This window comes from Nuphar pumila, chromosome 6 (genome assembly GCF_984573655.1).
Source record: "Nuphar pumila chromosome 6, dmNupPumi1.hap1.1, whole genome shotgun sequence".
Lineage (NCBI taxonomy): Eukaryota > Viridiplantae > Streptophyta > Magnoliopsida > Nymphaeales > Nymphaeaceae > Nuphar > Nuphar pumila.
Window position 1 is genome coordinate 114,322,275 of NC_143254.1, and position 72,089 is coordinate 114,394,363.

At 36.0% G+C, this 72,089-nt stretch overlaps 1 protein-coding gene across 2 annotated transcripts; it reads left to right on the forward strand.

Moving 5' to 3' along the window:
* Nucleotides 1-27,777: 27,777 nt before the first annotated feature.
* LOC149835786 (uncharacterized) lies at nucleotides 27,778-55,101 on the forward strand. 2 transcript variants are annotated; one of them, XM_090008746.1, is made up of 9 exons: nucleotides 27,778-28,374; nucleotides 32,732-32,777; nucleotides 32,898-32,979; nucleotides 33,115-33,160; nucleotides 33,265-33,363; nucleotides 51,129-51,197; nucleotides 51,293-51,644; nucleotides 52,878-53,032; nucleotides 53,814-55,101. In XM_090008746.1, exons 1-9 carry the CDS (start codon nucleotides 27,856-27,858, stop codon nucleotides 54,765-54,767), a joined length of 2,322 nt encoding a protein of 773 aa, XP_089864872.1. In that variant the 5' UTR covers nucleotides 27,778-27,855; the 3' UTR covers nucleotides 54,768-55,101. The 2 variants fall into 2 exon arrangements, with proteins under 2 accessions (XP_089864872.1, XP_089864871.1); XM_090008745.1 differs by having other exon boundaries at nucleotides 27,785-28,374; nucleotides 52,878-53,041; nucleotides 53,814-54,902.
* Nucleotides 55,102-72,089: the final 16,988 nt, after the last annotated feature.

Consider the following 72,089-nt stretch of genomic DNA (forward strand, 5'->3'; position numbering starts at 1 on the left):
ATCGATTAAAGTGCTTGCGATGGAATTTGGCGAACGTGTGTGCTTTGTAAAATGGAAGAAGAAACTGCTGATCATCTTTTTAGGGTGTCTAAATTCATATGGAGGAAGCTAGTTTATTATTTTGGGAGAAAAGACATTCCTAATATGCCACTTGAATTGGGGATGCACTGCTGGTGGGCAATGCATGGATTCAAGAAGAAAGTGATCAACCAAGCATGGTTACTTGCCTTCCAACTCATGATACGGAAGCTATGGGAGATTAGATGCTACTGTTTCAGGATAGAATCCTCGGCACACAGCATATTTGTTCATGGGTTTTGAATGAGATGCGATTTCATGTCTTAAATGTTGGCAAAAGAGTGCAGGATGAGATATTTTCCAATTGGTTTTATGCAGATAGATGGCAACCTCCATCTCCACGGTGGCTAAAGGTTAATATTTTTAGAGTGTGTCGAAGGGATTGGCATCTAGGGTTCACTATTTGGAATCATATTGGGACAAATCTATATATCAGATGACTGGTAAGATCTAAGTTGACAGTCTGTTCTGAATGGGATATGTGGGAGGAGATTTTATCTTTACTGCGGACCAGAATCATTCTTGAGTCATCTAGATGTGACCTAGTAGCAGCTACTAATCGATCATTGGAAGGTCACCCACTGGTTTACTGCCCAAACAGATGATTGATATTATTTTTTTCTTCGACTCATTCAGGCATGTAACCATGTTTATAAGAGAAACAACCATGTTGCTTGTTGCCTTGCACAGTTGCAAACCATTCAGCAGGATCGAGTCTGGAAAGATAAACCTCCTTGTTGGTTTCCTGATACAAATGATGATGATCTCTGATATTTACATGTAACTGGTCGAGGTCTGCCTAACTCCAGCTTGCTAATAAAAAAAAAAAAACTTGTTTCAAGTCATGATTCCTACTAAACAAATTATGTTGAAATATATCCAAGAGATCTAGTTAAGAAGATGCAGCCACCACAAAGGATCTCTACCTATCATTATATATTATGAATATTGGTGTATTGTGCATATCAATTTTTATATATTTCACAGGCACTAGTGATCTTATCCGATCTCCATCCTTTGGCAATTGGGCGATCTAATTGTTCTGATACAACTGGAAGAGTGGTTCTGAAAGAGGGAAGAGTGAGAAGTCATTGGATTGGGATTCATTTAAGAAAGATTGTAAGCGAAGGCCTTGGCCCTAGCACACCTGCTGTGGATGATCTTCCCCAACTTCCTCTCTCTCTCTCTGGTAAAGCAGCCAAGGCAAAACTCTTGTAAGTTGTCTCAGTGATGCTTTTTTTTTTTTTGAGACAGGAAAAACATTTCATTAGTCCTTGTACAAGAAATTCAGGTCACAGAGAAGTTTATCAACAAAGACTCAAAATGAGAGGTGCATGGAGCAAACAGTACGTGCAATCACCCACAGTCCTGAAAGCTCCATTTACGTCCTACCATGAAAAAACACATCTGAGAGGATCCTGTGGGTGACAGAAAGAGGTGTACTAGCCTCCCCTTTGAAAATCCTACAGTTTCGTTCGTTCCACAATTGCCACCATAGCGAAAATAACCAGCACCTCCAAGCAAATCTCCATCCTTTGGATGGAAACCGGCCTCATTTGAGGAGAATGAGATCACGTACCCAGGTGCCCTCCTTCACCGAGAGCTGCAGCAAACTCCATGTAGCAGTGAAGATAGCTTGAGAGAACGGGCAAGACCAAAACAGATGATAAGAGGTCTCTTCTGCCTTGAAGCAAAGGGCGCATTGGCTAGCAATCTGGAGGCCCCATCTGCGAAGGTTACATTGCGTCTGCACCCTGTCCAAAGAGAGCAGCCAAACGAACGATTTAGAGGAGTGTTTTTAGGAAGCAGGTTATATGCCCCCAAGACACACTGTTTGCTACAATGCGTGTTGGGGGGTCTGAATGAGCGCCACGTATATAAGCACGTGGGGCTTGTATTCTCGTGTGTGCCGGCATCACTTAGCATCAGAGTCCGGTGCAGTTGCAAAGACTTAAGTACCCTTTCCCGCCATTCTCGATGGTTCAAGAAAAATTCAAAAATGTCTTTTATCTAGAAAAGTGAAACGACGATTCGAGATCCTCTATCTAGAAAAGTGAAACGCCGGTTCGAGAATGATGTTAACTCTTCAAAGTCCAAACATTTTGTTTTTGCCCTAAGCAGAAAACTTTTGCACTATCTGCTCAACCTTTGCCTTCGTCTACCGTCGTTGGAGCACCCTTTGCCATCGTGTGTGCAGTGGCAGCATCGTTGCCACCATCGGCTGCGTCTACCTTCTGGGTGTTTCTCCTCCACTATCGGATTACCAAAACTTATATTGTTTCGGTGAGTTTGGTGTAAGGTTCTGTTATGCAAACAAATCGATTTGTAAATCTGGATGCTAAATCTTATATCTGGTTTTACTATTCATGCTAAATAGTACCTATTTTCATACTGAAACAAATCGATTTGTACCTATCCACCTTATGAGCATCAAAAAATAATTAGCACAATTTGTTCTTATGAAGCAACAATGATTTATACGTTTGAAGCAGTAATAATTTAATGAAATTACCATGATTTGTACTTAAGTTTGATAAATTATACAATAATGTTTATGTATGAAACTCAAACGTTACAACGATATGTACTTATGAAGGTTATGATTTCTATAACGATTTGTAAGTTTGAAGCAGCAACGATTTATGCATTTAAAATAGTAGCGATGTGTATTTATGAAGTTACCTCAATTTGGACTTAAGTTTGCTAAATCTTACAATGATGTTTACTTATGAAGCCAAATATTACGATAATTTGTAATGTTGGTGATTGTTTAATGAATGGGTTAATTTGTAATATTATATACTTAGGAAGACAGTTGTAACATATAATTATGTGGTTAAATTTATGTGTTATGCAGGTTAGCAATATATAAAGCTCGTCAGACAAGAAATCATCTGCCGTTTGATTTCATGAGAGTTACTAAAATAATTTGCCAGTATCATCTATATGAGCGTTATAAAAGATACCAAAATATAATGAAGATTGAGAATGAAAAAGAAAGGGACAAAGCGTTGGAATTGTATTATGCAGAGGATTATTCATTAGATATTAAGCACTCGTTATTATAAATCATTTTAATATTTAGCATTCGTTAGCATGAATAATTATGTTTATATCTAAACCATAATCTTCAATGTATAGGTTGTGTGGAGACCGTATGGAGATGGGGAGAACGAGGACCAAGAGGTTGTTGTCGAGGTTGCAAGACTGCCTGCCTGCAATATTTGGCTGTTTAGCAATTATGTAGCAGAGTTGCAGTATGGTAGTTGAGTTCTTCTATAAATTGGCTTGTGACAGTCTACCCCAAAGCAGCCTGTGGAAGTGAGAAGGAAGATAAAATGTCGTGGGGCCAGGAACGTGAATTGGCATGAATGCTTTAGAGAACAATTGGATAACTAGAACAAAGGAGGTATTTGTGCCATAATGTATGATTATAAAGAACGACAATATGATCCCAACTATTTCAAAAAATATTGGGAACCCATGCGTCAAAATCTGGAGATTGAGAATAAGCAACATGGAAATGTTGGGAACCCATGCGTCCCTCCTCTCCCCCATCATGTCGTCCCCCATCATAGAAAATACATCCATCGTGTCCCTCCGGCTACCAACAACGATTCTCTCAGTTACAATACACGATGAGGAGTGAACACAACTCACAAAAAATAAGGTAGTATCCGCCACAAGGTCGGAGATGTTGGAGAGGGAGAATAAGAAGTTACAGAAGCAGGTGAGGAATTTGGGAAGACAATATAATACACTGGTAGAGATGATGACCAGTGTTTATAATAAGATTAAGGGAACCAAGAGGCCACCGAGGAAAGAGTGTCCACCAAGAAAAAGAAAGAGAAGATTTGTATGTCATAGTCCATCTGAGTTGTCAAGTGCCACTGAATAAACATTATATGTTTTTTTTATCCCGATAGTTATTTGTTGTAATTCTATAATTCTTTGTTGTAACTCTATGATTCTTTGTTGTAACTCTATAATTCTTTTTTTGTAAAGTGACACTCTATAAATATATAATTCTATTTTTAATAAGCGTTACACATAAGTGTCACTGAACAAATTGTTATAATGTTCGGCATGCATAAAAAAATCAAAGAAGCGTTTAGCGTTGTGTACTGCCAAAATTATGAATTGCTTTTACGAGTTGTCTTCATATCGCGATTTATACAAATATTGATAAAAGGATGAAATGATTTATACGTATAAAGACTGTGTAGTATCGCGATTTGCTTGATTATGATTGCCTTGCAACCAGTTCTATAAGAGATTGAGATTTATTTTTTAAAAAGGTATTCTATCACGATCTGTACAACCATCCCACCAAAACCCATCAAATAATTAAGCTTTGTCTAAGTGAATGATACGTTCCATCGCGATTTACACAATGACTGATTCATAAATGGAGGAAAAAAAAATAAACAAATCGACATGATGTTTGAACTTAATAAACAACAAATCGAGTTAACTTCAAAGATACATATGTTATTGTACAAATATGTCCTATTGTTATTTACACAATGACTGATTCATAAAAGGCGAAAAAGAAAAACAATAAACAAATTGACACGATGTTTAGACTTAGTAAACTATAAATCAAGTTAACTTTAATGATACATTACAACCACATTCATTTACATGAGTATTTAGTTACAATACATCATGGCCAATGGTTTGGCTTAAATACAATACATGACCATCATCATTAAAGAAAATAGACATCATCATCAACATCAACCCCACGTCCAAATAGTGATGTGCTTCGAAACAGACATCATCACACCTTCAGTTTACTGAGTAGCCTTCGCTAGTCACTGGGAATGATAGAAGGCAAATCTATCTACCAATGTTGGTCCTTATCTCTTTGCAAGTTTTTTTTAGAGCACATTTGTACCTCTTGATTATGCATAGACTTGTTTCCATGTGTTCCTCCTAACGTATAAGAGTTGCTTAAAGGATCTCTGAGTGGATCATGGAAAACTTTTGCATCCTTCTCTGTCTCATGCACCCTGCCACTTTTACTAAGATATGCAGTTGCTCTCTGACATCCACTTCTACCAAATATCTTAACATCAAAATCCAAATTACCATTATACTTAAACACCAAAAATTCTTCAAATTAGAAGGAATGGCATGCGACAAATGTTGGCCAACCATTACAACCACATTCATTTATATTACAACCACATTCATTTACAAAATACATGAGTATTTATTTATAATATATCATGACCAATGGTTTGGCTTAGATACAATATATGACTATCATCATCAAAGAAAATAGACATCATCATCAACATCACCCCCACGTCCAAATAGTTATGTGTTTCGAGTGCAATCCAGGTACGCATGAAATCCAACTTGCTAGTGCAGAAAACAGATAAATGTATGGATTGAGGATGGCATGAAATTCAGCTTGCGACAAAGATTGAGGATGATTATGGTCATTATATTTTGCGTAAACTTCGATATACTTCACGACAAATATGTCACAATCGTATGTGTCATGAATATATCGATGTATCTGGTGTGAATTTTATGAAAACGCTTTTTAAAATAATATTTTTATTCAAAATCTAGTGAAAGTCAAACACCAAAAATATAAAAACCGGCTCGCATGAGTGGTGGAGTCTGGGTCGATCTCAGGGAACGGGAAATACTTGTATTTAAACACATAACTATACTACTCTTTATTGCCAAAAAGAAAAAAAGAATTAATTAAATAAAAGAATACTAAAAGAGTATTGCCTTACGCAGAGTACTTAAACAAATAATTAAAGTGGCTTATTACAAACCCAAATGAATTGAATTAAATAAAATAAAGCCTATTCTAAAAATAAATAAAGAATCTTCAATGCTCTGAGGCTTTAGTCTCTTCTTGAATTGATTTGCTTCCCTTTGTCCTTCTCTCTTTAGGTAATGCTTGTTTTCTTGAACTTTTGATTTTCTGAGGGTTCTTCTGAGGGCTTGAGGGGACCTCAGAGGGTACTTTGAGGGCACGAAAAGGGCTTCACCGCACATCTGATTGCTTTCCTGCACAAAACAAAGACAAAGAACACAACAAAACTACAACAACTAAACCAAATCTATGCTTAAAAATCAGCAAAAATAAGATTTAAGTTAGCTAAGCAAGTAACAAACTCACTACAAGACAAAATAACATAACTAATTCTATATTAACATGAAACTAACATGATTCAAACTAGCTAAAGGACATATTAACATAACTAATTAACAACTTAATAAGAAACACGCTATGGACTTAACTAAAAACAAATAATAACAGATAACTCACGATTAATGAAATAAAATAACTAAAACATATAACTAATGAAATAAATAACTAAGACCATCGGCAACTAATGAAATAGCTAATTGTCTAATGAACATAACTACTAAAACACTCATGTCCAATGAAGCACAACTGACACACGCTCTGTTGTAAAAAAATATTGTAATAATAAAACTAATATATAAAAAAAATAATTAACAAAACAATTAATCTGAGTGAAATAAGCTAATGAACTAATCTAACAAAAATATGTTTAACATGCCTATTACTATCTAATCTAACTAATATTACTTAACATCAACACACAATACAAAGACACTAATCAACACTTGACCATGGTAATTTGTAAGCAGCAAGCTATGCATTAACAGAAACTGCATTAGACATTGCATTATATAAAATAACTTACTTTCTAACCTACGAATGCAATTCAATCTAACACAAAGCTTAATATTACCTAATGCTACCTAAAAAAGCTACTACAACTAATGGCTAATGACGTTAATGAAGGAATCAACCAACGTCTAATGTAATGAACGCTGAAACCATAAAAAAGATAATAATATTTAAATACCACAAACTAATCTATATTAATAACCTACCTATATGAGTATGTCTAACCGTTAACACAGAAAACTATCGATTACTAAAAAGAAACCTAAAGATATAAGACAATGAATGCAATATTTAAATCAAGAGACGCTGGATCTACTTAAAAAAATGTTGAACCTAATAAAAACAAAAATGATGCAGCTAATAAACAAAATATACGTTGAAGTTGAAGACACTGAAACAAGAAAAACACAACTAGGTTAAATATTGGCTAACCTATAAAACACAACACATCCTTTTTTTTATGTTATATATATATATATATATATATATATATATATATATATATATATATATATATATATATATATATATATATATATATTCAGATGATGAATCTAACCTAATATGCAGATCTAGCTGTAATATGCAAGTTATGTGAAAATAAATAAATACGATGCATGGAATTCAATGCAATCTAAACTGCGATGAAGAAGAAGGAGAAAAGAGCGAACCGTGTGGATTGCTTCGACGGACTGGTTGAGAAGAAGAGATGGTCAATCCAGCTGCATTCACACTGCCCCGACGAAGAGGAAGTTGTTGTTGATGATGAAAGGGTTTGAAGCTTGAAGAAAAAGAGGAAGAAAAAGAAGAAGATGAGAACAAGGAGAGAAAAAAACTGACAAAAGAAAGAGGAGAAGCAAGGGAGAGAGAGAAGAAGGAGGCAAGAAGGAGGGGAAGCAAGATGGCTGCTGAAAAAAAACCCGTTTCCAGCCCTTGACATGACTATTTATATTAGGTTAAAACACATTTTTCAAAACAAGTCTGATAATTTTTTAATAATTTTCAAAAAGGGTCTTTTGAAAAATGTGTTTCATAAAACCAAACTTTCTAAACTAACTAGAACTCTTTTAAATTAATTAAAACACTAATTCAAAATTCTTAAATTAAATAAAATACTGAAAAATACAGGGTAAGCTTTAAAATACGTGATTTTTCGATAAATTTGATTTCAATGCATAAATAAATTTTTAAAATACTGAAAAATAATTTTTTAAAGCAATTTTAACACAGATCATGTATAAATAAAGATGAATAAAATGTCAAATGTATGCATGATCAGTATCCACAGAAGATAACCACTATAATCATCATCAAAGATTATACAGATCTTTCCTCACGGTGTGAAACAACTACGGTATCAGCATCAAACCCCATCTATCTAGCATAGATAGAAGGAACACAAAAGAACAAAGAAAAAAAATACAAGGAGGAAGAAGAAGAAGGAAATGAAGAAGAAGTTACACTGCCACAGAAAAGAGGCAGATAGGTTAAATAGTTTAGGGTTTTAGACTTGGACAATGAGTAGGGTAGGGTTTTGCATAGAATAGGGTTTTACATAGATCTATATTAGACTAGATAAAGTAAAAATCATGGTAACTTCATAAATACAAATTGATTTACAACTTGATATTGATTTAAGTAATAGTTGAAAATCGATTTCACTGTAATGATTTGTTCTAGCACAATTTGCGTTGATGAGCTTTGTCTATGTTAACGATTTAGTTGTGATGAAATTTACACAATGACTGCTAAAAGACAAAAAAAAGAAAAAAAAAACAAATCGACACCATGTTTATTGGTAAACTACAAATCTAGTTAACTTGATAAATACAAATCGATGAAAAGATAAAATAATAAACAAATCTACATGATATTTAGACTTAGTAAACTATAAATCGAGGTAATTTCATAAATACAAATTGACGTAACTTCATAAATATAAATCGACATCGTTCACAAAGACAAACAAAGACATATCGTTATCGCGGTAACTTCATAACTATAAATCGACCTGATTTACAACCACATTCATTTATAAAATATATAAGTATTTAGTTACAATACATCATGAATAATGGTTTGGCTTAGATACAATACATGACCATCATCATCAAAGAAAACAAACATCATCATCAGTATCAACCCCACATCCAAATAGTGATGTGCTTCGATTGCTAGTGCAGAAAGCTTCGACTGTAGTTTCCTTTTCTATGTGAACCAATGGTGAAGCTGAAGGTCGCACGACTATAACATATTTGTCATGAAGTATATCAAAGATTAGGCAGATATTTTTTCAACTGCGAAGATGATTTTACTATTTTGTTTATAATATTTTAGTAACAGTCGTAAACCGATATAAGTAAATCGCAATAGTTTAGGGTTCAGGGTTTGGAGTTTGGGGTTTAGGGTTTAAGTTTTGCATCTATCTAAATTCCAAATGGATAATTCTTAAAATATATATGTAAATGTGTATCTCTCTCTCTCTATATATATATATACATAATAGTTTAGATTGTGTTTGGATTTGATGAGAGCTAAATGGGTCCCATCCCACCAAATCTGTTTGAATATCCTATTGCGATTTGCCAATTCGAGCTTTTTTTATGTGAACGATATGTTCGCTTTTATGAACTACCTATCTCGATTTACACAATGATTGATAAAAAGTTGAAACGATTTGCACGTATGAAGGCTACGTGCTATCACAATTTGCTTTTACGGGCTATGTCTATATGAACGATATGTTCTATCGCGATAGGTTTAGGTTTTTAGGCTTTTCGGGTTTAGGGTTTATGGTTTAGGGTTTAGTGTTTAGGTTTGTGGGTTTTGAGTGATTAGTGTTTAGGGTTTTAGAATTTAGGGTTTAGAGTATTAGGTTTTTGGGTTTTAAGTGTTTAGGGTTTAGGGTTTTAGAATTTATTGTTTAGAGTTTAGGGTTTTGGGTTCAGGGTATAGGGTTTAGGGTTTATAGTTTAGGTTTTAGGGTTTAGGGTTTTGGGTTTGTGGTTTAGGGTTTAGGGATTTAGGGGTTTAGGTTTTAGGGTTAGGTTTTAGGGTTTAGGGTTTAGGGTTTAGGATTTAGGGTTTAGGATTTAGGATTTTAAGGTTTAGGTTTTAGAGTTTGGGGTTTAGGTTTTAGGTTTAAGGATTTTGGGTTTTGTGGGTTTATGATTTAGGGATTTAGGGTTTTATGTTGTAGGGATTAGGGTTTAGGATTTAGGTTTTAGGGTTTGGGGTTTAGGTTTACGGATTTTGGGTTTTACGGGTTTATAATTTAGGGATTTAGAGTTTAGGGTTTAGAAGTTTAGGGTTTAGAGTTGAGGATTTAGGTTTTAGGATTTTATGTTGTAGGAATCTGGCTTGCTTCTTATTGGATTTTCACTTGACTTCTTCCAACCTTTCTTAGAACAAACATATGTTTTTCTCACCATGACACCCTGTGCATTTTTTGACCAAGAATACCTTCTAACATTGAAGTCAAGTTTTAAGGCATAATCATTATAAAATTTATATGCAACTTCCTCATTATTAAATTGCATTCCTTTTATAGGAATAGAGTCAAGTGTACTATCATGTACATTCCCAGTGCATGCACCTTTATCAAGTGTATTGTCATGATCGTCTACCTCATTATCGAATTGCATTTCTTCTGCTGGAACATTCAAGTCATTAGTGAATCCAATGCCTGCACCCTTCTTATCATGTGCATCATTAGTGCACATGTTCACTTCTTCAGGTGTGTTCACTTCTCCATAACTTTTCAATGATTGAGATAGATCTTCTTCACTGCAACCAGATGATACGTTCACCATTGCCATAAGCAAGATATCAATTTGTGTTAGCCAGCGCATACATTTACTACGATTTATTCAAGATGCATATAACAACGGATACCGATAAGGTTAATAAAGTCAAAGAAATGATTGAATGAATCACAGTATAAAAGCAACAATGATTTGTTATTTGCTTATACTATATATTGAGTTGTTACTTATCATGCCAATAAAAGAAATGATTTGTCGTATATGTGTGTTGACGATAATGATTCACGTGACAGCGATTTAATTATATCTACGACGTTGTGAAGCGATTTCAATAAAAATCACCACCGCAAGCACACAACAATGTATTTCTGCACGCACATGTTTTAAAATTCTTTCTATAAATATCTTACAAATCGATACTAGAAAACACATAATATCTTACAAATCGATACACATATCGCATAATATATTACAAATCGATACGATAATTCAGCATAATAGCTTACAAATCGACACTACAAAACACATATCTTATAAATCGATACAGAAATTCAGCATAATAGCTTACAAATCGATATTAACAAACAAAATAATATCTTATAAATCAGTAGTATGTTACTACAACTGTGATTTGGATATACATTACATATACTGAGTGAATGAATGATATTGGATGGGGTAGAGGCCCTTCCTTGCATCTGTAAACAAACATTCTTGTCAACATATCCTAGCGTCTTACAAATGTCTTTAATTTTCAAACCATCAAAAACACAAGATCCACCTACAATAACAAAACAATGCCTTAATGGCACTCACAACGACATATGTTCTTCAATAATAGCATGATGACATTGAAAGGTACTCACGATGCCTTAATGGCACTTGTTGGAATGTTTGTGCGTCATTGCGTTTTTCCATACTGCCTAACAAAAACGAAAAAGAAGAGAAGACTATAAAAAGAGATGGCTGACAAATGTCCCTGTGATGCCCACCAATGAACGAGCCTGAGAATGTTTTGTAACACAAGGCAGGAACGAGAAGGTGGCAATGTGTTGTAACACAAGCTAAAAACCAAGGCGGGGACCTGGACTCGAGATGACGGCAAAGGCTTTTCCGATGACAGCAGACGATGGTAAAGGGTGCGTCGTCAAAGGGAGCTCCTGTTACAGCAGAAGCAAATGGTGCAAAAGTTTACTGCTTAGGGCAAAAACATGATGTTTGGACTTTGAAGAGTTAACATCAGCCTCGACTTTTTTGATGAAGGATATTTTTATCCTTTTCTCAAAACGTCGTTTCCCTTTTTTGGATGAAGGACATTTTTGTCCTTTTCTCGAACCGTCGTTTCATGGCGAGAATGACGGCAAAGGGTACTTAAGTCTTTGCAACCTCACTGGACTCTGATGCTAAGTGATGCCGACACACGCGGGAATACGAGCTCCATGTGCTTATATACGTGGCGCTCATTTGGACCCCCGAACATGCATTGTAGCAAACAGTGCATCTTTGGGGGAGAACACGCAACACCCTCCCGTGTTTTTATGATTTTAAAGTCGTGTTTTATGAGCTATCAATTTTTTTTATTTTTTAGGCTCTGTCTGGGAGCCCTTTGACAATAAAATGCCAAATCTCTATATGTGTCGTTAAATTTATGGTTTGGGTTGTTAGAGATTCGGCATTTCCATTAGCTGTATGGAAGCCATTGTGGCATTTTGGCTGGAGTTCGCGTTTTCATGCCAACTGCCAGCTCACAAACAACCAATATGTTTTTAAATCCAATATCGTCAGTTTCTTAATGATGTGTTTAGTATATGATCTTAAACAGGAAATTATTTGTAATGTTTAGAACTAGGTTCATGACACAAATTTCATTATATGACCTTGTTGGATCTAGTTTGGCCCAATTAAATCCAACCAGATTGGCTACCACATTTATAGGAGGTATTTCATCAAATCGTAGAGGTTTTGTAGCCGGTTTGTCCGACCCATAATTTGTTTTAAGTTAACGAGTTTGGATCAAAAGACCAGCAACTCGAGGCTTAAGTACTCAATGTTTAGGGTTTATATGGAAACGGATTAGGGGTTGGTCTAAATCAACCTACTGTTGATTTGTGCATGTGATAAGATTCCAATTACTTCAGTGATATATATATATATTGATCCTTTTCATTATCATTGGTGAAAGCTTTATATATTCAATTGCGACTTCTTTTGCCTTTAAAAAGTGCGCAAGAAAAGTGAAAATTCCACTTAAAAGAGAACTTGCCATTTTTATTTTCAACTTTTACGTTGCTTGTGCTGTTGGTGATTCTTTGGTTGAAGTATGCCTCAAGAGAAGAAATCTAAATCTCTAAAAATTCCAAGGTTTTGGTAATTGTCTTTTCCTTGGTGGGTCCCTATGTTTTTCTATTCCATATAATTATGAGATAACTTTCAATAGTTATGAGGTCTGTCCAATAACTTATTGTTTAATAACCTGTAAATGAACTCAGTGGTCCTCTTTATCTTAAAGTTTCATTGAGCAGGACCATTAAAGTTGTTTTATGACTACTCCTACACGCAACAGGAGTCTTGTACAGAAATTGCGTTGATAGCGGGATTAAAAGAAAAAAAAAAACTTTTACTTTTCACTAATCGTAATTATTTCATAACAAAAAAAAAAACTGTTGAAGAAAGTGAAAAGATTTGTTACAATCGTTTGTACTTAACAAACCTTTTTCCTTTTTTCTCTTTGTTTTTTTTTGGTAAATTATTTGACCCTGTAAATATGATCTACATGACTACATGGTTTGTTTTGTTTGGAACACTGGTTTCTCACATGTAATTGGGTTTTTGGGCGATCTAAAAATCGATACTTTAAAGACTTGGAATTTCTCAACTCATAAAAACGTATTTTTCATCAAAATAAAAAGATCCAAGGGCCGACTCCCAACAAACTGACCATACTTAAACAGAACACATCTACTATGTTAAATTTGTGTTAAAATGACTTGCATTATATTATGAGATCCCAAGGAGATTGTGCATAATCTCTCACAACAATACTCTCATAGATGGTCTCTAGATGCTAGATACTGAAAAGGGAGAAATGAACCCCTATTTATGGGTTTTCTGATGGATTTTGGACTATAATTGGTGGATACTAGATCTAGGTGCCCAGATCTTCCTGATTCTCATTGGTTGTTGGTTTGAGGTGGCAAACTCAGATCATGGATTATCCTAAGGGGTTTGCTTAGGGTGAAAGAAAAAAGGTGTTGGCAGGTATCCTAAGGTTTTGGAAAGCCTACACGAGAATCCATGGAATGCTCAAAACTTCAATGTTGATAGATTGTTAGATATGTGTTTGATGTGTCATCGGTTTGTTTATGTGTGATCTATTTGTTGCAAGGTCATATGAATGTATTACTTACACACATTCTTATCGTCAGCCTGATTATGGGTTATGGATGTGCTCCAGCAAGGATCAACATAATATGCATTTAGGTAAATCATTTGTTCATTTTGTGCTTTGCATGATATGCCTTGACAATAATCAAATATGTTATTGGTTATAAGCATAGTTACGAGAAAATTATTGCTACTGGTTATAACCACACAACCTTATTTATTGAAGTTAGAGAATAATTTCATTTCTCATTTGCTTCTAATAATCACTTGGCAGCCATGTCCCGCTTCTTGTTGCTTTATACTACTTTCTTTAACGTTAGCTTCCTCGGTTCCCCTTTATGCATCACTTCTCATATCTATTTCATTTTTTTGGCAACTATGGTTGCAAGTATTATAACCATGCAAGATAAAAAATTTGCTGCCTGAAATTGGAACACATAAATCAGCCTTTGCATGGTGAACAAGAATCATGTTGGCAACATATCTACATGATCATGAGAAACAAGGGGGACAGGGGGCGAAGAGAAGTCATGTTCTCGAAGAAGGGTGCATAGGGAGGGAAAAGATCAGGCACATCATGACAAGGGGAAGGGATTATGTTTGGACACTGGCAGACAGAGGTACTTAGAGGCCTATGGTGAAGGTGAAGAAGAACTCCCTCTCACAATAGATGGGAAAAGGTCCAATCAAGAAGGTGAAAACCAACCTCATCCGTCCAATCTGAAAAGGCAATCCCAGACTGGGAGGCTACCTAAAATACCGTCAGAAGTATGGCTAATGGGCAGGGAATAGCTGAACCTAGGAAGTTTGATCAACCTTCCACGTAAGAAAGAAGAAACATGAAGATTCGAAAGGGGGCATTGCATTATTAAGAGAACGAAATAATTGAAGATGTTGGAACTCCCCTAAAGTGTGTGGTGTTGGATCATATTTCGGATCACGCAGTTTCACAATCAACATCATGACATAAAGCAGAAAATACAGCAGTATGGAAATCATGATTAACAGTCGATCGAAACAAGAACAGGGAGCAAGCATGACGGTTTTCGCATAAAACCAAAATCCAGACAGCAGCATATGAACAAACAGATGCATAGAACACAATAAAAACAACAAAAGCATGTTAATACTGTGTAAAAGGCTAAGGCGTACGAAAGTACTCCCCTTAGAGAAGATTCCCCCCTACATACAGTGCAAACAGGGTTCGGCGTCCTTCTCTCAAGATAGAATAGCCTCGGCGAACTGGATCAGTGCACGTCGATGGTAGATCTCCCTTTGAAAACAACCTCAGGAACTACAACTGCAGACCTCACAGTTTTAGCAAAGCAAGAGTGAGAGAGATGATAGAGTGTACATCTGTCTCATTGGAACCTCTCTAACCACGTTTATATAGATGTGGAAATGACTCTTGAAGAGTTGCCCATATTGAATAGACATGACCCTTGTAAAGAGTTACCAGATTTGAACAAGTGTGACTCTGCCAAGGGTCACCAGTTCTGAACGGGTGTGACTCTGCCAAGGGTCACCAGTTCCAAAAGGCATGACTCTTTTTCTTTATATAATCCAAGGAAAAACAGAAAATCGGGGCAAAAGAATACATTGGTCTTGATTGGATATGGCCCTAAAGTGCCAATTACCCGAACCTGAGCCCGGCTCGACACAGCACAACACGACGAGCGCGCGTGCGTGTGTGTGTGGTAGTCATCCCAACCCCTTGTTCTTAGGAACAAGTGTAAGAGTTTACATATGGGTTATAAAGCCCACAACAAACTCAAACACCATCAATATGGGACTATTCCACACCATCAAAACCAAACTTTTTCCAAAAAGGAAAAACACCCCACGTTTCTTCTTGGAATTTTCTCTCCCCTCCCTTCTTGCACCTAACATCCCCCCACAAATTCAAAGAATGAAATAGGATGAAACCAAGACACAAGATGAGATAATCTGTAGCAGGACATATCATGCTTTCAGTAATGGTACCTTCCAGTTTGAACCACTACCTTAGTTGACTAACTTTACCCCCATATGAATGAAGTGAACTGAAGTCTTGAACTTGAACTTTTGGTGTAGGAGTGTCCATTAGCAACAACATGATAAAGGTTCTGGTTATAATATTTAGGGGCGGTGCGTTAAGGCCATGCGCCCGAATCCTGTTTCATGAGTGACTTTAGAAATAACTCAATTCCTTAAACTGCGGCCACACAGTCACACTCACATAGGTGGGCTTCTCCAGAGATGCACTGCTAACATCTCGCCTAGAAGGCTTTGAACCCATTTAGAGTTTTAACTCTTCCTTAACAAGCAACTACAACACCTTTTCAGAGTAAACAGGAGAACAGACACAAATACATAATATCACATGAATAAGGTGCTATCAAGTTCACCCTACAACTTGTTATTACCACATTGAACCTACTTTGTGGGATCTTCACTCAGATAGGTTGGGTTGCTACTGATGAGTTTCAGTCACATCCTCTCTCTGGATTTCAGGACCAATGACTTATCTAGTCTTTTCAGTTATAGATCAGTTGTGTTCTCTTTGGATCCAACATAGTCCATAACAACCACTAACTGAGACACCAGTTCCCTTACAGACTTTATTCTGACTTGGATGTGTCTCCTCTGCTTTTGGTTATATTTTGTGCTTTTAATCTTTGCTATTCTGGCCATATTGTCACAATGCACAGATATCGCAGGAATTGGTTTGCACATTAAAGGAAGTTCCTCAAGAAGTCCCTTTAATCATTCAACTTCCAATCCTGTGACATCTAAAGCACAGAGTTCAGCCTCAAAAGTAAACCGAGACAAGATGATATGCTTTACTGATCTCCAGGCGATTGCACCTCCACCCAAGGTAAATACATACCCTGTCACGCCATAACTCCCAGAATTCATGGCTATCCAACTCGCATCACTATAACCCTCTAGAACTGCAGGGAATCTCTTGTAATGCAAACTCAAGAAAATGGTTTCTTTCAGGTATCTAAGTACCATATCCAATGTCTTCCAATGACTGTGATTTGAACAACTTGTGTATCTACTTAATTTTGTCACGGAGAACGAAATATCCGGTCTCGTGCAATTTGCAAGATACATCAAACTTTCAATAATCTGGGAATACCTCAATTAAGACACAGGAACACCAGTCATATTCTTATGAAGAGGGATAGAAGGGTCATATGGAGTTGCTACAAATCTCCCTTGGTTATAGCCAAAATTCTCAAGTACTTTCTCAACAAAGTGAGATTGAGAAATGATTATTCCCTCAGCTGAACGAATCAACTTTAAGCCTAAGATCACATTTGCAACACTCATATCCTTCGTATCAAACTTACTACTAAGAAACGACTGTGTCTCATTCACAATTCCCATATTAGAACCAAACAATAGAATATCATTTACAAACAAACATAAAATAATACAACCATCACTTTTAACCTTGCAATAAACACATTTATCAGATTCATTGATAACAAAATCAAATAATAAAATAATATTATCAAACTTCTCATGCCATTGTTTAGGGGCTTGTTTTAGTTCATATAATGACTTGACAAGTCTACAAACTTTGTTTTTATTACCATGAGTCACATAACCCTCAGATTGATCCATATAGATCTCTTCTTTAAGATCGTCATGCAAAAAGGCAATCTTCACATCCATTTGATGGACTGAGAGATCATAAATGGAAGTCAGTGCAATAAGCACTCTAATAGTGGTCATTCGGGTAACCGGAGAATAGGTATCAAAATAATCTATTCCCTTCTTTTGTTTGAACTCCTTGGCAACCAGTCTCGCTTTGTACTTGTCAATGGATCCATCTGGTTTCAACTTTTTCTTAAAGATCTATTTGCACTCAATAGTGGAACTACCACGAAGGAGGTCAACCAATTCCCAAGTGTCATTAGAGACAATGGAGTCCATTTCACTCTTTATGGCTTCTTTCCAATGCCTTGCTTCAGGTGAAGCCATCGCATCTCGGAAAGTGGGAGGATCATCCTCAATAAGGTAAGTGATAAAATCACTTCCCAAATCCTTGGTAATCCATGGTCTCTTTCTCCTTCTAGGTTCAACCACTTCCTCAGACTCAATGGGTCTAGGATGGAAACAAGATGGTTCTACCCTCACATCTATCATCATTTCCACATGTTCGGGAATGAAACCAGAAGTTGAAGGTATATCTAAAGAAGGAAGATTCTGAGGTACCCCAACTTTCATGGGAAACACATCCTTAAAGAATGTAGCTTCTCGAAGCTCAACAATAGAGTTTACATCTATGCCAGATATCTCAGACTTAATTACTAAGAACTTGTAGGCATAGTTGTTCTCTACATAACCCAAAAAGACAACATCTACTATTTTAGGACCTAGCTTCTTCATATTGTGCTCTGGGACAAGTTCCTTAGCAAGACACCCCCACACTTTAAGGTATTTTAAGCTAAATTTCCTATTTATTCAGAGTTCAAAAGGGTTACTATCCTTATGCTTCTGAGAAACTCTATTCAGAATATGACAAGCTATATTCAGAGCATCCTTCTATATATAAGTAGGTAATCCAGAATTTCCAAGTAGAGCATTTATCATGTCAGTTAGGGTTCTATTCTTTCTTTCTGCAATCCCATTAGATTAAGGAGAATATGGAGTAGTAAACTCATGAACTATGCCAATAGATTTACAATATTCATTAAGTTTATTAGAGGTATATTCTCCTCTTCTATCAGACCTCAATCTTTTAAGTTTTCTACCAGTTTGTGTTTCTGCTTTATTCTTAAAAATAAGAAACTTATCAAATGCTTCATCTTTTTATTTTAGCAGATACACATAACAATATTTAGTGTCATCATCTATAAAAGTGATAAAATACTTTTTATGATTTCTGGTTAACACTTCATTAAACTCACAGATATCTGTGTGCACCAGATCCAATATTTCAGAATCTCTAACAATCGTATGAAAAGGTTTCTTACATTGTTTTGCTTGCACACAAATTTCACATTTTTTAGTTTTATCCATGGAATGCTCAAGAATCATTTTCAAGTTCATCATGCGTTTCACAGAATTGAAATTCACATGACCTAATCTATTATACCATAAATCAGATGATTCTATGTTATATGCAACTTTAGACAATGAATCAGAAGAAACATCATTTTCTAATTTATCACTGCAAACATGTTCAACACGAAGTTTAAACAAACCATCATCTAAATACCCCTTGCCAATAAAGGTTCCAGAATGTAAAATAACAATTTTATTACATTTAAAGTTAAATTCATAACCCTCTCTAGCAAGATATGAACCACTTAGAATGTTCCTTCTAACTACAGGCACATGGTGCACTCTGTGTAAAGATAGAACTCGTTCTAAAGGAAACTTCAGATCCATGCGTTCAATCCCTAACACCTTTGCAGCCGTTGTATTGCCCATAGTCACGGATCTGCCTGCAACAATCTGGTATGACACAAAGACAAACTTATCAGCACAAACATGCACATTAGCCTCAGTGTCAACCAACCACTCAGTTGGCTCATAAACGTGATAGATTTGCGGGTTAACAGAAACATACTCAGTACTGGTCCCAACGACCTTAATCACCATATTGACTTGAGGCGTTCCATCAGTGGTCCCATGAGCTTTGGCCTTCTTGGAAGGACACTCCTTAGCCCAGTGCCCAACCTGCCCACAGTTCAGCACAGTTTGTTCTTTGCCTTTTTTTGGATTTTGGCCTTAGGTTTAAACTGATTTTTCATTGCAGATTTTGGTTTTTGTCCCTTGCCCTTAAAAGATCTGGTCATCATGTTCACTTTAGGTTGTTCACTTGGCATCATGACCTGTTTCTAGCTCTTATGCTCTTCTTCAATGGCAATGGCTACCATAAGATCATCCATGAAAATCTTCCCTCTACGGTGCTTGAGAGACATACCAAAGTCTACCCAAGGCTTAGGAAATTTCTCCACGATGGTCATAACTTGAAACTTCTCAGGAAGTTTCATATCAGCCTCAGCCAAACTATGGAGCAATAACAAAAACTCGTGTGTCTGCTCAGTGACTGACTTGCCCTCAACCATCTGATATTTCAGAAACTTGGCAACCAAGTACTTTTGAAGACCTTGGTCTTCGGTATTGTACTTTTTATCAAGTTGATCCCATAGAGCCTTAACAGTGGTAGACAAGGAACAATATACATCAAAAATGTGTTGGACAGAGCCAACAGTATGCAACCATGACATATACTGTTCTTTTCTTTCCACTCTACAGTCGTAGTGACCGCAACAGGGTTAGGTTCAATATCAAAGACTGAAGGGCAGTCGAGTTCCAAAACAGACAACAGCCCTATCGTAGTGAACCTGATTTTCATGTGTTGCTGCCAACGCTTGAAATTCTGACCGACAAACTTTTCCGGCATCCCGAACATGTCCACTTTTGGTACAAACGCAGAAGAAGTCGACATGCTTAGAATCTTCTCTAAGACTGTTGGATCATATTTCGGATCACGCAGTTTCACAATCAACATCATGACATAAAGCAGGAAATACAATAGTATGAAAATCATGATTAACAGTCGATCGAAACAAGAACAGGGAGCAAGCATGACGATTTCCCCATAAAACCAAAATCCAGACAGCAGCATATGAACAAACAGATGCATAGAACACAATAAAAACAACGAAAACATGATAATACTATGTAAAAGGCTAAGGCGTACGAAAGTACTCCCCCTTAGAGAAGATTTGCCCCCACATACAATGCAAACAGGGTCCGGCGTCCTTCCCCCAGAATACAATAGCCTTGGCGAACTGGATCGGTGCACGCCGATGGTAGATCGCCCTTCGAAAACAACCTCAGGAACTACAACTGCAGACCTCACAGTTTTAGAAAAAAGAGAGAGAGAGATAATAAAGTGTACATCCGTCCCATTAGAACCTCTCTAACCACGTTTATATAGACGTGGAAATGACTCTTAAAGAGTTGCCCATATTGAATAGACATGACCCTTGCAAAGAGTTACCAGATTTGAACAAGTGTGACTCTGCCAAGGGTCACCAGTTCTGAACGGGTGTGACTCTGCCAAGGGTCACCAGTTCCAAAAGGCATGACTTTTTTTCTTTATATAATCCAAGGAAAAACAAAAAATCGGGGCAAAAGGATACATTGGTCTTGATTGGATATGACCCTAAAGGGCCAATTACCCGAACCCGAGCTCGGCTCGGCTCGGCTCGGCACGGCGGGCAGGCGCGCGCGCGCGTGTGTGGTAGTCATCCCAACTCCTTGTTCTTAGGAACAAGTGTAAGAGTTTACATATGGGTTATAAAACCCACAACAAACTCAAACACCATCAATATGAGACTATTCCACACCATCAAAACCAAACTTTTTCCAAAAAGGAAAAACACCCCACGTTTCTTCTTGGAATTTTCTCTCCCCTCCCTTCTTGCACCTAACATGTGGTAGCAAACGAAGTACCTCCCTTCTGATTGTTTAAAGGGAAACTTTTATCTCAGAGGGAGACAAAAAGTTGAATTGTGTACAATGCTTAATTTCCAGGATGCCTCCACACCTTGAAAAGCACTAGTTTGATAGATGCTTGCTAAGGTCCCGTAGAGCTAGGTTGTTGATATCTCTTGATTGTCTTGGGCGAAGCCCTAGCGATAGGTAATCCCAATCATGCTTGGGGGAATTTGTATAATCACCAACACCCTCCAATGGAGAGGCAAATCTAACCCTACACTGTCGTTGGGAGTCTCCCATTGCTTTCTTCATTTGAGTTTTCTTGGCGGTGGTCATTGTTTACTCGATCAATGAAGCTATCAAGCTACCAACACATTTTATCAAGGAGAGAGAGAGAGAAACCACACCTCGAAAAGGCACCACTTCCATCCATAGCTGCTTCGGAGAAGTCACCTGTTTATTGCTTGAGGCCTTTTCATTCCTTACTATTGGCCATGTCCTAGCTAGGGATCCACTTTCTCCTACGTCTATCACCTCTGTTCAGCGTCCCTTGCACTCTGACCAATCCATTGATAATGGTGTAGGCAACTTCTTAGATGTTTTTATTTTTGGATACTCCAAGGGAAAAACTCCTCATCATTGACTGCACATTGGCTGGCCTCTGATTGGTAAAACGCTTAAAGGTCCTTCCTACCCATCAGAGAATACATCCAGCTTTGACCTTGCATGCCACCTATGGGTTTTAAACTTGTGATGTCTTGTCAACTTGGTGATTGAAGAAAGATAAAAAATACTCAAGCCAAAGATTTTTGTGGTGAGGCTATAGCCTACTCCACGGAAGAAGAGAGGGAGAGATTGTTATTCATTGTTACAATAAAGATCACGACTGTGATATATATATAGTTATAGTTATAGGATGTCAACCTATTTTAGCAACTTTCAATTTCTAATTTCCTAGAGTAGCAATTACTAAAAAACGTGGTCAATCATATCAACCCACAAATAGCAACAACAATCACAATATAGCAACAGATTCTCTAAAAGATCTCTCTTCTCCACCAAGACTCCCCCTCAAGTTGTACAAAAATATCGATAGAGCCCAACTTGGACAATATCTCTTGAAACTTGTCAGAGGGTAATCTTTTAGTGAAAATAGTTGCTAATTGTTGGTCACTGCAAACAAAGAGAGTACAAATAACATTAGCTTGAATGTTTTCTCGAACAGAGTGACAATCCACCTCAATATGTTTAGTTCGCTTGTGATAGACTGGATTTGAAGCAATGTGTATTGTAGCTTGATTATCACAAAATATTCTAGTTGGTTGAGATGAACCAAAACCCAAATCCTACAATAAAGCTCGAAGTCAAATAACTTCACTAGTGGTTGATGTCATCGCTCGATATTTAGCTTCTGCACTTGATCGAGCAACAATATTCTATTTTTTACTTTTTCATGTTACCAAATTACCTCCAACAAATATACAATATCCTGCGGTAGACCTTCGATCAATAGGACATCAGACCCAATCAACATCAGTATAGGCAGTAATAGAGTTGTGTCCATTCTTACGCATCCAAATACCTCTTTCTGGTGATCCCTTCATATATATATTGCAAAATTTGGTTGACTACATTTATATGATTGACTCTTGGTGCATGCATAAATCTACTGACCAAACTAACAACATAAGAGATATCTAGTCAAGTAATAATTAAATAAATTAGTCTACCAACTAATATTTGAAATTGACCAATATCAGACAATAATTCACTTTCATCACTAAGCTTAGCATCACTGTTAATAGGAGTGTCTGAAGGCTTTACTCCCAATTTTTCAGTTTCATCTAATAGATCTAACACATATTTTTGTTGATTAAGAAATATGTCCTTTTTTGAGTAGGCAAATTCTAATCCAAGAAAATATTTTAAGATTCTCAAGTCTTTGATAGAAAATTGCTTATATAAAAGAGTCTTGAGCTTTGATATTTCTCCTTGATCATTGCTAGTGATCACAATGTAATCAACATAAACCAGAACAATAATAGTACGATAAATACTTTTCTTAAAGAATAGAGAAGGGTTTGAAGCACTCCTTTTTAGCCCATTAATTATGAGAATATAATTGTGTTTCGTATAACAGGCTCATGGTGATTGTTTGAGTCCATAAATTGTCTTTTTCAGTTTGCACACTAAGCCGGGTTTGGATTCTTGTGGGTGACCAGGTGGTACACTCATATAAACTTCTTCTTCTTCTAAATCACCATGCAGAAATGCATTTTTAATATCCATTTGAAATAATTTTCAGTCTTGATTTACTGCTAGAGATATAAGGACACGAAACATATTCATCTTTACAACATGCACAATTGTCTCTTTGTAATATTCTCCATAAGTTTGAGTAAAACCTCTAGCAACAAGTCTCGCCTTATGTCGTTCCACAGTTCCATTACTTTTATATTTTATTTTGTATACCTATAGACACCCAACTGTTCTCTTCCCTGAAAGCAATCTAACAATGTCCCATGTTTTATTTTCATCAAGAGCCTACAATTCCTCATTCATCATATTTTTCCAAATAGTATTGGAATTAGCTTCTCGAAAAGTCTTTGGTTCTTGATCACTAGATACTACACTAAAAAAATTATAGTAAGATTGAGCAACATTATCATATGTCAGATAAGATTGTATAGGGTAAGAGGCAGTATGATAAGTGACAAAATCTTTCAATCTTTTCTAAAACATAAAGCAAGTAAGAAAAATGTAGTTGCAGATGCGTTAAGTAGAAAAATTATTCTGCTCTCTACCATGAAGTTGTTTGTTTGGGGTTTTAAAGAGTTTACGTCTTTATATGAATCTGAAAGTTGTTTTTCTAAAATTATCAATGAAACGAATGATAATATCCATGATAATTTTTCATTGGTTGATGGGTTTCTTTTTAAGGGTAATTTACTTTGTATCCCGAATTGTTCCCTTAGACAACAATTAATTTCTGAATTACATAATAAGGGACATTTTGGAAGAGATAAAACAATGAAATTAGTGTCCTCAACATATTTTTGGCTCCATATGCGAAAAGACGCGAATAGATTTATTGAAAAATGCCACGTATGTCATATAGCAAAGGGTAATGTTACCAATGTAGGATCATATCTACTGTTACCTATTCTCGAGAAACCTTGGCAAGATATAACAATGGATTTTGTTCTAGGGTTGCCTAAGATATCACATGGTCTTGTTTCTATTTTTGTCATAGTAGATAGATATACTAAAATGGCTCGATTCATTCTTTGCAAGAAAACCATGTATGCTTCTCGTATAGCTGACTTGTTCTTCAAAGAAATCTACAAATTACATGAAATTCCTAAAACCATTACTTTTGATAGGGATGTTAAATTTGTACGATATTTTTGGCATCAGTTATGGAAAAAGTCAGGAACCACTTTGTAATTTAGCATTGTTCATCACCCTCAGACTGATGGTCAAACTGAAGTTGTGAATCAGTCTTTAGGAAACCTTTTACATGCATTAATAAATGATAAGCCAAAATCTTGGCCACACATACTTGCACAAGTTGAATTTGTATTTAATAAATCTGTGAATCGTTCTATTGGTTTTAGTCATTTTTCTGTTCTTTATGGTTTTAATCCTTGTTCTCCTGTAGATTTAGCTCATATTCCTGTTATTGGACTTGTTTTAAATTCTATAAAAGATCATATTTCTTTTCTACAAGATATATATAAAAATGTACATTAAAGGCTTCAGAATAGCATCAATAAGTATAAATTAAGGTATGATAAAAAGCATCGATGGATACTTTTTAAAACTGGAGATTTAGTATGAGTTACTATGACAAAAGAACGTTTACCTCCAGAAATGCATGGTAAATTAGCGCCTAAGCGCGTTGGTCCTTGAGAAATTACTAATGTTATTAATTCTATTGCTTACAGGGTTCAATTGCTACCTTATTTCAAGACTTCTGACGTGTTTAATGTCAAGCATTTGGAGTTGTACCATGGTGACGAGGATTCGGCTATGAGAATGAAGCCTTTTTAACCTGAGGGGATGATGCAGAGCATTAAGGACGAGTTGGATCCTAATCCAACTCTCCATACTAGATCAAGGCAACGTTACCCGAGACGATCCAATCCCATTCAGGACTTTTTCGGTCGAATTGGATCCTCAGAGTAACCCGTGTCCATCGATATTTTTACTTTGTTGTTTTGATTCCATTTTGACAAGCTTGAAATCATATTAGATATTTCTTTTTATTTTATTTTTATTTTTTTGGGTGCCGAATTCTACGGATCCATGTAGTTCTAGTGCTCTATAAGATCTTTTTATGGCACTAGAGGGTGTACGAGGTTTTCAGGTAGTTTTCTTTTTTTTTTTATGAATTTTTTCCAAGCCATTTTGTGTAGGATCCAGATTATAGAGTGTTTGGATCTTGCCCAAGTTCCAAAGCACGTTTGATCGAAAGTGGCGCCTCTTCTTGTGGACAATTTTAGCCCCATTTGAATTCAACCTTGACTTTGAAAGTCATATGGCTATTAAAGAGTGTTAAAGGCATATTTCAAAATGAGCTTTCAGATTGGCCTTGGGGGGGGGGCAGCCTTTGGGAAGCTTCCCTTTCAATGAGGTATTTTTCCTAGGGTTTAAGAGCCCTAGATGGGGGTCGACCAAAGGGGGTGCTGGTTTTTTTTGTTTGAAGAAAGAAACTTCTGGAAAGAAAAGGGAAATATGCTAAACGTGGTAGATTGCTTGTTCACAAGGGAGAAGAACTTGTGTTGTGGTGTACTATGTGTTAACTTTGGCATGGAGAAAAGTTGTTGTGTATGTTCAAGTGACCTGGAAGTCGGTGTTTGTGGTTTTATCAGCTCCAGCTTGTCGTTGAGGATCTATGTTGCTGCTGAAGATTGAGTTCTTATTGGCTTAAAAAACCGATACAATTTTTTGTTAACTTGTTTAGTATTTCTTGAAATTTTATGACAGAAAGTTTATGATTTGTGATATCTTGTTATTATGGACTATGGTGAATTTGTTGAACAACTGTTGATTGTGATAAAGTTGGAATAGAGTTTTCTTAACTTGTTATATCACTTATTAGAATTGCATTGTCACCAAATCTAAAAATACGTTTTAAGATTCAGGATTGTGTTTTAGTCAGATGCAAGTGACTAAAACCTCTAACAGAGTTTGGCAATTTGTTCGGTTCTCCTAAATGGTTGAACAAAAGATTATGAACTTTGGCTTGTTGGAAAGCTGACATTCAACTCATCAACTTTCATGTTTAGCATTTTGTATAAATTTATTTTGTGAAGCATCTAAAAAGTCTGGCAAATTTTGTTGTTTGAATGTGACCTGCATGCATTTACTACCTCAAAAGTTTGCTTGTTTCTTGCATACTTAAATCCCAAATCATTTTCTTGAGTAGTTTGGCTTCGAAAATATATCAACGTATTTTGATCATAACTTTTTGCGTTTTAATCTAAAAATTACAAATTTTGGCTGGTTGGAAAGATAAGAAAAATCTGCATAACTCGCTTGTTTTGAGTTTTTCCAAACTCAGATGTTTGAGGGTTCGAAAATCCTTCTGAAGTTGATAGCTTGTCCCTAGGCTGGACCATAGCGTCCTGTCGCCTTCAGTCAGATGAATTTATCATATTTCGGCCATTAGAGAACCAAAATCTGTGTTCTCAGATACATTGAAAATGTGTGCTCATTGCGCATCTTTTTCGTGTTTGCACCAAGTGTCGAAACAGAGTGCCCCTGCCTCTAATCGAAGATCGTTTGAGTCTTGTTCAGACTCTACTGTTAAAACGTTAAGCTTCCACTCGTGAAGATCCATCGAGATCTCGGATTATGGAACTACTTCATCGTCGATTCAGCATCACAAGATCAGGTCCGTGTATCCGATCCGTTTGGAGCCTAGATGCCAATAGCAGTAAGTAGTCAACGGGTGGTTGTCGTCCTCGTCCTTGTTTCAAGAACCACCGACCTGAAGCCGTTCATGTGGCCCACCCTCCCGCTAGAGCAAGACGAAGGCGCCAGGACTCGTGCTGCATTCGACGATTCAACCAAAAAGTCAAACAAGCAGCGGGCGCGCCGCGAGGAGAGGAGGCCTGTTTACGTTCCATATGATATGTGATGTGAGGGGATACCCACGGTGTGGGCCCCCCACAAACCAATATTAGCCGTACAAGTCAACTTAGTAAAGGTATACGGCCGTCCATAAATCCGAACGAACCAAGTTGGGTGGGAGAAAGAGGGGGTCCACCTCGCACGTGCAGCGCATCGGATCGCACGCTCGAACTCGCACGAACAAAGAGGCATGCATCGCTCCCGAGTCTCGACTCCCCAGAGAAGGGAACGAGAGAGAGTGAAAAAGGAAAGTTTTTCCCGGGCCCTGATCTTTGGAGCGAGGGTTGACTGAGAGAGAGGAAAAACCAAAAAAGAAAACAAAAGAAAAAAAAAAAAGAGAGAAAAATGGGCAAGGTTGTGGCGGTGGCGGGGAAGAAGAAAGGAAGGCCGTCCCTCTTAGATCTACAGAAGCGCAACCTTCTCCAACAACACCCGCAGCAACAAGGAAATAAGCGAAACCCTAACCCTAACCCTCACCCTAACCCAAACTACACCAACTCCGCCGGCCATAGCCCTAACCCTAAGCCAGATCCGACCCCGCGGCGGATCACCAGAAGGCACGCCAGCCAGATCGAGCACAAGGATGAAGATGACGAGGATGATGATGATGATGAGGACGACGACGAGAAGAAGGAGAAGAAATTGAAGCTCGTCCTGCGATTGCCCCGCTCGTTCCACCCGCGCTCGCCTTCGTCTTCGGACCTCGTCGAGGCGTCCGGCTCGGCGTCGAACGATGAGTCGGAGAACGGAGAGAAGCCGCTCAAGAAGAGGAAGATCGACTCGGTTTCGGAGACGAAGAAGGCTGTGGTGTGCAACGGATCGGCGGGATATGGCGGCCAGGAAGCCGGATCGGTGCTTGCGAAGGTGAGTGTCTTTAGGGTTTTCGTGGATCCAAGATATGTGTGGATTGGATTTAAGAAATTCGATATCTTTCGCTGTCTTGATTCTCTTGTTTCTAAGTAGGAAGCAAACAAATATCTCGCTTTTGGGATACTCTTTGCAAGCTTCATGTTGACGTCCGCCCACCCTTCTTTTGTAGACAAATGGAAGAAACGTTTCTAATGAAACAAAACAGCTCCATTTATGGGAGAAAGATGTGAAATTTGAGGCTTTTACACTCTTTCCTTTCTAGAAAAATATTTGAAACTGTTAATTTCCTGATTCACCTGTCCTAATTTAAAAAAGATGAAACCTTTTCTGAGTACTGAGTGTTAGGGAGAGTAGAGGTGTGGAGGACGCTTCTTCACTCTGTTGATGCTGTAGAGGAATGGAGGATGCTTCTTCACTCTGTGGATGCTGTCGTTCGGGAATCTCATTTCTTTTGTGATGATTATTTAACTTGATTGTTCTATCTAGGGGAAGTCTTTTAGATTAATTACAAGAATTTTGTAATAAAAAGATTCTCATGGATGCCATTCTTTCGCTTTCATACTCTTGTTTGTTCACCGTTACGTCCATTCCAATTTGGAAAAGGATCTTGACTGGAAATCGGGCTATGTTAAGGGGTGGGAGTACCATAGTTACCAGAAGCTTCTTAAATCTTCGGAAGCATGAAACTTGAAAAATGGAAGGCTTTCTTCTTCCAATATGAAAATAAGCTTTCTTATATTGTAAATGTTTCTGAATTGGGAGTACCATAGTTACCAGAAGCTTCTTAAATCTTTGGAAGCATGAAACTTGAAAAATGGAAGGCTTGCTTCTTCCAATATGAAAATAAGCTTTCTTATATTGTAAATGTTTCTGAATTGGTAAAAGAATTGTACTTTCTTTTTAAGATTTATGCTTTATCGGTATAGTAGCTAGTTCTGGTTTTGTGTAATTGTTTCTCTGCCACTCTCTTGCCATATTCATACTTGTTCACTATTGTTCCTATATGATTCCAGATAATGTAACAACAAAGAATTATATAGAATTTCTTTGTCTTTTTGGTTTCTGTGGGACTCCCTCAAGAAACAAGAGGTCAATCTTGGGGCCTCTAGTGAATAAGCACGAGATTATTTTTTCTCCCTAATTCTTTACTTCACTTCATTTTCATTTCTTGTGGTGCCAATCTAACACAACCTTAGTTGTCAAAAGTGCTAGGTGGAGACTAGGGGGAAGACCCCTAAAAAGCCTAAGCAGGACTAGGTGGGACCAAAAGAATAAAACATTGAAAAAAAAGTAGAAATATCATAATAAATTGTTAAACTTAAGTGATAAACATATGATAATGAAGTTTAAATATGAACTTCAGTGAAATATATCACAAACTTCCTACATTTGCATAACATTAAACATAAACAAAAACAAAAACAATTATGAATAAAGCAAATATTGTTAAGCAAATATAACACAAAAAACAATTATGAATGAATCAAATATAATATAAATACAAACAGCTAGGAATGAAGCAAATATAACATAAAAGCAGACAATTATGAATGAAGCAAATATAACATAAAAGCAAACAATTATGAATGAAATAAATATAATATAAAAAAGACAATTAGGAATGACACAAATATACCATAAAAACAGACAATTAGGAATGAAGCAAATATAACATAAAAGCTGACAATTACCAATGAAGCTAAGACACTACTGCAGTGTGTGTGTGTGTGAAAAAACTGACTCATCTATTACAGATTTATATAATTAATCTGTATATATAAGTGAGTATAAACTAGTGTGTGTGAAAAAAGATACAAAGAACAAAAAGAATATATATATATATATATATATATATATATATATATATATATATATATATATATATATATATACACACACACACACACACAACATGACATGATTTACAGAATAATATAACATCCTAACGTGCATGTATATCTTTTTTCCACACAAATACACAGATTTATATAATTAATTAAATATATAACATATATATAACTGAAAAACATATTATATAACTGAGAAACTGATTATATAACTGAGAAACTGATTATATATTATCTAATATATATCTGTGAAAACACTGGTTATATATATATATATATATATATATATATATATATAAGAACTGGACATATTAGGCCCACTTTTCTGGTTCTGCCCCATAGTTTGAAGTGTTTTATGATAGATCTGAACCGTTAGATGTGTTTAGCATGCTTGATTTAGTGAGAATTGGCTTTTACATCATATTTTTTGGATGAAAAAATGTATTTTTATGAGCCGGGAAAATTTGATGCCTTCATAGCCATTGATTTTGGATCACAGGAAAAACCTGTATACAGGTCAGATTCCAGTGATCCAAAAGACGGTTTCCACTAAACAAAACCTATAGATCACATCTATGATATTAGATGTGAGAAAAACTATAAAAAGACTACGATTTTGAGGGGGAAGAATGGGGCAGAACAAGAAAGTGGGCAGAACCAGCACATTACTCTCTCTCTATATATATGTATATATGAAAAACTGAAAAATGAAAAAAAGGAAAAAGGAGGGAAAGAAAAGAAGGAAAAAAACAACAAAGTGACTGGAGGGTGAGAGCTTAGAGGAGGAGAAAAATAACAGAAAAAAAAAGAAAAGGAAAGGGGAAGGAAAAAGAAGAAAAAAGAAAAAAAGAGAAGAAGAGATGGTGGAGAAAAAAAGGAAAAAGGGGGAAAAAGAGAAGAAGAAGAGATGGTGGAGAAAATGAAGAAGAAGAAGCGATAAAAAATAAAGGAAAAAAGTAAAAAAAAATGCGTACCTCGGGGTGACAGGGACCTCCTCGCTGGCAGTGAACAGAGAGAGAGAGAGTAGTCTTCCCCCTTTATATTTGCCCTAAAGGGAAACAACTTTATTAAGTTGACCAGGTTTGGACTCAATGTAGTCAAATAATTAAAAAAAAGGACATAAATGTCCTTGGTGCTTAGGCAGGCACAACCTAGGTGCTGCCTAGGCAAGCTGGGTGACACCTAAGCGGGCAAAAAGGGCCCCATCGCCCAGACCCATAAGCTCCAGTGGTGGGGCTGCGCCTAGGCACCACCTTTGACAACTAAGAACACAATCACAATGCCTTATTTATATTTAGTTTATTTATTGTATTTTATCTGATTTGTTTTTCCAATATTTCGTTTGTATTGACAAAGGTGTCTCGAACGAATAGAGCACAATAAAATGTGATCGTAGATAATAAGATAAATAGATCTATTTTTAGCCTCATAGGTTTGTTCTTTTACTTCATTCAAAGTTCTGGTTTGACAGATTGGTTGTGACACAAGAAGTATTTTTTTCTAAAAATTCATTTTAAGTAAAGAAAACATGTTTTAACTATACTTTTTTTTTGCCATTTTCTGCTGGTTTTTATTTTTATTTCTTACCCGCTTCCCACATCCTTCATGCTTCACATGTTCAAGCATTTTTTAAACGCTCACTTATGCATTGCTTCTGACACCTCATGCTTCTTGCTTTTTGTCACAACCTTGATTGTTGCTATTTATTACTAATCTCTCTCTCTCTCTCTCTCTCTGTGTGTGTGTGTGTGTGTGTGTGTGTGTGTGTGTGTGTGTGTGTGTGTGTGTGTGTGTGTGTGTGTGTGTGTGATCATAAAAGTTTGATTTTTTGTTGGATTTTTTCAGGGGAAAATTTTGCTTTCTACTCAAACCTTTAAATGTTCTGAGGTGGCATTCTAGTCTTTTGCATCTGAGGAAAGATATACCGAAGATTGTGGAAACCATGAATTGAATACATTTGCATGATAACCCTGTGTAGCATGTTCACATTTTGTTGGCTTTTGGTATTATCAATTTTTATTTTTCAAGGACAGATATCCTGCAAAGTGGGTAATATAGATAAAAAAATTCATGTGAAGTGCTTGACTATTTATGATTAAAAGATATCTACGTCCATTCTTCATAAATTATTCTTATCGTTCATACTTCATAGTGCCTCTTGATCAAAATTCAATGTTTAACACACCCTTTTCCTTTTCGGGAAAGTAACCGTTACATCTTTGTTGAAGTTTCTAATATACCATTTTGTTTGTTTGTTTACTGAAAACTTATTCCTCCTTGTTTATCGTATATCGATTTCTTCTGGCAGCTCCGTTTATTTCTTTGATTCGAGCATCTACTATCGGATGATATGCAATACTCAAAATTGTCTTTTTCTATAGTTTAACATTTGGTTAAGGCTTTTTTTGTAGTTATTTTTTACTTCCAATGCTTCCTTTCCCTTCACCTTCTTCTCTTTTGCTTTCTATGCTTTATAATATTTTGCTTGAATGTTTTTTTTCTAGGTGAAAAAGCAAAACAGTGACCAGAAAGGCAGGGATCTTCCTCCAGGTGGAATTTAGGCTGCATTTTATTTTATTCTTTAATTATATATAATTGTTTATTACAAGTGTTTCTTTCCTGGTAAAATTTCTGCATGCCTGGAAAATTACTGTTTCTTGTTTATTTCAGCTGGAACACCATCTAGTTCTGTCGCTACAACACCTTTACCAAATGTGAAGCTGCTTCTTTTTATTCTTGAGCGGCTTCAGAAGTATGTGAGACATTTAGATGAAATGGCTGCTTGCTGTTTAGCATCCTATGTTTTTCATCATCTTTGGTCACATCCTTTTCCTTTTTGTTTTCTGATGTTTTCATCTCTTGTTCTGTTATTGCATATGAACTACAGAAAAGACACTTATGGTGTGTTCTCTGAGCCTGTGGATCCTGAAGAGGTGTGTTTTGTCATGGAATCTGTGCTGTTTTTTTTTTTAAATATTTTCTTCTGCCTTATTTCTTTAAATGCCTTCCATTATACTGAGAAAGATTAACCTACCAGCTACCAGATTATCATGATATTATAGAGCATCTGATGGATTTCAGCACTGTGAGAAAGAAGCTTACAACTGGAGTTTATACCACTTTTGAACAATTCGAGGTTGGTTAAGTAGAAGACACTTTAATATTTGGCCTCCTGTTATGTAGTATCTATCAGTTGGATAAGATGCCAGTTATTGTCTGCTTTTGTTTATCACTCGGATATATTTCTTTGGATTGCATTGAAATGTCTATTCACTTCTCATTATTCTTTGTTATTCGGACAATTGTGTGACATTTGTAGAGAGTATTTAGGCCTTCTATTTGTATTTAACTAGCTATTTGTTGACTGCCTTAGTGCTTATTTGTTCTCGATCATAAAGGAGGTTACCAGTTGTTTTTCTTATGGCATTGGTTCTCATTGAGACTTTGAAGAACTTGAGGGCTGGAAGACAGATTAAGTATATTTCTTTGGAATGTGTTCAAATGGTTATTCACTTCTCATTGTTCTTCATTATGCAGACATTTGCCTGCATTTGTGGAGAGTATTATGCCTTCTGTTTGTGTTTAACTAGCTATTTGTCAACCCTTTTAGTGCTTACTTGTTCTCGATCATAGACGAGGTTACCAGTTGTTTTTTCTTATGGCGTTGGTTTTGATTGAGACTCTGAAGAACTTGAGGGCTGGGAAACAAATTAAGCATTTCTCATCCATAAAAGCCAGATGTTAAAGGCCCTTAGATGCTAGATGCATACAAATTGGTGCCAGATGGTATTATTATTTCATTTGTTAAAGGAAGTCGGAGAACAGTTGGTTCTTTGTTCATCTATTAGCACCTATTAAGGGTTTGTATAGCAAAAGTTACTTTGAACCATGGTTATTGGAAGCTTCTACCTATGTTGAGACGCTAGCTTCTTGGAAAGCTGCTTTAGAAACTGGGAACTAAACACCTTTGTTGTTTGGTTCCCTTATCATGGAAGCATGCTTCCAATAACATCAGACTTTAAATATGAGAATTGAATTTTCAATGAAAACAATATATTTTCATAATGACATGATTCCTATAATAACACTACCATAGCTGACCTATTTTAAATAGATTGGAGAATAAACCTTAAATAACAATATATTTTCTGTAATTCTTGTACTATTATGTGATCTTTAAAAAGAACTTACTTTACTTTTCAAATGCTTCTTATTAACTTCTCGCTTCCCGCTTCATGTGTACTTATGAGCCCTTTGTTTCTTCCACTTCTCACATCGTTTCTCGATTTGTATCGTACAATACACCTTCGACACACTTTAAAAAGAATCGAAACTTATTTTTTAATTTTTGGGTTTTAAAGACCTCTTGAGGGCCGACTTCCTCATTTGTGTAGAGGCCAATAGAGGGGTATCCACACACCCTAGGAGTCATGAGAGAGATTTGGGAGCCGATCCGTGCTCAAGGGGGAGGGTTTTTGCGGTTTGCTCAAGTAAGAGTGCATATCCATCATTTTTTCTCTCAAGGAATTGTGTTAAGGTACAAAATCTCTATTACAAGTAAAATTACAAAACTACCCATTAATTTTTTTTTTGCATCGGGGGCTCACACCCCCGAATCCTCACCTTACGGGCAGGGGGCGCTGCCCCTTTCAACACCTTGCCAACTTTTTGCGAAGTTGGATCTGCAAAAATTAGGGATTTATATAAAGGTCGAAATCAGGCTCCACACTCCTCCAATAAAGATGGCATCAGATGATCCGGCATGGCAATGAGACAATCAAGTAATGAGTCAAAACCGATTGAAATTCGAGTTTCACTATTGCATATTTGTCTATGTAATATGAAAGTATGGGTCTTGTGGCATGTTCTTAATTGCAAGATATTTAATATTTTGCATTGTTCTTATGAGATAGTTGATGTTTGATGATGTCTTATGCAACTCATAGAGACATAAATGCTTCATATGTGGTTTTATGGTTGTATTTTATGCAATTCATCATTGTTTCATGTGTTGATTTTTTAGAGTTTTTGGTTTTTTTTTTTGTATTTTTTGAAAATTTTAAAATTTTGTATTAAAAAATTATGGTTTTTGTGATACGATACGTATCTTATTTTGGGCCTGATCGATACGATACTTACAACGTTGATTAGATGGTTAAAACAACCCTACAAATGTGATCTACATGGTTTGTTTAATAAAAAGCATATTTTGGATCATATCATTATGATGTATAAGGATTTTGGTAGGCATGAAAAATCAACGGCTCACAATGTGCCAAAATTTGACAAGTTAAAAATTCATGATCTTATTTTCAGAAAACACAAAGTCTGATTCTTAGCAACCTAACTATGTTTAACACGTCCGTAGGGTTACCTGGGGCACACCAAAACTTGGGGAATACCATCCGATCCCTCTCTCTCTCTCTATATATATATATATATGATATGGGTAAATATTGGCTACTATTGAACGTATGAAACTATTGAGTAGAAATCATTAGTCTTAAAAAATTTCCAATTTTTATAGATTAAATGTCATGGATGTGATCTACATGGTTTGTTTAGTAGGAAACTTATTTTGAATCATGTGATTATGACAAGTAATTAGGTTTTTAAAAGGGTTAAAAAATCAATGGCCCACAATGTGCCAAATTTCGTAATTCAAAAAATCATATTTTTACATCAGAAAAGCACGATCAAGGGCTTGATCCATTAGCAAACAAACCATGCTTAAAGGCATAAAATTGTTGAGCTGAAAACCATAGGTTCAAGCTTTATTGACTCAATCTGAACTCATAGATGTGTTCAACATTGTTTGTTTGCTAGGGATCAAACCTTAGTGTTATTTCAATCTAAAAATATGATTTTTTGAGTTGTAAATTTTTTTAGTGCATTGTGGGCCCTTGATTTTTGAACTCCTTAAAAGCTTACATGTCATAATTGTTAAATTGTGATTCATATATATATATATATATTGTAATACCCACTAGGGGTAAAATAGTCTTTTCGCATGTAACACACATATTCAAATGAATATGCTTTTCTTATTTTTCTTTTTTCTTTTTGTTATTATATTAAAGGAGGGGTCCACCATAGAGACGTTTGACCCTTCCAACGGTCGTAAATATGACCGTTGGAGGGGCTCCAACGTCTCTATGGGAGCCCCTCCATGGTTCTCATTTTGTCTATAAATAAGGGGCATTGTCCCATGTAATCCTTAAGCTTTTGTAAAGCTTTCTCTCTCAATAAAAGATTTTTTTTATGCCTTTGTGCTCTTTTGTGGGTGTTATTTTGTGCCTTTGTGCACATATTTTTCATTGTGAATATAGTGGGTTAATCAAGTCATTTTTGAAGATATTTTCACATGGTATCAAAGCAAGGTTTATAAGAAGCTAGCGTGTGTGCTGCAGTCATCGTGGTTGTTGCCTTGAAAAATGTGCCTACTCCTCATTCTTCTATTTTGATGTGGAAAGCTCTTGCAAACTTCTTTCCCTTTGGCGTGGTACAAGAATAGCTAAAGAAAAACCCGTTGGGGTGTGTATTCAATCATGCAGATTCTTGTCTCTAAAAAAACTTCTTCATGGCTGAAAAGAATTCACATTTCTCTCTCGGATTCATACTCAACGACTCAAACTATCATCTTTGGGCCGAAAATATGGAAGCCCATATCAAGGGTAAAGGGCTTTGGGGCTACATCAAAGGTACGATTCTGGAACCCGAGCCTAAAATTACTATAGTTGAAGAAGGAGATATATAAGTTCTTGATGAGAGGAAAGAGTGGAGGCTTTCGAAGAATACAATAAAAAACATGAAGAATTGGAAATGAAAAATTATAAAATTCTTTCATGGATTTGTTCTACGATTGAGACTAGGATTAATGCCAATATTTTAAAATTCAAGAAGGCATCTCAAGTTTGGGAATATCTTGAGAGGATGTATACCTCGAGAGATTTATCTCACAAATACTATCTTCAAAAAAGGGCTTTAACTCTTCAACAAGGAGAAATGACTATTAGAGAATATTTTGCCGAATTATCATCTATTTGGGATGAACTCGCTTTCCTTGAACAAAGGTGGAGTGGAGAAGCCATTAAACTACGACACAAACAATTAGAAGATCGTTTTTTCAATTTCTTGAATGGGCTTAGACCCAAATTTGAGCAGACAAGATCTTATCTTTTATCTTCTTTCACTTCTTCACCTCTAGAAGATGTTCTCACTAAACTAAGTGGGGAAGAAACTCAAATAGGAATGAGTAAATCCAATCAAAGTGTTTTAGCTATACCTTCAACCAAGGATGATAATGAAGGAGCCTGTGCTGTTTCTATACCAAAAAATAATTTAAAAACCTATAAGCCTCCTCACTTGACCACATTTAAAAATCAAAATCAAGGAGTAAGGGAAGAATGTGGCCAAAGTGGAAGATGAAACCAAGGAAAGGAGTATGGAAAAATTATTTGTCATTTTTGTAAAGAACCAGGACATATTAAGTCGGTTTGTCCAAAGTGGAAGAAGAAGGTGGCCATGTCTACCATATTTCAACCACCCTATGGAGCATTATCATTGAGTCAAGTCATGGAGGCCCTTCAACCCCTATTCAAAGGATCCATTTCTGGTGCCACCATATCAACTTTTTCTCCTCCCGGTAAGACTCCTTGGCTTTTAGATTCGGGTGCCTCCTTTCATATGACTCCAAATATTTTTGCACTTTCCGAATATACAAAAAATGTATTACCTTCTTTTGTCTCAACAGCAAATGACGTTTCTTTTGAAATCAAAGGATTTGGAAACTTTGAAAAAACAAGATTTTTTTATTCTCAAAGTTAGATTTATACCAAAATTAAATTTAAATTTGCTTTCGATCTGTCAATTCTCGAACTATGGATGAAATGTTACGTTCTTCAAATAAATGTTGGGTACAAGATCACCGGTCCGAGAAGTTGATTGGGGAAGGCTCTAGGAAATGAGATCTATACTACTTGGAGTTTCTACAAATTCCAAAACATTTTTTTTGTAATCTTGGGCCTCCCAATGTCATCAAGCTTTCTTATTTACATTTTGTTAAAGATCTTTGTAAAAGTGACTTCACTTGTAATGATTGTATTCTTAGAAAAATGAAAGGTTTGCTTTTTGAACAAAGATCTATGTTCACAACTAAACCATTTGAACTTGTGCATTCGGATGTATGGGGATCGGCACCCGTCATATCTAAAGGAGGATGTGCATATTACGTCATTTTTGTTGATGATTACTCTAGATATTGTTGGATATATTTCCTTAAACATAAACATGAGGTTTTTGCATCTTTTAAGACATATCATATGTTGATTAAAAATCAATTTAATGGTAACTTAAAAATTCTTAGAACAGACTCCGGAAGTGAATATTTTTCAAATGAATTTAAAAATTATCTTCAAATCAATAGAATTTTTCATAAAAAATCTTGTCCCAAAACACCTCAACAAAATAGTCTAGCCGAAATGAAACATAGAGATATAATTGAAACCACTAGAACTTTGCTTATTTCTCAAAATATTCTTAAAAGATTTTGGGCCGAGGCGGCTCTTGCATCCGTTTATCTTATAAATCGTCTTCCTTCAAAAATTTTTAAATAAGAACTCTCCTTTTGAAATTTTATATAAAAAAGAACCCGACTACAAAAGAATGAGAGTTTTTGGATGCAAATGTTTTGTTTTTACCGACAAACATGATAAACTCCCACCAAAAGCTTGTTAAAATATGTTAATATAGGCTAAGATTTACATATATGTATATGTATATATGTATACATATACATATATGTACATCTAATGTGCTGTAAACCGAAATACCCATCAAGGGTATTTTGGTACTTTCACTACAATAGGCTTCAGCCCAATGGGGGCTGACAATCCTTTTTATTTCTTCTATTTTTCTGGTTTTCTTTTTCTTTTTCAGTTTCTAGGTTTTTGTAACATTGGGCGCAACTCCAATGTGACTGTTGGAGCTACTCCCAGCGATCATTAATCTAACCGTTGGGAGCAGCCCAACAGTCACCTTGGGCTGCCCCCAATAGCCCTCTTGTTCTATAAATTGGCCTTGAAGGCCTTGTATTCTTGTAACACTCTTACGAGTGATTATATGCAATATTAACATTTGTTAGACCCTTGTGTGGGTAGTTCAGTGATTCAATCAAGCATTCCACTTGATTGAAAGTGTGTTCTTGCATGTGTATCAGATTTAATCCACTTTATTACATGGTATCAGAGCTTTGGTGTTCCAAAGGACGTCTGTTAGAAAGAAGATCGTGATCAAAAGGAGGATCTTAGACTTGGAAAAATTTTGGTTGTTGCATCGGGAAGCGGACCACCTAAAAAAGGCCTTGTATCATATTCTTTTTCTTTCTTCCTCTCTTTCTCACCTTCTCTTGTTTTTTATTTCCGCTTGTTGTAAATGGAGAATGAGAGGGAAATGATTGTCTCCATTCCCATATGCCTAAATGACACCAACTATGTGACGTGGGCATCCATAGTAAAACATAAAATATGAGAAAATGGGCTTTGGGGGTTTGTTGACGGCTCCGACAAGGAGCCTAAACTCATCCTTACAAAGTTTGAGAACGAAAAAGAAGTTGCACTTCAAGGAGACGAAATGGCTAAAGCCGTTTCCAAATATGAGAAAAGATGGAAGGAATGGAGGATGGGTCAATTCCAAAATTATTGGATGACTCGTCAATAGTGTGGGCATTCACAAATGTTCTAGTTTGGCGAAGTTTGACTTCGCTAGTGATGCTTGAAAATACCTTAAAGACATATATAGTTTTAAGGATATTGCACATATATGTAATGTCTAAAATAAAGTGAGGACAATGACTCAAGGGGAGATGAGCATAAGAGAGTACTACAATGCACTCTCTCTCCTTTGAGATGAATTGACTCTTTTTAAGCTAAAATGACATTGCCCACGAGATGTTGAACTCTGCGAAAATCAAATCAAAGCGGCACATTTTTATCAATTCATAAATGGACTTAGGCCCGAATTTGAAGGAACTAAGTCTACTTTTCTTCATAGAGGAGGGGTTCCTTCCATAGTTGAGACACTTGAAGAATTAACTATGGAAGAGAATAGGTTGAAAAAGCCATCCACTTATAAGGATAAAGAATCCGTGCTTGCTATGTCAAAGCCCGAAAATCATACGAAGAGTTATAAATCACCTCATTTTATAAGAAATGAGAATGGTAAAAACCCCAACAACTATGAAAAAAGTGATGATCATGAGTCAAATAAATATGAAAAAATTATTTGCTACAATTGCTATGAACCGTGACACATCAAACCTTTTTGTCCTAAAAGAAAGGAGGATTATAAAGAAGATAAAAGAGTGACTTCGGTTGAAAGAAGTGAAGTGGACAACTCCAAATGCATCAATTCGCTCTCCTTAGCTCAATTGATGGAGGCATTGCAACCTATATTTAAAGCTCAATTTCCTTATTCGGGAGCGATCGTATCGACAAGTGACAACCATAGTAAGACCTCTTGGATCTTAGATTTCGGTGCTTCATTCCATATGACCTTCAATGAGTCCCATATTGTCCGAATGCAAGTTTAACTCAAATGATTCTTGTGTTTCCACTGCCGATGGAACCTCTTTAAAAATCAAAAGTTTTGGTATTTATCGAAAAACACCTATATTTTATATACCGAATATTAGAGTAGTACCAAAATTAAATTTAAACCTCTTATCAGTTTCTCAAATTGCGGACTATGGTTGCAAAATAGTTTTCTTATCTAATGATTGTCTAATATAGGATTTCCAGTCCGGGAAGCCGATTAGGCAAGACCATAGAAGATGCGACCTCTATGTTATGAACAATCTTGAATTGCCAAAACAATTTTTTCGTAATTTTGTAGAAAATAAAGATGTAGAAATTTGGCACAAAAGACTAGGACATTCTAGTATGACCAAATTACAATTATTTCTATTTCTTTCAAACTGTAAAAGGAAAAATTTTGTATGTGAAGATTGCATTTTTGGCAAAATGAAATCTTTACCTTTTGGAACAAGACATCTTATAACTAAGAATCCATTTGAACTAGTGCATTCGGATGTGGGGGGCCCACACCAGTCATATCCAAAGGAGGCGTTTCTTATTATGTTGTGTTTGTAGATGATTATAGCAGACACTCTTGGATATTCTTTTTAAAACACAAATAAGAAGTATTTGATTGTTTTAAAAATTTTTATAGTTATATACAAAATCAATTTAACACCAATATTCAAATTTTTAGAACTGATTTTGGGGGAGAATGTGTCAAATTTTTTTAAAAATTATCTTGACTTAAATTAGATTGCACATAAAAAATTGTGTTCATACACCCCTCAACAAAATGGTTTTGCCGAAAGAAAGCATAAACACATTATTGAAAACACTTCTAGTATCTAGAAATGTTTCAAAATTTTTTTGGTCCCATGCTGCCCTTACGACAGTCTACTTGATAAATATAATGCCTTCAAAAAATATTGAGAACATTTCTCCTATTAAAAATCTTTGGAAAATGTCTCCAAATTACAAAAGACTGAGGGTTTTCGGGAGCAAATGTTTTGTTCTTACCAACAAAAATGATACTCTCCCCTAAAGCCATTCCTTATGTGTTTTTGGGCTATGCCGAAAACAAAAAAGAATGTGTTATGACATTGAAAGAAACAAATTATATGTTTTTAGAAATGTTACATTTTTTGAAAATGAAAACGGGTTTACCAAAGATAATATTCAAGAGAGTTGTGATTATTCGTTCCTCTTTGACCTAGTCAATGACAAGAGTGAAAATATTCATGAGAGTCAAAACATTCACGAGGTAAATGAGAATGTAAATATGAGTCTTGACAATATGGACCTATCTCACGATAATTTACAAACCTATGCTCGTCGTACTGAAGATCACTCACAAAGTGCTTTAAAAAGATACTCTCAATGCCAAGAAGAAAATCCTTCTAACCTTACAAAATCTATAAGAATTTTGAATGCTCCTAGTAGATTCGTATTGTATGATTCCTTTGAACCTAGGTTTAGATCTTGCCTAATGGCCATTCACTCGTATTCCGAACCTCAATCATATCATGAGGTCAAACACCGACATGAATGGATTAAGGCCATGAATGACGAGTTAGAAGCATTAGAAAAGGCTAAAACTTGGGAGATCCAAATATTACTTAAAGAAAGAAAAACTATAGGATGCGGATGGGTTTACAAGGTAAAAACCAAATATGACAGAACATTAGAAAGATATAAGGCTAGGTTAGTAGCCAAGGGACATAGTCAAGAATATGAGATTAACTATGATGAGATATTTGCCCCAGTTGCTCGCATGACTACTGTTAGAACTCTCATTGCTATAGTATCGATTAGGAAATGACCTATATTTCAAATGGACGTTAAAAATGCCTTTCTAAATGGTAACCTAGACGAAGAACTATACATGAATCCTCCTCTTGGTTTGTCTTTAACATATGGAAAAACCCTTCGATTACGTAAGGCCTTTTATGGCTTAAAGCAAGCTTCAAAAGCTTGGTATGATAGGTTCAATGATGTGATGACACAACTTCATTTCAAATCTTGTTTTACTGTTAAGTCTTTTAATGCAGGAATGGTGATTCTACTACTGTACGTAGATGATATGATAATCACAAGAGATGATAAGAAGGGAATTAACCATATCAAAGATGTGCTTAAAACCAACTTTGATATGACAGATCTTGGTTTTTTACGATATTTTTTCGGAATAGAAGTTGTTTACTCAAATTGTGGTTATTTTTTGTCAAAGACTAAATATGCAGCGGAGATCATTAAAAGATCATGACTCTCAGATGAGAAATTAGTCGATACTCCGGAAGTCATAAATGCCAAAATGAAAATAGATGATGGAGAGCCCTTGCAAGATCCAACGCCCTACATACAGATGATTTAGGCTTTGTCTTACATCTCTATTACCCGCCTTGATATATCTCATGCTATTCATTCTGCTAGTCAATTTCAGCATGCTCCCACTACAGTGCATATGAGTGTTGTAATGAGAATTGTTAGATATATTAAAAAATCTGTTAACCTTGGCTTGTTTTTATCATCCTCTTCCTCACTAGAAGTCATTGTATATTCTGACTCTGATCAGGGAGGGGATGTAGACGCTCAACCACTGGTTTATGTGTTTTTGTAGGTGATTCTCTAATCTCATGGCGATGCAAAAAGCAGAAGAAGGTATCACTCTCCTTGACTGAAGCTGAGTATGAGCCCATGACGACCACTACGTCTGAGTTAGTTTGGTTGAGACAACATTTCGAAGACGTGGGGGTTCATACTACATAACCTTTAAAATTATGGTGTGACAACAAGAGTGCTGTTTACATTGCAAGCAATCATACATTTCATGAGAGAACAAAACACATTGAGATGGATTGCCACTACGTTCGTGAAGCGTTCCTACAAAAGACTATCACATTACCCTATGTTCCATCAGAATACCAACTCGCAGACTTCTTCACCAAAGCGCTACCATCATCCAGATTCCACTTTCTACTTGGCAAACTCTCGATGGTTGTACCATGAGTTTGAGGGGGGGTGTTAAGATATGTTAACATAGGCTAAGATTTACATATATGTATATGTATGTCTAATGTGTTGTAAACTGAAATACTCATCAAGGGTATTTCAATACTTTCACTACAATAGGCATCAGTCCAATAGGGGCTGACAATCCTTTTTATTTCTTCTATTTTTCTGGTTTTATTTTTCTTTTTCAGTTTCTAGGTTTTTGTAACATTGGGAGCCGCTCCAATGTGACTGTTGGAGCTGCTCCCAACGGTCTGACCGTTGGGAGCAGCCCAATAGTCACCTTGGGCTGCCCCCAATGGCTCTCTTGTTTTATAAATTGGCCTTGAAGGCCTTGTATTCTTTTAACACTCTTATGAGTGATTATATGTAATATTAACATTTGTTAGACCCTTGTGTGGGTGGTTCGGTGATTCAATCAAGCATTCCACCTGATTGAAAGTGTGTTCTTGTATGTGTATGGGATTCAATCCACTTCATTACAAAGCTATCCCTTGTGCATTTCTTGGATATTCCGAAACACAAAAAAGTTTTAGATGCTATGATATTAAAAATGACAAATTATATGTTTATAGGAACGTAACATTTTTAGAAAATGTTAGTGGTTTTGAAGAATGTGAACCTCATAGAGCTAATATGAATTACTCTTTTTTGTTTGAGTTGTTATCTATAAACGATGATATTTCTAGTGATGATGAAATCCTAGTGATATGAAAATGTAGAAGAGAATAACAACTCTCCTTATCAATATTTTGAACAACCTACCGAAGAAGAAACATCTATTGATCCTATCATCTATATACATAGAGATAAAAACACTTTTAGAAGTGCGATTAAGAAATATAGTGAAACTAGTGAGCGTACCTCTACAAATAATCTAAATCCTCATAGGACAGAAAGAGCTAGAAGAATTCCTTCTAGATTTATATCCTATGAATCTTTTTCACCTAAACATATAGCATACCTTAGTGCCATTTATTCATATGTGAAACTTAAAATCTTTGAAGAAGCCAAGAAAATTGTAGAATGGAGGGAAGCCATGGATAATGAACTTAGAGCTTTTAGAAAGGCTAAAACTTAAGAATTTAAAGATCTACCTAGTGGAAAGAAGACAATAGGATATAGGTAGGTTTTTTAAGGTCAAGACTGATGGGTCTTTTGAAAGGTATAAAGCTCATTTAGTTGTCAAAGGGTATAGTCAAGAATATGGAATAAACTACGATGAAACTTTTCCTCCTATTGCACGTATGGTTACTGTTAGGTGTCTTATTACTATTGTCTTAATTAAAAATGAAACATATATCAAATGGATGTTAAAAATGCTTTTTTAAATGGTGACCTAAATGAAGAAGTCTATATGGATGTTCTTAAAGGTAAAGTTCTTCGTTTGCGGAAAGCTCTTTATGGCTTGAAACAAGCTCCCAAGGCTTGGTATGATCGGTTTGATAACTTAATGATAGAAAATAGTTTTATTTCATGTTATACTGACACAACCTTATTTGTCAAGAAATCCAATGAAGGAATCGTGATTTTATTATTATATGTTGATGATATGCTAATTACATGTGACGATACTAAAGGGATTAAGAGTATCAAGTCTATATTAAAAGAAAAATTTGAAACGTCACACTTAGGATTTTTGACATACTTTTTAGGCATAGAAGTTGCCTACTCTCACATGGGTTATTTCTTATCTCAAACTAAACTTATATTTGAGATTATTGACAGGTCAGGAATTACAGACGCTAAAATTTGGGAAACCTCTTAAGTGGTAGGAACTAAGTTAAAGATTGATGATGGGTTTTTTCTAAAAGATCCCACTCCATACATGCAACTTGTTGGATCTTTGATGTATTTTAGCATCACTAGACCTGATATTTCACATGCTGAACATATTGCAAGTCAATTTCAGCATGCTCCTACATCAGTTCATATGAGTGTAATTCTTCGAATTATCAGATATATAAAAGGATTTATACATAAGAAGTATTTCTATCTTTATCTTCTAAGCTAAATTTAATTGCTTGTATTGACTCTGATTGGAGAGGTGATCCAAATAACTGTCACCCCAGTGTGTTCTTAGGTGAATTATTAATTTTTTGGAGATGCAAGAAGCAACAAAAGGTACCCCTCTCATCTACTGAAGCCGAATACCGAGCCATGACAACTACAACCATTGAGATTGTGTGGATTTGCCTGCTGTTGGAAGATATGGGGATTCATGTTCAAGGACCCAGAAAGTTGTGTTGTGATAACAAGAGTGCAATATATATTGCCAAGAGCCACACTTTTTATGAGCGCACGAAGTATATCGAGATGGACTGTTACTATGTTAGAGAAGAATATCTGAAGAAAGTTATAGATCTGTCTTATATAACATAAGAATATCAACTGACTGGCTTTTTTACCAAGGTGCTCTGTTCTTCTAGATTCAATTTCTAACTTTTGATCATTACACCGTAAGTTTGAGGGGGTGGTAAATTGTAATATATATATATATATATATATATATATATATATATATTGTAATTCTCGCTAGGGGTAAAATAGTCTTTTCATATGTAACACACATGTTCAAATGAATATGCATTTCTTTTTTATTTTTTTTTGTTATTATATTAAATGAGGGATCCACCACAGAGACGTTGGACCCCTCCAACGGTCATAAATATGACGGTTAGAGGGGCTCCAAAGTCTCTATGGGAGCTCTTCCTTGGGTCCCATTTTGTCTATAAATAAGGGGCATTGCCCCTTGTAATCCTTAAGCTTTTGTAAAACTCTCTCTCTCAATAAAAGATTCTTTTTTATGCCTTTGTGCATTTGTGCTCTTTTGTGAGAGTTATTTTGTGCCTTTGTGCACATATTTTCTATTGTGAATATAGTGGGTTAGTCGTCTTTGAACTTTATCTTCTTGAAGATATTTTCATAATAATCACATGATTGAAACTCTTTTTTTATTAACCGAACGTTATAGATCACATCCATAAGGTCCAATCTACAAAAAATTCTAAAGAATATGAAAAGAAGGTGATTCATACTCAATAGTTTCGGTCCTTCAATGACAAAAAATATTAACTCTCTCTCTCTCTCTCTATATATATATATATATATAGGGTAATTAGAATATGCAAACCAACAAACGACGGGGAGGCCGTTCGGCGGGGAAGGACGGCAGGGAGGAGAAGGAAGGAGCAGTGGGGAGGCAGAGGAAGGGGCGGTGGTGGAGACGGTGGGAGGAAAAAGGGAAGAGAAGGGTTTGCACATGAGCAATTTCTGTTGTGTTTGCTGGTTTACATATTCTAATTACCATATATATATATATATATATATATATATATATATATATATATATATATAGAGAGAGAGAGAGAGAGAGAGAGAGAGAGAGAGAGAGAGAGAGAGACCTATAAGTGTTTGATGATATGTCGGATGAAAGCGTCGCTGTTGATTGCACGCGAACACATGGAAAAATGAGAATTAGCGGAATCTCTGGGTGGAAAAAAATGAGAATCAGCGGAGGTTCAAAACTGTCACTAATTTTCATTAAAAAAAGAATTGAGTTCGAAGGGAAACCCTTTCGAACATACGGGTTTTCATATATATTTATATATATATATATATATATATATATATATATATATATATATATATATATATATATATATATATATATATATATATATATATATATAATGTGCTCGTATGGCTCCATTAGGCCCATTAAAAAATCATAGTTTTTTGGTATTTTTTCTCATATCTAACATCATAGATGTGATCTATAGGTTTTGTTTAGTGGGAACTGGTTTTTGGATCACCGAAATGACCTGTATGCAGGTTTTTCTGGTGATCCAAAATCAATGGCTATGAAGGCATGAATTTTTTTGGCTCACAAAAATACATTTTTTTGTCGAAAAAACATGATCCACGAGTCTATTCCTACTAAATTGAGCATGTTCAACACATCTAACGGTTCAGATCTATCATAAAACACTTCAAACTATGGGGCCTAATGGGGCAGAACGAGAAAAGAGGGCCTAATATGTTCAATTCAATCTCTCTCTCTCTCTCTCTCTCCTTCTATATATATATATATATATATATATATATATATATATATATATATAAGGGGGGCCATCCAACCAAAGGAAGGTACAAACCGTTGAAACCACTTTCAAAATTCATATCTGAAAGCATTTTTTGGCAAATTTGGCCACACAGATGTGATTTTCATGATAAAAAACCTAAGAACTCACTGTTATTGTGAAGTTTTTTAATGTATAGATTAGATTTTTATGATCTAGAAAACTTCAAAAATTTCAAACCTTTGATTTTTAGCACATTATAAAATCCTACGTACACATAAAAAACATTCGCTACAAGAGCTGGTTCTTAGGTCTATGACCATAGAGATTGCATCCGTACGGTCATATTTGCCAAAAAAAACATTTTTGAAATTGATTTTCAAATGTGGTTTGGATAGTTTGGACCTTCCTATAGTTGGACAGTCCCCATTCCCTATATATATATATATATATATATATATATAGAGAGAGAGAGAGAGAGAGAGAGAGAGAGAGAGAGAGAGAGAGAGAGAGAGTAATGCGCTGGTGCTGCCCCTTTTCTTGTTTTGCCCCGTTAGGCCCCTTCAAAAATCATAGTTTTTTGCGTTTTTTCTCACATCTAACACCATAGATGTGATCTATAGGTTTTGCTTAGTGGGAACCGGCTTTTGGATCACCAGATTCACCACCTGTATACAGTGTTTTTCAGTGATCCAAAATCAATGGCTATGAAGGCATCAATTTTTTCCAGTTCATCAAAATACATTTTGTTGTCGAAAAAACATGATCCAAGAGTCAATTCTCACTAAATCTAACGGTTCAGATCTATCATAAAACACTTCAAACTATGTGGCCTAACGGGGCAGAACGAGAAAAAGGGGGCCTGATATGTTCAGTTCTCGTGTGTGTGTGTGTGTGTGTACATAGGGGGGGGGGGGGGGCAGAACTGGGCTGTAGCCCAGTCCTGCCTCCCGGCCCAGTTATTTTTTTTAAAAGCCCAGTCCTAGCCCAGCCCTGATTCCATATGAAATAGATTTTTATCCATTTTTGTAGCCCAGTCCAAGTCCAGCCCTGACTGCAGCAAATAGTTTGATTTGTCCATATGAAATAGATTTTTATTAATAATTGTAGCCATTTTTTATTTTATCTCAAAAAAAAATTTTCGGGGGCGCTGCCCCCGAAGCCCAGACTATCACACCATTTTTTTTTGCTACACCCTGTTTGGCCCTCCCCCCCTCACATGAATCCTAGCTACGCCCCTCTCTCTCTGTGTGTGTGTGTGTATATATATATATATATATATATAGTCACTAGAATATGAAAACTGAAAATATGAGAGCTACCATGTGAATTGCGATTTTCATGGATTTGTTGTTCTTTTCTCTTTAATCTAACCATATGGATGCGATCTACATGCTTATAAGGACTACCTCTTGAATCATCCGATTATGATGCTCAAACAAAATTTTTAAAGGCTTTAAAATCAATGACTCATAATCTTCATAAAATATTCAAGCATCCAAAAATCGTATTTTTTCATTGAAAACACATTGTGTCCAATAGTTGATTCTTAGAAAAGTCACCGTGCAGAACACATCTACATACTTGGATTTGCAAAAAAAGTGCTGGAAATGCCCAGTTTACACAGCCGTTCTCATGTTCCAGTGAACATGTATATAGAGAGTAGGGTGCAACTTTGAACTCATAAGTAGTTCGACATTACGTCGGACGCAACACGTGCCGCTGATCGCACATGTTAATTTTTCGTTTTTAGATCTGTTTTCCACCTAGACCTTTAGCAGCGGTCCAAGATCACCGCTAAAGGTCCAAAAGGCGGAAAAGATACAATCGGACGCCTCTGGCGCATCTGACCTCGTTCGATGCCAGAGGCGTCCGATGATACTGTTGTTCATATATATATAGTAGTAATGATAGGGTGCGCTTCAGAATCACCTACTACCACCTAGCATATGCTTTAATATTTCAAAATTCTTGAGTTTTTTGTTGTTGATCAGACCCTATAGATGTGATCTAAATGCATTTTTGAGTAGAAAACAAGTTTTGGATTTCGTGATTGTATGAACATGTAGGTTTTTTAAGATTTTAAAAAATCAACAGCCCACAATGTACCAAAATTTCATGACACAAAAAATCCGACTTTTACATTCAAAACCATGATCCAAGGGATGTTTCCTGTAAAGTAAATTGTTGAATACATCTATGTTGTCTGATTGAGAAGGTGCAACCTCCATCTATGGTTTCTACTAGGTGGGTGTCTGTGCTCCTGGATAGGGCTGAACAATGGACCGGGTGGGCAGCCCACACGTAGACCCATTGCTGGGCTCGGATCGGCTGGACTGGTCTTGGCCCTGGTGTTTGTAATAGTGCCCGACCTGTACCGGGCCTAGGCCGAGCCTGGATTTTGGTCGGTCGTACATGGGTCAGGCTGCAGGCTGACACGAGGTGGCCTGACCAGCCCAAGTATATTGTGTCTATGTGTGACAATTTGGTCATATACGTGCCTTCACTGGGCCTGTTTCCTCTTAGAGTTGGATTTGGTGGTGCCTGAATCGAATTATAGATAAACCAGACTTAAACCACATGGATCCACCATGGATGCATCTAATTTGTCTTGACCTACCGACTTCTAAGTGGTATTTATGTTAAAAGTTGTTTTATGTAGTTTGTCATTCAAACAACTTAAGTGTTTGTTGCTTATTTTCCTTCAGAAAGAAAGAAAAAACTCAAGGGCTGTTTATAGAAAATAGAAAATAAAGTCTGTTTCATATTCGTTTTGTATAGTAAATTTAATTATGTTTAAACTTGGGCTATATCTCTGAACGTCTTCCACTTGTCACAGTCATACGAACTTACTCGACATATGATGTTTGATGATTATTTGTTGAACTTTTCTATAAAATAACACATTTCTTTTTTCTTTCTAGATGTAAAACCGTGTTTATCATAGATGACTTTTTTGGTGTATTGAATAACTAATTTTGTTAGTAGATAAAAAGATAGAAAAACTTTTCTTCCCTTTCTATTTTGAAATGGGGCACTAAGCCTTCTTGAAAAGGAAACTGTTATAAAGATTTGGTATGTTTAGGTTCATGTCTTTCTTGCATGTGACTGAAGTTGAATTACATGGTTTAGAAATCTTGATAATACTGTCATAGTACTGTGCATTGGGATTTTCTACCATTCAATTAGTGATTCTTTTATTTTTAGGTTCTGAGATCTCTGTTGTTTATGTGCAGAGTGATGTGTTCTTGATATGCTCTAATGCAATGCGATACAATGCACCTGAAACCATCTATTTTAGACAGGTAGAGGCACAGTGTTATGGATTTGTATATACATGATTGGACTTTACATGTCTGCTTCTGGTTATCCAACTTCAAACCTTATCTTCTTCATCCAGGCACGGTCTATTCAGGAGCTAGCAAAGAAAAATTTTCAGAATTTAAGACAAGATGGTCATGGCACAGAACAGGATTCCAGACCTCAGAGGGGTAGACCTAGCCTGGTAAAGAAATTCATGCGGCAGTCTGCTGGCAAACCTCCCTTTGAACCTGCTGGTTCTGATTCAGATGCCACTCTTGCTAATGCTGGAGATAATGCTGTCTGGTCTAACACTTCTAATGAGGCTATGAAAAAATCTTCTGTTGCTGAAAAGCCTTCCAGTCTTCCAGATGCTTCTGGAAGGGCTTCCCTAAACTTTCGTAACAGTGATTCAAGTACATCATTGATAGAGAAGAATGACGAACCTTCAGGTCTGCAATTGTGTATGCTTAAAAGTTTGGATGCAGTTTAGGCATTGCATGCTGTGTAATTAAAACCAACTGTAGTAGCAAAAAGGAAACCACAATTTGTATAATAACAAATCTCTCTCTCTCTCTCTCTCACACACACACATATTATTCATGCTTCATAATACAACAACAACTACGCCTTCATCCCAAAACAATTGGGGTCGGCGATATGAACCAACAAAGAAAATCATTTTGGGTCTTCCACATGAATCCTTCTCCTCCATTCATTTCTATCCAATGCCATGTCCTCGGTGAGGTTCAAAGCATTCATATCCTTTCCTATCACCTCCATCCATGTCTTCCTAGGCCTACCCCGACCTCTTTTAACTAATATATTTTCCCATTTCTCCATCCTTCTAACTGGAGCATCATTAGGCATTCGTCGAATATGTCCAAACCACCGTAAACGATTCTCTCTCATCTTATTTTCACTGGGTGCAACGCCTACCTTCTTACGTATCTCCTCATTCCGAATCTTATCTTTTATTGTATTTCCACACATCCATCTCAGCATACGCATCTCAGCTACACTCATTTTTTGAATATGATGTCTCTTGGCAGCCCAACATTCCGTACCATATAGTAAAGCGGGCCTAATAGTCGTCCTATAAAACATTCCCTTCAAGCGCAATGGCATTCTACGATCGCACAACACTCCAGTTGCACTCTTCCATTTCATCCACCCAACCTTTATCCTATGATTTACATCTCCATCAATTTCTCCATACTTTTGAATGATAGATCCCAAATATTTGAAAGAATCATCCACCGGTATTTCTTGCTCACCAAGCTTCACTACACTCCCATCTCTATTTCGTTGTTTACTAAATCGACATTCCATGTATTCTGTCTTACTCTTACTCAACTTAAAACCTCTTGCTTCCAATGTCTGTCTCCATAATTCTAACTTAGCATTAACCCCAGCTCTAGACTCATCAATCAAAACAATATAATCAGCAAACAACATACACCACGGCACATTTTCTTGAATTGATCTCGTAAGCTCATCCATCACTATAGCAAATAGGAAAGGGCTTAAAGCAGATCCTTGATGTAACCCAACCGTTATAGGAAAATTGGTTGTCACCCCTCCACAAGTGCGGACATTGGTTCATGCTTCATAATGTTGTTTCTAATTTCCAGTTTTAGTAGTACAATTATGGCATTGTCTCTAACAATTTTCTTCTTTGTCAGGTGCCATTCATAGAGGAATGAATCTAAAACATGGGAGGAAACCCTTTGTTTCAGAAGAAAACCGTCGTGCAACCTATAAACTCTCAAATCAATCTGCTGCCAGACCTCATCCAGCATTTAGTATCTTCGATGTAGAAAAGAAGCAATTGATACCCGTAAGCAAAGTAAATTGCTAACAGTTTTTTTTTATAGAGTAGGCTGTGCATATCATTCTAGCACTTGATTGACAGAGGATGGCCATAGGAGTCCAATAGACTTTAAAGATAGTTGTTTAACAGAACTTGATGGGTATATATGTGTCATCTTGTTGTTTGACTTGTGTCTGAGTTGAGATATAGATCAACCTGGAGACGCTTGCCCTAGTGTTGAGTCCAGACTGGGATTTAGAACATGGTTATTCATTCAATCTGCTTTTTCTATGTACCTGTTCATGTGCTACTGAGGAAGGCGTGGCCCCCTAAAACTTTTTGGTCCTCTTGCTGATGTTTTACTTAAGATTTGTGAAACATTGATTTCGGAAAAATATTGGCTACTAATGAAAGGTAAGGAACTAATAAGTAGAAATCACTCTTAAAAAATTTTCATTTTTTTGTCGATCAAATGTTATGGACGTGATCTACATGATTTGTTTAGTAGGAAACTCTTTTTCTTTAATCATGTGATTATGACAAGTAATTAGGTTTTTAAAGGGGTTCAAAAATCGACAGCCCATAATGTGCCAAAATTTCATAACTCAAAAAATCTCATTTTTACAGCAGAAAAGCATGATTTGATCCTTAGCAAACAAACCATGCTGAACACATCTATATGGTTAGATTGAGTTGATACAACTTGCCCTTCTGATTTCTAGCTCATTAATTCCTTACCTTCATTAGTAGCAAATATTTTCCCATTTATTTCATAATTGGTTTTGTGCTTATAGTTTAGATTAACCAGGTTGGCCTTCACATCGAACATGCATATGCAAGGAGTTTAGCACGGTTTGCTGCTAGCCTTGGGCCGGCTGCTTGGAAGGTTGCTGCACGGAAGATACAACGAGCTCTTCCTCCTGGAATGGGGTTTGGTCCTGGGTGGGTTGGAGAAAGTGAAGCTCCACCCAACAGAAAATCCCCTGTGAAAGCTGTGCCTGCTGATACTGCACCATCCATTGATTCAAAGCATGATGTACCAGAGACTCATGAGTCCCCAAAAAACCCAGTTTTTGAAGGCCATCTAACCCCCAAGATCTCTCCTGGGCATGAGCCTGCTGGGAATCGTGTGGGAGATGCTAAAGGGGGTGTTGGAAATGCAAGAATCTTAAACAAGGAGAACGGTAAGACTTTATTCAACCCTGGGATTCATAGCGCCAAGCTTCCTTTCCAGCATCATCAGATCTCTGGTATTCAACCCTCTCTTAATGGCTTCACTGGTGGATTCTCTCTGCCCCATATGGTTAAGCAAGTTCAGGGAAGCCCTGCTATGCAATCAATCAGGCCTACTCGGCAACAGGAAAACGTGGGCCTAACAAACTTGAAGCCTGGTATAGAGGCAGTATCATCACGCCTCCTTGATACAGTTACTAGAAACAACGTTGTTTACATGGTACCATCAAAGCAGTTGGAACCAGAGCAGTCTAGACCACCTGCAGGAGATGAGAAAACACCAGTGCACTGTTCAGATAATTCTAAACCAGAAAACACATCAGCAGGACCTGATCATAATGACTATCAAGCTTGGTATGGGAATAACACCCGTCTGCAAGCCTCCTGGCGAGGATTGTCGTTGCATCGGAAACCAGATTCAGTCCCACCAGATCTAAACATCGGGTTCCATCCCCCAGCTTCTCCAATACCGCAAAATTCAGGTGTACTGGTGGATTCTCAGCAGCCTGATTTAGCTCTACAACTTTGAAGCGCTTTAATCTCAGTGTATTTGTTGACACGAAGGTGTCAGGCTTCGACTCCCAGTACACTCCATTCAAGGTTTTAGTGTTGGGTGAGCACTGAGGATCATAAACTGTTGACGGACGGTGGGAAGTGAAGGGGAAGAAAGAAGGTTGGAACACATTGTGTTGTAAAAGATTAGCTGCCTGTACAGATTAGTGTACCAAATTTCAAGATGCAGGCTTTTGCCATTTGTATCATTGAAATTAGTGATTTAAGTTTTGTTCTGGCATCGCCGTCTAATCTTTGTTGTATATTTTATATGGAGGTACTGAATGCTTCAGGGTGGAGGGCTTTGCAAATTTTGGCTGTTCCGGATTCGATCGGACCCATGTATTTAGAGCTGTTCGGCATCCGAATGGTTTGCATCTCTAAGTAGAAGATGTGACCATTCAGGGCGCATTTGCATCCTTGGACATATGCATCTAGGACGCTTGTCGCATCCCTAGCCTTCAGTGTGCATCAAAAGTCTCCCACCAAATGATGGGACATCTATGTCCATTGCTCACGACAGCAGATCAAGTGCAATTACACTGCACACATTAGTGTTGTGCTGCACCTGAACTGCCCTGTATTTTCTGTTGAGCCCCATATCTGACAGCACTACAACAAAATAGGTCTGTCGTAACAGTTGGAGGGAGCAGTCGCCCATATTTTTAATGGAAATGACTGTTGTATTGAGTGACAAATTTGATGCGTTTCTCAAAAAACTTTACAATTGATCAAAATCCACCCGATGACCAATTTTGTGGGTTTTGGATTTTTCTAGAACTTTTTTTACAGTTAATCACTTATTTTGCGCAAATAGTACAAAAATTATGACACTTTAGAATTTTATCAAGAGTTTTGTATTGTTAGTTGCGAAAGTCTGCCTGTCAATGCAGAATTTATGAATTTTTGCATGCAAAATTTTATTTTAGCGTGTGAATTTATGTATAATTATAGTGCGAATTCATGAAAAGTATGCAGAATTCATGGATTTTTTCATGTTGTTGACTTTAAGCAATGCAATATTTCATTTTAGCGTATGAATTTACCTATATATATATATATATATATATAGGCAATTAGAGTGCGAATTTCATCGAGAGTTTTACGTGGTTGTAAAATTCTTGAAATATTTGCGAAATTTTTGAAAAGTTTGCAAAAATCATGTAATTTCGCATGAAGTGATGCAAAATTCTTTTTCGAATTTTTGAATTTCTATACAAATATAGTATAGAAGAAAAGCTAGGGTTTCACAAAAATTAAGGTTTTTGTAGTCTCCAACTAGTGAAAAATTATAGCCATTTTTCTAGGGCCAAGCATTGACGGCGAGAAGATCAATGACACTTCATTGGCGAAAAATCAATGACATTGGATTTTTCTGGTAAGCGCTTCTTATGGTATGAGTGAGATAGAAAACCAAAAGTCCGCAAGTTGTTTGTGAGTGCTGTAATTGATCATATGAAAACCCGTTCTCATAATGAACGATGATGATGTAGAATCGATAGGGGGCCTCCGCTTTAACGAACTGTAATAGCCAGATAGATGTGTTGGACGATGATGATGTACAATCAATGGTATACTATATTTTCTCTCCAACAACATAGAATTGACGTATCTCATAGTCAACATTCTATCACATGGTATAGGTGGGATAAAAAAAATCAAGAGAACAATGCAGAGTGTAAAAGTCAATGATTGTAATACTTGGCGATTTTTAAAAATTAATTTAATTTAATTTAATACCAATTTTAATGAGAATTTGTTAATAATTAATTAATAATTAATTAGTTAATATCATTAAATTAATTAAATTTGATTAGTATACCACGTTGGATCATAAGAGTAGATCCTATATTGGACCATGAACCTTTTAGATAGAATCCATAATCTATTTTGGAACCTATTATCCATAGAAATTAATATTTAAATAAAAAAATAATTTAAAACCTAATTAGGATTAGACTACCATCTTTGTAGAGTCTTCTAAAGAAGGGGGCGTCTTCTAGGGGAATCTCTCTAGAAGAGAAGGACCCCACTTAGGATGTGGATGAATAAGGAAGGTGGGAGAGAGAGACCAAATAAAGTGGGAAAGTAATTAGGCAAGTTAGTGGGCATTCGACTTTTGATTTTTTTAGAGTCTGACTATGAAATCTTGCCCAAGGTGAGACATCCTTAGAGGATCCCTTTAGGGATGAAATCAAAGCCAAGTAGGATAGAGTCCTATTAGGAAGTTTAAACCCAAGGGGGGATGCCTCTTAGAGGAACCATCTAAATAGAAAGGAAGTTAGGTTTTCCAAGAAGGAAACCTAACCTTCCTATTTAAGTATATGTCTCCTTATTCAACCCCAAATCATATTTTTAGAGAGAGAGAGAGAGAGAGAGAGAGAGAGAGAGAGAGAGAGAGAGAGAGAGAGAGCTTGAAAGAAGGGCTGACAAAGGCCTAGGTAAGTCCTTCCATATTTTTTAGGTGACCAGGCGTAGGCACATGCATTTTTTTTATGGTTTGGTCTGATACAATGTATGTATTTTGGCCTTGGACAACATCCATGCTTCAGAGAAGAGATTTAAGATCTCTTTCGGTGTTTCAGGAGTTCTTCGTGGCGTTTCGGCTTTCGTTTGAGTGTGCGGTGTTTTATTCATTCATATTTGCAACAAGGTATGCAATTTTACATCGTTCAACATATTTAAAATTTAGGATAGACTGATCAAACATGGAATCATGTTTCTACGGTTCAATTTAGGTTATGTTAATATTTAAAATCTTATTTTACTTTTGTAATATTTATTTTAATTTGTAGGAGCGATTCAACCCATTTTTTGATGAAAAATGATTCATATTCGGGTTTAAATTTGTGTTATAGGTTGAATATGATGTTTATAATATGCTTAGATGTGTATGTGCATGAATATGATGTGTGTTTAATGAATCAAAATCGTTGGATTAATGTTCTTAGTGTTTTTGATGAAAAACATAAAGTTCTTTATATGTTTTCTTAAAAACTGCATTCTCTCTTGTTTATTTATTTCGACAAGCCCTAAAGAAAAATCTGGTTCTCCAAAATGGTGAACCCACAAATCCTAATTTTTTTTTAGAATGTTTTAAACATATGAAAGCAATCTCAGAAAAAAATTTGGCCTCAAATGATTTCTGTTTGGGAGATACGACCTCTGTAAGTCGGTACAAATTTTTTGTCCCGATAGAAAATCTATATATGCTGCATATTTTTGTAAAAATTATAGCTCCCAATATATTTTGAATTTATGACTGATATTTTTATTATGTTAGTTTATATATTAAAGTACACACGATAAAAGTTTGTAGTTTGATTCTTTACGGCTTGAAAATTTAAAAATTTGGAAGTTCGGTCTCGAACCTATAATTTTTGGAAGAGTTTCTTAAATAACAGAAATAACTTGTATTGCGTAAATTTTAATTCTCTATAGGAAATGAGTTTTAACTCAAAATTTTTGGGGACTTATGTTAAACATATAAAGTCACCCCAACAAAAATATCAGAATTTATTTCATTATGTGTAATGTGTGGTTGATGTTTCTTTGTAAAGACTAAACTGAATAGGATTGTTCTATGAACAGAAAAGAATTGGTGGTTCCATAAATTTTTGGCCTATTTTCATGTGATGTGTTGAATTGCATGCATGCAATGGTTCCAGATTTGAACCAGGTGTATTATGTGCAACATGGTGATAATGAATAGCATGATATGATGTTATATGCACTTATGATGATCATGTACAATATATTGTTATAGTATGTAGCCTGTGAGCATGATATGTCACATAATGTATAATGCTTACTTGAATGCATGAGACAATTTAAAATGTGAATTGTATTATATTGTGGCTTATGATTGAACTACATGTGAGTCTATTGATGCTATATGCTGGTGCAATATTGTTGCAATAATAATGTGAATGTGTTGTTTATATTGTGTTATGATGCTTATGATTGATTACACTTGTTGGCATACAATGATACACGGTGAGGTGCATGTTGTGGATGTAGGGATCCATTGTGTTCCTGTGAAAAGAACATATGATAATATAAAGAGTTATAAGAGACCAAAACAATGTATTAATAATTTGATTCCTTGGTTGCCCTCTAATGATGATGAGCTCCTTGGATGACGATCATGGGGGCCATGAGGATACTAAATACCATGTGCATTTTTTGACCCAATAACTCGATATGAATGTTTGTGTTTCTAGCCATAGTTGTAGGAAACTTTATGCTATTTTGCTTGGGGATGATGAGGTTGAATCAATTGTAGCGTATTGGTATACCAAGAAAACTGGTGTCAGAGGGTGTGGATGCCCTTGTCATCTTGACATTGGATGAGGATGCTTGATGTTCCGGCATAGGGTGAAGATTCCTGATGTAAAAATATATTTTTACATTTTTTATAGTTTTGTATGCAAACTGCTTTGGCCTGTTTGCATGTGATGTGTTGAATTGCATGCATATAATGGGTCCAGATTTGAAGCAGGTGTATTATATGCAACATGATAATAATGTATAACATGATGTGATGTTATATGTGCTTATAATTAGGGATGGCAGTGGACCGGGGCTCCACCCCCGCCCCGTTTCAAAATCCGAACCTCCATCCCCGCCTCCATTCCTACACGAGGATGGATTTTAACCTCCACCCTGCCTCCATCCCCATTTCATGTCCTCCATCCCTGGTCCAAACGGGGGTGAGGCAGGGTGGGCTCCCGTTTTCCCTTAGTCTATAGTCATCCCTTAAAGGATTGGGGACGGGGCGAGGATTTGGATGGGGACGGGGTAGGAAAAAGCGTAAGTCTATCCACACCTCCATTCCCCCACGAGGATAGATTTTAACCTTCATCCCCGCCTCCATCCCCGTTTCATGCCCTTCATCCCCGGTCCAAACGTAGCGAGGCGGGGTGGAGCCCCGTTGTCCCCCGGTCCACTGCCATCCCTACTTATGATGATCAAGTACAACATGTTGTTATGGTATGTGACTTGTGAGCATGATGTCACATAATGCGTAATGTTTATTTGAATGCATGAGACAGTTCGAAAGGTGAACCAAATTATATTGTAGTTTATGGTTGAGCTACATGTGGGCCTATTAAGGCTATATGTTGGGGCAATATTGTTGTAATAATCATGTGAATGCATTATTTATATTGTGTTATGATGCTTATGATTAATTACACTTGTTGGCACACAATGATACACTGTTATGACTGAAAGGGGTGGCAACCCAATTGGATGATACAAGGTGAGGTTCATACTGTAGATGTACGGATCCATTATGTTCTTGTGGAAAGAATATATGATAATTTGAAGAGGTATAAGATATCAGAACAATACATTAATAATTTGATTCCTTGGTTGCCCTCTAATGATGGTGAGATCCTTGGATGATTGTCATTAGAGGTTGTGAGGATATTGAATGCCATATGCATTGTTTATCCCAAGAACCTAATATGAGGTTCATGTTCCTAGCCATGATTGTATAAAACTTTCTATCATTTTGCATGAGGATGGTGAGGTTGGATCAATTGTACTGTATTGGTATACCAAGAAAAGTGGCGTCAGAGGGTATGGATGCCCTTGTCATCCCGACATTGGGTGAGGATGCTTGATATTTCGGTTTTGAGTGAGGATGCTCGACATGGATTGTGGGATATGTGTGGGATCTCAGTTAATAATAAAATACAATTGTATGTGATTAAGATACAAATGTGATCTACCTTGAACCTCAAGATTTACCTGTCAGTATTCGCGAGAAGTAGTCGAGATAAGAACTTAAATTGGTTTGCATTAAACATATACATGCATTAAAAAATAATTGTTAATAAAAGATATATGCATTGCTTCCTGTATCATGTGATATTGAAAGTATGTTTGAATTGGTTTATGTTGAAAGTATATTTGAATTGTTATGTGTGCATAAATATTTTTTAAACTTGATGTTTGGTGGATTTATGCTTTATTCTTTACTGTTGGATAATGTGAGATTTCATATGAGAACTGTGAGTTTTCACCCATCATTTAATATTTTTTAAATGGTGAAGCTCAAGCTTAACTGAGCGGCGTGATGACAAAACTGGCTTGCTGGAGATGACGCGATTTATAATTGGTTGCTGAGTTATAAATGTTTGAGATTGATTTAAACTTTGTAAAGTTAAAGTTTGCTAAGTTTAATTATGGTTTGAATTATTTTATTTTAAATTATGGTTTGAAATGGATGGTTGGTATAGTTAATGTAAGTCTGTGATATGCCCAGATCTATGGGATTCTTTTTGCATTAAAAAGAGTTATATTTCATACTTTTTACAAAGAGACTTTGTCTTTGTTGTTTCTTTCATAAAATTAGTTCTAGTGGGCTATTAAATGCTAGTGCACAAGTTGACCCTTAGAGCTTAGTTCGATTGGAGCATGACCATATATCAGTCCTGTCGTCATTCACTTCTTTTTAAAAAAATTATGTATTTTCTGGGGTGAATTTGGAGTCGTTATAGAGTTGATATAAGAGCATATTTAGAAATAACACCTTAATTAATAAATTTGTGCTCCAAAAACAGCCTTCGCATCACCGATAAGAGCTATATGGTAATTATGATTGCTTTCTTATGCTTGCAATTGTATGTTTATTGATATGCAATGTGTAATATGAGCTACCTAAAAAAAATTGTTGGGGTTATTTTTTAATGATGGGATCAAGCCTAAGAGGGTAGATTTGACCTAAGGGTATATCGTAATAGACTTTTTATCAATTTTATTTATAGATGTCTTGTTGTGTGAATGAGTGGAAGCAATAAAGAGGTTTTATAATGGATGCCCTTAATAACCTGACTCAAGCCTAGCACACCCATGTTCAGAACCAGAATGCCCAACCCGTAGGAGCGAACCATAACCCTGGTGTGGTGACCTACGAAAAGTTTTTGAAGCCTGACCCATCAATGTTTTTTGAGAAGGCTGACTGTGAAGCTACGAAAAGCTGGATTGAGGAGATCAAGCGAGCCTTCTGAGTGTTGCCTATGTTCTTGGCGACTATGACGGCTATCAATAGCCATGAGTCATCGATAGAGCATTTGGATATAGACCAAGAGTTTTCTAACATGTTTTCAGAGAAGTTGTGGGGATTATTGCCTTAGCGTGGGATTGAGTTATCTATTGAGTTGATGCTTGGAACGACACTGGTGTCGAAAGCACTGTATCATATGGCACCCGCTAAGCTTGTGAAACTGAAGAAGCAACTGGAGGAGTTTATTGATAAGGAGTTTATTAAATTGAGTGTGCCATCTTGGGGTGCACCAGTCTTGTTTGTCAAGAAGGACAAATCAATGAGGCTTTGTATTGACTACCAGATGTTGAATCAAGTGACAATGAAGAACAAGTACCCTTTGCCTAGGATAGATGACCTGTTTGATTAGTTGCGTACAATCAAAGTATTTTCATAGATGGATTTTCAGTTAGAATATCATCAGTTGCATATGAAGAAAGAAGGTGTCTAGAAGACAACTTTCAGATCCAGATATGAGCATTATGAGTTTTTAGTGATGCCTTTTGGGATTAGAAATGCCCCAACATCATTTATGGACCTAATGAATCAAGTTTTTCGTTATGGATGGACTAGTTTATGATCATTTTCATTGATGCAATTCTGGTGTTCTCGAAAAGTGAGGAGGAGCACAGAGTGCACTTGAGGATTGTGCTTGAGATACTAAAGGAACATAAGCTCTATGCTAAGTTCTCGAAGTGTGAATTTTGGCTAGACCAAATTATGTTCTTTGATCATGTCATCTTATGCAATGGTATTGAGGTAGATTCAACTAAGGTGGAGAAGTGTTGTCTTGGGAACAACCAAAAAGTATTCCAAAGATTAAGAGTTCCTTTGGGATTAGCTGGATACTATCGTAGGTTTATCTAGGACTTTTCTCGTATAGCTACTTCAATGACTAAGTTATTGTAGAAGGGCGTGAAGTTTGTGTGGATGTAACGATGTGAGGAGAGGTTCTAGCAGTTGAAGAGAAGGTTGAACTCAGCTCTAGTACTGACTTTGCCATCAAGGTCAGGTATTTTATAGAGTTTTTTTACAACAATAACTATCATGCCCCATATGAAGCACTATATGGTAGACCGTGCAAATCTCTTGTTTGTTGAGATAATGTTAGTGCTAGGACAATGAACTCCCTAGAGGTGATCCTATACTACTCAGATCGGGTGCAATTGATTCACCAATGTTTGCTCATTGCGCAAAGCAGATAGAAGAGTTATGCAGATCAGAGGCGTAGGGAGCTTAATTTTATAGTGAGAGATCACATTTTCGTTCGAATATCATCATCGAAGAGTGTTTTTAGATTCATGAAGAGAAAGCTTAGTCTTCGGTACGTAGGACCTTTAGAGATCCTAGAGCAGATTGGTGAGGCGGTATATCAAGTGGCACTTCCACCTCAGTTTTAAAATATCATCTCAATATTGAGAAAATATATACTAGATCCCTCGTATGTCATTCAATATGAGACAGTCGATATACAAGAGGATTTAATGACAGATGAGAGACTGGTGAAGATTGTGTATCATCGAGAAAAAATGATTCTTGATAAGACAATTTCATTGATGAAAGTGCGTTGACAATATCACAGATTGGAGGAGTACACCTGAGAACTTGAGAACTTGAGAACAACATATACAAGCGATATCCACACTTATTTGGTACATTCTAATTTTGTGAACAAAATTATTTAAAGGGGTAGGAATGTAATACTTGACATTTTTCTACTATTTAAAATTTAATTTAATAATAATTTTAATAAGAATTTTTTAATAGTTAATTAATTAATATTATTTAAAACATGACAATCGAGCATGCATTGCTTAATCTTGGAGTCAGCGTGAACATTTTGTTGGGTTCCCTATATGACACTTTTGGGATTGGGAATTTGAAGCCCATGACTACTGTCTTGCAGTTGGTTGACAGGTCTACCAAGCATCTGCGAGGAATTTTGGAAGATGTGTTAGTTAAGGTCAATGACTTCTACTTCTCTGTCGATTTTCTTGTTCTGGACATGGAGGGCATTGATGTCACTCGCCAGATCCCCTAATTCTAGGCAGACCATTCTTGGCTACTGCTCATGCTCATATAGATTGTCATACTGGGGAGATGAAGGTTTCTTTTGGCAACAAGCATTTACGATTACATATCTTTGATGTTGCCACGAGAGCGACAAGACATGATGATTGCCTTCAGGTGACAGACATCATCGGGAAGCAGTCTGATCCACAGTTGGATGTGCGCTTTGATGGTTGTTCAGTTTATGGTTCTCCATCCTTTGAGCTTAGTCTCCACGTGGAGACTAAGCTCTGGCCTTTCAGGTTTCAGAGTCATTGTAAGATTTATAGGGGTAGAGTTGAAGAAAACATAGTGCGCAGTGTCACAAATGACACTATTTTCTTTAGAACCCATGATTGAGTATGACTTCACCTCCATTGATCTCATGGATGATGGAGGGTCTCTAGATATCTGTCTGGCTGAGGACGTAAAATTTAGCGCTTTATGAGCGGCAACCCATATTTATGATATACTATTAGTAGTCTTAGTAGTTTTTCGGTTTTTAAGAATTTTTCTTCTTTCATGAGTTAGATGCCAGATTATGTATGCATTGCATTTTTTTATATATTTTTATGAGTTGCATAACAGGTAGACAGGTGTAATCTATGCAGAACCATTCACATTCCGTATCAGGTAAGATTCCACAGTGTGGATCCGGTGACTTCTACGACTTTTCTCTTATTTATGTTATTTTCATATGCATTCACTCAGTTTCACGCAAGCATGGAGGAGTACCATGGAGGATAGTGTCATTCAAGCATGGGGGGGGGTGTAGCTTGCATACCTAAATTTTTTCTATTTTTGTACCTGCACTTTTTATGTCAACTCATAAAAATTGGGCTTTTAAAGAATGAGTTTGATCTTATATGAATGCTTTGCAAAATCTAATATTTTTAGAGAATTTTTAAGCCCCACGAAATTTTTTTCTGACACTGATCTAGAAAATCATGGTTATTTATGTGGATTTCAAAGAAATGATGATATATGCATGTTAGAGTTTATTTTGAATCACAAGTATGAATATGCACAATTATTTTTGAAAAACTAAGCAAATGAACAACATTGAAAATAAGAGCTCAAAAGTGAAAAAAGCATACGTTTAGTTTGATGTCTTTATATTCCCTAGTAGCTGGGCTCAAACACAAGTTGAAGTGTTTGAATTCCATGTTGAAAAGGATAACGAAGGAAATCACTTCTTTGTCTAAGTTAATATATGTGGCTTATTTTGTTCGAGCAAGTAGAGCTTGAATGACACTTACACCTGGTGTCCTAAAGCTATATGGTTTGGGAGCCACCGGCCTGAAAGCCCATTACATGGACTTTATAGAGAGCTTAATAGATGTTGACATTGCATATGACGAGAAACAAACTATACGTAAAACTATAAAAATTAAAGTTCTAGTGACTTGAGCAATTAAGTTTGAGGGGTACTTAGTACCTGGTGTCCTAAGGTTGTTTGGCCTGGGAGTCACTGACCCAAAGCTCGTTACATGGGTCACAAAAACTGAAAATTTGAAATAGTGCTCAACAAAAGAAAGAAAAAAAAAGTGTGAAAATTTTGAAAATCAAGAAAAAGATAAAGAAAAGAGCATAATACAAAAAGTTCACTGCTTAGAAGCAAAGATTGAGAAAACCTGTGCAGAAAACATGAGTGATGATTAGTAAATAGTAACATGTACATATTTGATTTTCTTAGAATAAAGCATAAATGATTATGACATTTAGAAAAGTTAAAGAAAAATATTTTATTCTGTGGTGGCCTGCAAAAGACTAATTATGTTTTGAAAATGTAATGATATGAAATATTTGTGAAAACAAACTCCTCGACTGCCTAATGATTTTTGAAGTTGATAAGTTTATGCATATATGATAGAGATGTTTGTGGGTAGCATCACTACAAACTCTCACGAGACCTTACTCGTCCACTAGGATAACCCAGGGGTTCAAAGGGCATGTTGCATACGCTAAATGCAACCATGATTCCTATGAAAGTGAGTTAGGTTTTTGTTCTAGTTAGTTTATTATTTTTGCATTTTGTTTCAGTTTGCTCGAGGACTAGCAAACGATAAGCATGGAGAAATTTGATCATGCATATGTTTTGCATTTTATTCATCTATATTTATGCATGATCCAAGATAAAATCTCATTAAAAACCCATTTTTATCATTAGTTTCGAGAAACCACATTGAAATTGAAAATATCAAAAAATCGCCAAATTCAAAGCTTGCTCTTTTTGCCCTAAATTTTGATTATAAATGGTTTTGTTTTTCTAGCCGCTAATGTTTTTTCCAGCCCTGTAGCCTGCGTCCCTCTCTCTCTCCTCTCTGCCTCCCTTTCTTCCTTTCTTCCCCTTTTTCGATCGATCGGTTGCCCACCTTATTCCTTTCTTGCTTCTTATGCTTCTCAATCTGTTTTCTAAATCCCGTCGTCGCCGGTTCCGCATCCCTTCTGCCAGAGAGAGAGATGAAGTTCGTTTGGGTGTTGCAGGTAAAAACCATCATTTTCTCCCTCATCTCTGTAGTTTTAGATTCATTGCATGCATCGTATTTTAATTTAGCATCATCATCGCATATAGGGTAATCTGAATTTTATTTGTGTAGTTTGGCATATTCGAATAGTTTGCATAAATCGTAAATAGTGGTTTCATAAATTTCAGGTTTCGTTTGATTAATTTTTGTGTTTAGATAATCTAGTTGAACCCTATTAATTTAACTATAGTTAGATATTATATTATATTATATTATGTTTTGTTTTGTGATTTTTAATAGTTTTTTTTGTTTCTTGTTCGTCATGATTTACTGAACATTACATAAAGAATATTTTTTTTGGTTCAGCAAACTGTGAAACTTCAATCGATGTCATATTCCAGCTACAACAACATAAACATTGTTCTTGATTTATTCCTTTAACGTCAAACACGCAGGTTGTGTTTGACGTTAAAGGGTATGCTTGGTATTGTGTTGTTGGCAGCAGGTAAGCTGAACAAGGGACGTTTTATGTGTGAATCATCTTAGGACCATAGGGTATTTAGGTATACATTATATTTTTTTGTGGTGTCTCATACAATAATTGGTTATTATGTTTCATAGTATTCTTTTTCTTGAATTCGTAGGATAGCTTATAGGTTAATGTTTCTTTTTGTTAGTTGACCTATTTTAATTCTTTTAGTTGCATCAATGGTTACAGGTAAATGCATTGCATGTAGTAGGTTAGTATTGTTTTGTCTTTTTTTTTTGTTATTAGCTAACTATATTGCTGATCGAATTTCATGCATCCGTGGGTAGCCTAACAACGTTGATTTTTAATTCTATTAGTTAACTCTCTAACTTTATTGTTTTTTTTTTTTATTAACGTGTGTTCAAGTTCGCCCATTTAGAATTCACTTAGTTGGTTAGATTGAATTAGATTAGCAGTTTAGTTAATTATAATTCACGTGCTCGTTAGTTTATACACAATTCGAATTATATTATTTCATGATATTAGATGATTAGTCTACATAATGCTGTCCATGTTTTATGGTCCAGGAATTAAGTAGCATGATCCAACTCATTTTAAGTGGTTAGCTTAGTATAAGTTGTAGCTATGTTGCTTCATAGCTTGTCATTTAGTTGTTTGTTTCAATCTGGTATTTAGTTTGTTAGTTTGTTTCACTATTTTGTCTTTTAGTAGGAGGTTATTAGTTGGTTTAGATCTTGATTTTGCTGAATTTTAAGTTTTAGATTTGGTTTATTTTTCTTATTCTGTTGTGTTTTATGTTTTTTAGTTTTGCAGGGTAGCGATCAGATGTGCGGTGAGCCCCTTTTTGTACCTCCAAAGACCCCTCTAAGGTCCCCTCAAAAGGCCCTTTAGGACCTCAGAAAAGCAAAAGTTCAAGAAAATATGAATTACCTCAAGGGGACTAAAGACTCGAAGCACTGAAGACCTTTTAGGGTTTATTTTATTTTATTTATTTAATTGGGTTTGTAATAAGACCACTTATTCATTTGTTTAAAGTTCTCCGCAAAAGGCTGCACTCGCTCCTTATTTACTCAATTAATTGATTTTTCTTTTTGGCAATAAAGAGTAGTTAACTGTTTGCTTGAATACGAAGTATTTTCCCGTTCCCTGAGATCGACCCGAACTCCACCACTAGTGTGGACAGGTTTATTATTTGATACATGGTTTGCACAAACGTTTTTATTGAAAATATATTTTTAAAATGCTTTATTGAAAAAGTTGCATCAGGTATGAAAACTAAATTTAACCATAAAAAATGACATGATGATAGGCCCAACACGACAAAGACACCCGGTTTGTCTGTATTCTCACATAACATTTGAGTGAAAGCTAAAGCAGTTTACCACTTGTACTTTCATATTTAAAATGTATGAGAGCTCATCGGTATGTACTAGACAACTGTGTTGAATATGAGTCATATCTAAGGGAACACAAACATATAATCGACAACTTGTGCAACAATGTTCAAGAAGCTACAATACAACATGAACATGATTTCAAAAGTTGGTTTTTGTAGAATCACAAGGATGCTTCTCTAGAATTATGAATTCTTGTAAGAGGACTTGAGCGTGAATCATTGTCCTATAAAACTTACGATGTAAATGGAATCAAGTTTCATACATAGTCTCACAATGAAGATCATAGTTTTTAGAACAGTGGAGTAATGGTTACATGTGAAGGCGATATAGGGGAGCCTGATGTAGACTATTATGGTATTTTATAAGATATTATCGAATTTAAATATATATGGCAAAATTGAGTATATACGATTAGATGTGATTGGTTTAAAAACAAGCATATACAAAAGGACAAATACATTACATGTGTCAACATGTCTCACTCAGCATAATAGGAGGATCTTTTTATTTTAGCCTCTCAAGTTATGCAAGTATTTTATATTAGAGATCTCGCAAAGAGAGAAATGTATATAGCGCAAAAGATAATACCAAGAAATATGTACAAGATTCTACCATCTTCATTTGAACAAAATGAAGAATAGAACAACGATGTGTATCAAGAGGATGATTGCAGAGGGGTTGATTCATTATCCCCCACACACCATCGACGAAGATCGCATGTCGTTATACCGAGATGATTCAGAGGATGATTGATAGTTACTTCGATGCATAATTTCATGAAAGATAAAGGTTACAATGGAATCTAAATATCGTCAACACAACCAATCTGGCTTTCATGCATTAGAAGCAAATCAAGCAACGAAATTCAAATATCATCACCACAACCAAACTGTCTTTCATGCATCAAAAGCAAATCAAGCAATGAAAGGCTTTAGTAACTATCAATCTTGGTACGTCTTTGTACCTCCAGAGGTATCATACGAGGGTAAGTTTCTTATTCCCTAAGTTTATTTTTTTTATATAGTATAGTGCTAAATATGTTTAATCTAATAGTTTCTTAATTTGCCTCTTGGAGACTTAAATAGATCGACAGGAACCGACGACGAGTGTGTTCTATAAACTAGTGGATCATCTTTGTACATTCCAAAGTATCATACGAGGGTAAGTTTCTTATTTTCTAAGTTTATTTTTCATATAGTATGGTGCTAAATATGTTTAATCTAATAGATTCTTAATTTGTTGTTTACAGGCTGATTTATGTAAATATTAGAAGTGTATATGTTTGTTGCAGGCTTAGAGAGAATGTAGGATGTGTAAGGGGTTTGTATTTGAAGTGTGTTTGTTGCAAGCTTGGAGTAGATGCAGTGGATTTGTATTTTTGAAGTGTATGTATATTTTTTGAAGTATATTTGAAGTTTTTGTTGAATGTATGTTTGAAGTGAATGTTTGATGATGTAGTGGGTTTGTTTTAGAAGTGTGTTTGCAGGCTTGAAGAAGATGTAGGGGGTTATATTTAAAGTGTGTTTGTTGCAAACTTGAGAAGGATGTAGTGAGATTGTATTTTTGAAGTATATTTAAAGTTTTTGTTGAATATATGTTTGAAGTAAATGTTTAACGATGTAGTGGATTTATAATAGAAGTGTGTTTGTTATAAGCTTGAAGAGGATGTAGGGGGTTTGTATTTGAAGTGTTTTTGTTGCAAACTTAAAGATGATGTAATAGATTTGTATTTTTTAAGTGTATGCATATTTTTTGAGGTGTATTTGAAGTTTTTGTTGAATGTATGTTTGAAGTGAATGATTGAGGATGCATGTTTGAAGCGTGTATGTCTTTTGAAGTGTATTTGAAGTTTTTGTTGAATGTATGTTTGAAGTGAATGTTTGAGGATGCATATTTGAAGTTGAATGTTTGAGGATGTATGTTTGAAGTATAGTTAAAGTGTATATGATCGTTTTTTAATGTATGTTTCATTTTCAATTTTTTGAATGTAAAAAAAAAACTAATACTAATTTTAGGTTTTAAATTTGCAAGTTTATAGCTTATAACGACGATATTTCTATGTCATCGTTATAGGCAAAATCCCTGTCTTACTGTTGTAGCCTATAATAGCAAGTAATTCTCCCTGTTATATCCTACACTTGCAAGTTAATGCTGGTTGTTATAGGATATGACCGTGAGAAGGAATGTTATAACCTATAGGTAGCCTATAATGGCGAGCTAGTGATCTCATTGTTATCGGGTATCTCGTCGTTAAAACAACCTTGTCACTATAAACTACATCGCCGCTATTAGTGTTCCCAATTTTGGCAAGATTTTTTCTTGGTATTGATTCATCCTTTAACAACAACCTATAAATGTCATCGTTATTGATCAATAGAGGCCATTTTTTGCCAGTGACATATCGACAAGAAATATCATCGTTATAGATCAATAACGATGAAAAATAGAGCAATAGCACCAAGAGCACTTGCCGCTATAGGCACTCATCCTTGTAGTGAATTTATGGTCCTGTTACAAGCAAACTAGGCTCTAGGGAGTTAGCTTGTGCGCAAGCAATAGCGTTTAATAGCCCACTAGAATTAATTTTGTGAAAGAAACAACAATCAAGATCTCTTTGTCAAAAATACAAAATATAACTTTTTTTAATGCAAAAAACAACCTACGAATTTAGGGCATATCACAAATTCACATCCACTACACCAACTATCCATTTCAAACCATAATTTAAAATGAAATTATCCACCATAATTAAACTTAGGAAAGTTGGGCTTTACAAAGTTTAAATCACTTCCAAACGTTTATAACCTAGCAATCGATCATAAATCACACCATCTCTAGCAAGCTAGTTCTGCCATCACGACGTTCAGTTAAGCTTGAGCTTCACCATCTGCAAAATGTTAAATGAAGGGTGAAAACTCACAGTTCTCGTATGAAATCTCACATTATCCAACAATAAAGAATAATGTATAAACCCACCAAACATTAAGTTTATAAAATATTTATGCACATAACAATTCAAATATGCTTTCAACATAAACCAATTCAAAAATACTTGCAATATCACATTATATGGGAAGCAATGTGTATATCATGCATGTACCAATGCATATATGATGCATGAACTGATGAAATTTGCATAAATAACTTTTATATATTTTATTAACAATTGTTTTTTAATGCATATACATGTTTAATGCAAACCAATTTAAGTTCTCATGTCAATCACTTCTCGCGGATACCAACACAAGTAAATTATGAAGTCTAAGGTAGATCCCATTTGTATCTTAATCACATACAATTGTATTTTATTATTAACTAAGATCCCACACATGTCCCTCGGCCGATGTCAGGCATCCTCACCCATGGTCAGAATATCAGGCATTTTCACCCAATGTTGGGACGACAAGGGCATCCACACCCTTCGATGCCACTTTTCTTGGTATATCAATATAGTACAATTGTTTCAACCTCACCATCTCCAGGAAAAATAGTGAAAATTTTCCTATAACCGTGGCTAAAAACATGAACCTCTATAGCGGGTTCTTGCGGCAAACAATGCACATGACGTTCTTTATCCTTACGGCCCCCCATGATTGTCATCCAAGGATCTTACCATCCTCATAGGGCAACCAAAGAATCAAAATATTAATACATTGTTTTGACCTCTTATACCTCTTTAAATTATCATACATTTTTTTCACAAAAACACAATAGATTCGTACATCCACATCATGCACCTCACAGTGTATCATCCAATTGGGCTACAACCCCTTCAAGTCATAACAATGTATTATTGTTGGTGCAATTAATCATAAGCATCATAACACAAGATAAACAATGC

Coding starts and splice junctions, on each gene's coding strand:
- LOC149835786 (XM_090008745.1), top strand. CDS start 27,856: ATGGGCAAGGTTGTGGCGGTGGCGGGGAAGAAGAAAGGAAGGCCGTCC. Junction 33,364..51,128: donor CCACTTTTGAACAATTCGAG/GTTGGTTAAGTA, acceptor GTTTATGTGCAG/AGTGATGTGTTCTTGATATG. Junction 51,198..51,292: donor AAACCATCTATTTTAGACAG/GTAGAGGCACAG, acceptor TTCTTCATCCAG/GCACGGTCTATTCAGGAGCT.